The sequence below is a fragment of the Protopterus annectens genome, chromosome 1.part1 (genome assembly GCF_019279795.1).
Source record: "Protopterus annectens isolate FY-2018-M chromosome 1.part1, PAN1.0, whole genome shotgun sequence".
NCBI lineage: Eukaryota > Metazoa > Chordata > Ceratodontiformes > Protopteridae > Protopterus > Protopterus annectens.
The window spans coordinates 123,321,398-123,393,486 of NC_056726.1; positions in this window are offsets into that span (position 1 = coordinate 123,321,398).

Here is a 72,089-nt window from a genome sequence, read left to right on the forward strand (position 1 = left end):
GACATGTTCTGGGATTGTGTAGACTATTACTACCAACATATGTTCTATAACAGTGACACAATAACATGTATATGTACTATTGCCCAGCAGAACCACCTCTCCAAACCCATCTGCCCATGTTACCTGGCCACATCACATGTGTGTCCCACCCTGGGGCCTCCTCATGTCCTGGTCCAGCAATACCATCTTGTGGAACCAACCCAGGGGATGTTGCCCCCCCCCCAGGGGCATACACAGACATGTTCCTTTCCCCTGAGGTGAAGTTCAGGGTCTGTTCAATAACGGGCTCCACAGACACATGTGGGATGTGCTACATCACTTGGAGGCACCCAGTACACATTCACGGGGCCGACATGCTCCTCTTGCTCAGCCTCCAGTCCAGGCACCTTCAGGACATGGCCTGCTGTTGTGAGTAGCAGTGGGTGGGAGGCTTGTTCCCATTGTGTCCATATTGGGGCCCATGGGGCATCCACATCACAGAACACACACACTATCCAGGGTGTTTACCCACCACATGTGTCACATACCACCCCTGTAAACTGTCCTCTATATCTACCAACCCTGACCACCTCCACAACTATACCTGCCATACTTCCCCATATTCCCATTCCATACTTCACAGATGAGGGCAATGTGGTCCCAACAAGGAGGTTAACATGTGACATACCCATCCATGTTGCACACACTGCCAGCTGTAGATATCTGTGTGTATTGCTATGTATGCTGTTTCCTCATACAGAGCATGCATCACTGTGGTAGTAATATAGGGGACATGTATTTACATACATATATCTTTGTGTGTGTGTGTTTGCATATAATGTATATATCTATATATTTGTAGATATATGTGATCATATATATGTCTACACATGGGTACCTGTATATTTGTGGACATACTTGTCAAAATATATATATATATATATATATATATATATATATATATATATTTATATATATATATATGTGTGTGTGTTCATATATTATAGATGTGTAATATGTGTACATATGTACACATATGCATACCTATATGTGGGGTACATTCAGACATTAGGTCGACAAACCTACAACACCTTCCTGCACAGCTGCACTGTTCTGCCTTGCTACAACACAGACAGGTAGACAGGTGCCACATATGGACACAGCTTGACATTAGGGAGGTATATGTAGGACCAGATTGCGCTGTATTATTGAGTCTGGGGGATGCACCATAACTAACCTATGGCATTCCTGCATGCTACATCACAGATTAACCTGAGTATCCTGCAAGGGGTGGGCTGTGGATCCCATGTGTCCATCATAATGGCATTACTTCCACCACCAGCTATTGGCCATGTAATATGCATACTTCCCATTACATATCACACACACTATGATGGCGTACATCTTGTCAGTCAGTGCTGATCTGCACAGTTGATGGCTATGGCCCACTACCCACAGGGACAGACACTATTGTCCATAGCAGTTGTTCAGTTGAACATCATTACAACAACACCTGATGGCACACATAAATCATTCCACATCATCTATCCCATTATTATGGACCAAGTACTACATTCAGTTACATGCATATATACTTCACATACCTGTTGTGGGAATGATGTCTGTTCTGGATAGTTTGCAGGATGTAAGTAATGTTTTTTTTTTTTATTTGTGCTGTACTTTTGGCTTTTCCTCCACTTCCACTACCACTTCCTATCTCTCTCTCTCCCCCTAAATCCCTGCATCATGTGGGCATGGTCCCTTTACCTTTCCTATGTGATGGACATCCTTCCTGTGTGTGGGCATCAGTGTTACAGACAGCAGGTAGCAATACCTCTAACAGGAGAACCTGTACACTCAGGCCAGCTACATATTTGTAGGAGGTTCTAGAACTACAGACAGAGTGTGAGTAGATTTGCTGTATGCATTGTATAGTACTGGTGTTACAGAGTTTGTGTGTACATACTAGTTTAACTTGGAATGCAGTCTGTCTGCATAGCTCTCAACTGTGGATCTATCCTCTTGATGGCCAGAGGTGGACCTATTATATTTTGTCTGTCCACCACACAGGTCTTGTGTCAGATATTTCACTGGCAGTGTGTGTGTGTTGAGTGCTATCAGTACATGGCTACATCTATTTCTGTTTCTAACTTCAAATTCCTGACTAAGGGTATGTTGCAGACTATCCTGTAACACCAGCGATTTGCTTAGTGTATGACAACAGTTTTCCACATATGGACCTGTGTTCTAGCCTCTGTCCTCTACCTACATACCAGGCTTTGCACATATGACATGCTGTCAGGGGTTATTCTATAGTGGGTTGTATGTCATGCTGCCATTCCTGCCATTAGTCCACTGCTGTTGTGTCCCCCACACATACAGTGGGGTTGGGGCCATATGTGTGTGGCCTTCACCTACGCAATACATATATGTCCTTATGCATCCAGAAGCCAGTGTATGTAACAGGGGTATATGGCCCTGTATTAGTGAGTCTGGGAGGGATGCACCATAACTAACCTAGGTTGGGGGTATCAAGGGTAAGCTGCCTTAAGGTATCTGGATGTACATTACAATACAATCCACCTTGGGTAAATGCAGGCCTAGTGCCTCCTGCCATACAGAGTGCTCTGTTTGTCAGTGTGCTTGTGATGGTGTCAGTTATGCCTTGTTACATAACAGTTACATCCCATTGTGTCAACTGAGGTCTTTACCCCCTAGGGATTGTGTACAGAGTGTAGATAGGGGCTGCTGAACTATACATCTGCATTACTTACTGTTTATTGTTTCATATCTTGTGGCCCAGTCTGTCTTTACTATTGTACACTTGAAGGTCTTGGCCTAGAAAGCAACATTTGCAAACCTTTCCAGACTACTGTATTAGTATAACTGTTTCACAGTTGCATTACTCTGTTTATATAGATGTCAGTGTCTAAACAGCTATATGACATGGCATATACAACTGTAAAATTACAGAAATAAAGCTTTCCATGTATGCAAACTTGTGTGTGGTGTTATATCCTTTGACCTCAATGTGGGTATATGTTGCAGGCAATGATTGTTATTTGTATGGGTGACTCATACAGTGTCCAGTTGGTAAAGTGGTAACTGTAGGCTTAGTGGCTGTTCCATATTGTGTGCACCTTCTACATATGTATCTTACTATACATATCTCTGCATGTGTATGTGTAGTCACATAATATATATATATATATATATATATATATATATATATATATATATATATATATATATATATATATATATATATCTGTATCTGCATATATGTGTCTGTGTACATGTATCCTAGTGGTGTTGATTGCTTCCACATTGTACATTCCCTAAGGGAGCCAGACTGTACTGCATGATATGTTACTGATACCAGCCTGACATCATACAGGTGGAATGGAGTACTGTTAACATCTTGTGCACATGTCGTGTCAGGTCCTGGTTATGGGATCTCCAACCATTGGTTGCAGGACAGACATGTTTGGCTGTGGGGGGGAACACCTATTCGTACTATACGTATGTTGTTTGGGGCCTCTCAACCCCATTACCTGTGCATGTGGACGTATATGTTTTTGTTATGTTCCCATTGTTATCTACAGATGTATGTCTGTATATACCTATATAGATATATATATATATCTGCTTACTTATATATAACTTGCAGTATATATATATATATATATATATATATATATATATATATATATATATATATATATATATATTTATAGACATATACATGTAGACATATATATTTCTATATATGTATGCATATGTATGCATATATGTTTATATTTATATTTTATATATATATATCTATATATATGTTTATATTTGTATATATATATATATATATATATATATATATACACACACATATATAGATATGTTATATCTATTTAGATATTAATATATATACACACACATACATACATCTGCATGTTGGAATACATTCCCTGTACTGTTGAATGACTGAGCTGGATGATATGTTTGTGAAAACATTAGGGGCCGGATTCATGAAGGCTTGCACGGAGTCTAAGAGTAGAGTAAGACTCCATGCAGCCAACATGTCCGCTGAGCGATCCAGGAACAGCCGGTAGGGGCATGCAACAGAGCTCCTAAAGCGAGTCTTACACGGACAGGGCTTGGATATGCAAATTACCTCAACTGCAGGTGAAAGCTATGCAAATGAGGTAAATTTGCGATCCAGGAAACCCGAACCTGTCTGAGTAAGAGTAGTGTTATTTGCAGAAATGTACTCCGTTGACAACTGAGTACGGTTCTGCAAATAACAAAACGGAGCCATGACAGCTCCAAAAAAAGGATGCATCCAGTTGAGGAAGCATGCCAATGGCCAAAAATACAGACATTGGCAATGTTCACCGATGCAAAATAAAAATAAAATAATAATTTTTTTTTTTTTTTATCCTGATCTCCGGTGTTTAAGCATAGCGCAGCGCCCCACAAATGTGATGTGCTCTAAAAACCAGAAAACCAATAATTAAAATCCACAAATGTGGATTTTATTGTAATTCTTAATTTACAATGCAAGGGAATGGCAGGCTGAAGGCAACATGGCTTCCGAGTAGAGGTACCTTCCAGAGAAGCTCAGTCTAAGAGATGTAACCAAGCATTAGCAGGCAATCCTATACAAATGAGGGTATGAGAATTAGTGAATCCCAAGTTTACATAGCAAATGAGCACAGTCAGTGGAGTGTAGGAGTAGGATAAGGGGAGTAACAGAGTAGAAGATAGATGACATCATGAGGGGGCTATGTATGAAAGAAGTGAAGCTCATTGGAGCAGAGTGGCATGTGTCTGCTGTCAGTTACACATCACTGGAAGAAGTGTGTCAACAGGTAGCCTAGCTAAAGGCAAGAAATTGAAGGTGTATGCCGTGGATAACACTAAAGTTTCTTGTTGAAGTGCCTGCAACGTGTATGTGCGCGGGTGCACACCTGTACATCCGAGTAAGACTGTGTGCATGCATGTATGCCTGTGTATGCATGTTTAAGCCAGAGTAAGCATGTCTAAGGCTGTTTGAAGCTGTGCAAGTGTGTTTGCACCGATGTGCATGCGTTTTAGCAAGGGTAAGCAAGTTTGAGTCCGTGTAAGCATGTGTGCACGCGTGTGAGCTGGTGTGCGAGTGTTTGCGCTTGTGTGCATGGCGCTGCCCCCCTGAGGAAACAGGAAGGAAAAATAAGCACAACAAATAGTAGGAAGTTAACCAGGGAGTACTAGCAGAGCTAGCAGGTGAAAACAATCAGAATCAGGCAATTACACAGGCAGTACACTAGCCCAGCCCAGCCCAGCACTTAAAACTCTGCAAACAACATTCCACTATGTTTCTCTCAAGAGACACTGCAACACTGCAGTAAGCTAATAGAAGTGAAAACTGAAAAAGCTTTACTGAGACAAAGAAATGTTAGGGGCTGCCATTGCTGTTATAAGGTGAGGCGACATATGCAACATGCTGAGGGTGGTGACAATGTGAATGCTGCTGGACAACCCACAGTGAGGAGACAGAGAAGAGTTTACAGACCCAGGGTAACCTATCAGGGGCTACATGAGGTGGAGATAGTGGACCGCTATAGAGTGGACAGAGACCTCTTGCAGCAAATTGTTGAACTGTGCAGGCCACGCCTCACACACAGAACCAACAGAGGGGAACCCATCCCAGTGGAAACCAAGGTATGTGTTGGCCTAAGAATATTAGCAGCAGGTACCTTCCAGAGACCAACTGGTGATATGATGGGGATATCACAGGCATCAGCATCCAGGGTACTGCACCAGTTCCTGGATGCCATGTCAGCACATGTCGGTGATCATGTATATTTCCCCAATGCCCGTGAGGTATTGGCCAGCAATATGAGTCTCTTTCAGCAAATAGCGGAATACCCTGAGGTATTGGGTGCAATAGACTGCACGCACATACGCATCATAGCACCAGCCGGTGAGAGGGGTAGGGTCTACTTCAACCACAAGGGCTTCCCCTCCATCAACTGCCAGGTCTTGTGTGATGCCCAGGGCATAATACTGAATGTGTGTGCTGACTGCCCTGGAAGCTTCCATGATTCCCATATCTGGCATCTGACACAGCTGTACCAGACATTTGCCAATGGGGACATCCCTCATGGTCACTTAGTGGTGGATGCTGGCTCTGCACTGGAGCTGTGGCTGATGACACCCATCAGAAATGCACACACACCTGAACAGGAATGCCATAATCAGGCACACGCACAAACACAAAATGTAATTGAGCATGTGTTTGGCCTGCTCAAGTCACGGTTCCGGTGCCTGGATACATCTGGTGGAGCCTTGCAGTGCTCACCAACTACATGTACCCGAATTGTCATGGTATGTGCTATGCTACATAATATGATCCTGCGAAAACAGCTGCAACAGGAGCAGCATAGGCCTGGGCCAAACAGCCCCCCACCATTGCCAAGGCCATCACAGGCAGAGCGTGACTTGGAGAAGGAACAACCTAAGCCTGCCCCAGTAGGCAGAAGGAGGCGTGCCCAGTGTGCTTTGGCCTTGGCAAAGAGGCAACGCATAGCACATACACTGGCTCAGTAGGAACCCTGGAAATGATACCTCTCTCTCTGACTCGCACATATAGTAAAAGGGATGCCTAACTTGACACTACCTGTTTCCAAACATGTATAGGGAGTGCAGTATGTGCATCCGACATAGGCAGCCCTGCAGCACCACCTGAGGCATGTTTGCCATGTGTTAAGCAATATAAAGCAGTGCTAAACAGCTTTCACCACCATTTAGTATATGTAAAGCAATTGCACACACTAACACTAGTGCAACTGTAGTCAATGCTGAGCAATATTGGGCAACATTCAGCAATGTTGGTTAACGTTGAGCAATGCTGGACAAGCTTGGTCTACGTTGGGCATAGCTGAACAAAAGCCAGCATGCTCATATTTGCTCTACTGGCCCTTAAGCAGTGTGGTCTGCTCAGTATGAAAATACAAAGCAGTGACAGGCCTCGAACCCAGGATACTGTGCACTACAGTCATAGTACTGAACCACTAAACCATGACAGTATTGCACTGGTCAGTCTGTATGAAGAAATGTTGATAAGTCTATGCAAAGTATCTCATGGAAACCCTGCAGGCACAGCATAATCCCTGTCGAGTTATGACACAAAGGTGAGCCCTACAGTAAGAATAGAACCTGATTTTCAACACACATATAGTATAAATGTTAATATTGGTCATGTTCACACACATCAACAAATGTAGTGGACTTCAGACAGCAACATACTGAAAGATCACACTGGGCATGCTCACACACGAATAAATGAAACAAATGTCAGGCAACAAAACACAGAAAGGACAGACTGGGCATGCTCACACACTTAGGCCATGTCAGAGAACAGCAGTGGGCCACACATATCCGTCAGTTGCATGTGTTAACCCAGGAACCTCTCACTATTCACCAATCCGTCTTGTGCACACAGTTATATGACAACAGACACATATATAATATATTGGAACCCTGTCATAATAAAATATGATCTGCAGATACTTAGGTTGTTCGTAGAAAGTGGGAAAGCAAAGAAGATAAAAAACCTGCAATCAGTATCATTAATAAACAATGTGCATCCCAAACATTACCATAGGTGCATAGGTTGATACTAGGCTATCTGCCCTAAGGAATTTATAAGCCTAGCCAGAGTGTGTTTGGCTTTTGCAGCCCTGTTAGATTAGTAGACTGTGCCTGTGAATAGTAGGTCACACAAGATAGGCTTTTACGTTTAGTTTATTGTGCCTCTGTCTAGCAGGGACCCAGAAGAGATCCCAGGGGTAAACATACAATCACCCATCCACTCGTCAAGATGTCTCCTGTAGGGGGTTAGTGGGGGCTCTGCTTATGCGGGACTGGGATCCCATTCCAGAGTGAGGGGAGCCTCTGGGATATGAATGTGTCCCTCCAGCATATCCTATTAATATCTGTGCTGAGGTGTATGTCCCTGGAGCATGTAGCTCTAAGGGATCCAGATATCTTGAGGTGGAGCATGTCCATTAATACTGTGTTGGACATGGCTGTAAACAACAGGCACAGATTGCATCTGAGTAGGTGGCAAGGGACTGAAAAGAGCTGGAGTTACTTTAGCCGAACTGCACAGGGCATCTGTGTGAGTCCCCAGATCCACTTGGTGAGGTACTTTTGTGGCCATTACAGTTGCTGCAGGTGTCGGGTAAGGTACATCCCAAATGGAGCATTGTATCCAATCATGGGCCTGATGAGTATAGGGGCACAGTGACTTTATTTGATCTAGATGTGAAACCTTTTGGGATAAGGTGGGCTATATAGAAGGACTGTCTAACCACTTTGGCAATGTGATTGTCAAAGGCAAGATTACTAACTACTCGTGTCCGCAAATCCCTAACAACTTCTACCGTACTTAATGTATTAACACCTATGTGGTAATGTGTGGGCACTTAATGCATTTAATGGCAGTTAGCTGTAGGCCATGGCTCTGGCACCAGTTATCCATCTCTGTGAGACCCTTTTGGAGGATGCTTGTGCCAGCTGGAGAGTCAAATATGGTACCCAGTTTGCAGTTATCTGCGAACATGGTCAGCCATATTCCTCCTGTGTGAGCCTGTACGTCAGAGAAAGATATACTGAACAAGAGAGGTCCCAGGACTGAGCCTTGTGGGATGCCACGTGTAACTGGTGTAGAGTCAGACATGGCACCAGCAATACTTACCATGTGGGTGCTATCCTTGATCCTGTTAGCAATCCATCTTGTGACATATGTGTCGATATCTAAGCTGGTGAGCTTATGTATGATGCCCGAGTGGGGTATTGTTTTGAAGGTTTTTCTGATGTCCAGGTAGGCTGTGTGGACTACCTTCCCTATGTCTATGGACCTGGTAACTGTTTAAAGAATTCGACCATGTTCTAGAGGCAAGATCTGCCCACAACAAAGCCGAATTGTGTAGGATCCAGTGTGTGTAGGTTCCCGATGTCTGTGTGTATGAGTTCCATGATGGTACGCTCCATAGCTTTGCAGACCAGGCTAGATAGGCTTATAGGGCGATAGTGTCTGGGGTCTGTTGTGGCACCACCTTTGTGGAGTGGGACCACTGTTGCTGTACGCCATTCCTTGGGTACATATCCTGTAGTAAGTCTGATATTGAACAGTGACTTCATGTGAGGACTACGTTCGTCATGAAGCTTGTGTAAGATGCAGGCCGGGACACCATCCAGTCCCATTGATGCTGTGTTGTCTGCTTTGGAGAGGGCAGCACTCATCTGATCTTCTGTGATGTCAGGAAGGCTACACTCTGTTGGGATGGACATCTGCTCATTAGGGGGGATGGGGGGTGACATTTGCACTGAACCTGTTTGCCAGGATGTTGGCAATGTCTGTGGGTTCAGTGTATGTATTGTCATTTTGCAGTAACTCACAGCATATCTGGTAGTTGGCACCCAGGTTCATGACATAACTAAAGAAGGCCTTGTGATTGTCCTTAGTGTCTAGTGCAGTTTACCTTTTGAAGCAGGTCTTAGATGAATTCATGAGTGAACGTAGCTTCTTGCTAGTACTGATCAGAGATACCTTCCCTTTTTGGGATTGTGCTTTATCATGTAGTAGCCCCCTCCTTTTGTTGTATAGCTTATTTATGTCTGGGGTCCACCAGACAGTTCCCCTGCCTTTGGAGGAGTGAGTCTTGTTTTTATTTGGGATAGCACGATCCATGCATTTCAGTAGGTGTCAATAGAATGTGTTTGTAAAGGATTCAGTGGTCTGAGCCATATTCACCTCTGTCCCAGAGTCTTTGAAGGATACCACCTCAGTTTTGAGGAGTGTGACGTTTGCTTTTGGTAAGTTCTTCACCGAGAGAACCTAGGATGGGGGTGTGGACGGGATATGGATATCCAGTGAGATAAATGTATGGTCTGACCTTACCAATGAGGGGCATACCTCTGGTGTGGAACATGGAGTCCCCATGTTGGTGATGATGAGGTCCAATATGTTTTCCCTTCTTGTGGGTGTGGTGACCAGTTGTGACATAGCATTTGGGTTTAGAAATCCAAGCAACCATTAGGCGAGGGTGTTGGGGCTTGAGTAGTATTCCCAGTCAATGTTTCAGTAGTTGAAGTCACCCCATATAATGGTGTCTGTAGAGACCGTCATATTCTCCAGTGTTCCCAGGAAAGCTGAGTGGGGTTCCTGAGTTTGGGAGGGTGGTCTGTAGCAGGCTACAAACTGAAAGGCAGTTTTGCCCACTGTTAGTTGTACATGTATGGTCTCTGATGCTTCCTGCAGTGCTACTAACCTGGAGGTGTGTGTATCTGTGATGTATACGGATAATCCCCCTAAATTTGTTGGTTGTTCTGAGTCTTGTGGTGGAAAAGCATGGTATGAAGTATAACCTGGTAGTGCTGGTGTGCTTTTGGGAGCCTGAACCAGGTGTCGGTTACTGCACAGATATCGGCATTCCCCATACTGAGGAGAGTCTAGAGTGCGTGCATTCTGATGTCTAGACATCAAGTGTTGAGCAGCATTACCCATAGTGTCTTTTACCTTGTATTGTCTGTGGAGGTGGATTTGTCTTTTGAGCCTTGCCCATAAAAGGCACTGTGGGGGTGGCAACAGCCTTAGCCAGTATTCAAAAGTCCAGGGATGACAGGTGCAAGCTGCCCAAAGTGAAGCTATGTGGCATGTCGAGCATGTCATCCCAGGCTGACAGACGCTGGATCCCCTTTGAATGACACCTATATGTTAGCCAACTGTTACAATTGATTAACTTGTCTGTACACTGTGCCATCATTCTTGGTGAGGGTAAGATGCTACACAAGGTCAGGGTCATACTGGCCTGGGTTACATGATCAGAGAGCTCCTCTATGTCTCTTGTCATGTAGTCCAGGGAGGAACATCTGAGGTCATTCACACCAGCATGGACAATGATGGAGCCATATTTGTACTTGCCTTGGAGTGACCTGAGTGCATGTGTAATGTGGTGGAACCTGACACCCAACAGACAGCTCAAAGTTTCCTTCTCCTTGTTCAGCCTGGTGAGTGTGACATCAGTGTGTCTGACAATAGAGTCACCTATTACAAGTGTAGTAGGTGTGTTGTCTAGCCCTAAGGGCAGTGACTGTGTGGCACACTGACTTTGTGAACCATGTGATATGTGGGTATTGTTATGGGGTAGCAGTTGTTTGGGTGTCTGCTTAGGAGGTGTCTGCTGCTTAGGCAGATATTATTTAGAGTCTCTGAGTATGTATTTGTGTGGTCATGTATTTTGTTTGCTGTTGCTATAGGTCTATGTGAGACTGGATTTGTGGTGTGTGCGGATACCTTCACCACCTGATTGACTGTGCCTGTCATGGGTCGAGAGTGCTCAGCCTCTTGTTTGTCTATATAGTTGCATCTCTCACATATATCTGAGTTTGTTGGGAGGAGGTGAGGGTTGTCTGTGTACATAAGGCAGTTGTAACATTGCCTCAAAAGTCCCATATTCACCAGCTGGACTGGAGAGTACACACAAAACCAACCTTTTGATGTGCCAGGATATTATGATGACATACTCTCTGTTGACTGATCAAAAGGGATCAGTAGGGTGTTAAGTGAGTAATAGAGTATAACAAGGGTTTAGTGCTCAGGTTTGTTGGTGTTTTGGAAAGATTATCTGCGAAGGAGTCCAGACAGAACCATGACACTTCCTTCAGGTATGTCATACACAGCAATGTACACTCATATATGTCCTGAGTCAGGGCCAACTGTACCTGACTGACAATGCCGACATCCTGTCAGCCTGGCCCATACATACATACCCACCTCCCACTGACAAATGTCCCTATCATCATACCAGGAGATATCACATGTAGAATGGGTAAACAGCTCCTTCCAAAGCCGAAAACATGGCATCAGTTGGATTACATTGTTTCCCTATATGTGTCATAAGTGAACTACAGAACAAACAGACCCTGCACCTTAACAGTCTGTTGAGCCTCACCCTCTCCACAGGATCTGAAACTGTTGAATGTGTTACAGCAACATATGGCACACCCCACAAGTGTTGGTGCACAACAGACCATGGGAACTATAGTCCTATAAGCCTATGACATCTGATCTGCAAGGCCATTGAGTCCATCATGATTGAAGTCATAAACAGAGCTATTAGAAGCCGACAAACACACAGCCCTACCAACTGTGGTATGATCATGGGCAGATCATGGTTCCCAAACCTGCTAGACTGTTTGCAAGGCAGCCACCCAGGACCCACATCACTAAAGGGAGCTACACACGTCCCACACAGACTCTGAATAGCCCTTTATCAACATCACAGACACATGTTGTATCCACATAATCAACAACCTGTGCATAAATATGTATTGCCATATGAAGGAATGGCAATTTGTCCACAGAGAGATCACACAAGCTAAGAATTGTGGAGTCCTGTTCAAGCAGTTAACACCTGCTGACCCACATGGTTCATTCCTGGGATTGCATAAAACAAAGTGCACACACATTATCATGTCCAGTCTGATGATGTCAGCATCCTACAAATATAGCAGGAGAAAAGAAAACACCCAGTAAAACATATAGTGCGTCGTGTTAATGTGTATCTCTGTAATATCATAACATAGTTAGCTAGGGGTTTGAATTCTGCAATTGCTCTGTGTATGTGTGGGGGGTGTATGTTTGTGTGTGAGCTCCTGTGAGAGAAGTGCCCATTTTGGAGACTAGGAAAACACATTAAAAGAGGTAGATTCTTATTTGGCAAGTCTGATGATGTCAGTATCCCACAAATACAGCAGTGGAGGCAAAAACTCCCAGTAAAGCATCTAGCACGTTGTGTTAATGCATATCTCTGTAGTATTATAACATAGTTAGGAAGGGGTTTGAATCCTACAATTTCTCAGTGTGGGGGGTGGTGTATGTGTGTGTGTGTGTGTGATTCCCTTTGAGAGGAGTGCCCTTTTTGGAGACTGGGAAAACACATTAAAAGAGGTAATCTCCACCTTGGCAAGTCTAATGATGTCATTATCCCACAAATGCAGCAGTGGAAATGAAAACTTCCAGTAAAGCATATAGCGCATCGTGTTAATGCGGATCTCTCTAGTATTATAACATAGTTAGGTAGGGATTTGAATCCTACAATTGCTGAGTGTGTGTGACACCGTTGGTAAATGTGTTGTGTATTTTGCTTTTACAGCTGTATGACATATCAGTAAAACAACAGTATGTGCATTGCACACTTCAAGTATCTGTGTGGCAGATACATATATGTACATGTGACCTCAATTGTTATCTATGTGGCAAATACATATATGTACATGTGACCTCAATTAGTTCATAGGTGTGAAGCCTGCTTTCTACACGAATACATCTGTTACCATTGACAGTCTGTGCTGCTGCTTCTCAGACATTAGGTCACATATGTATGTATGTGGCAAGACCAGACACTCTAGTGATCTGTGGCCTAGGTAATCTGTGTCACACACACCCATGACAGTTTCTATAGAATAGTGTGAGTGAGGGTTCATACCTGGGGTATATGTCAGACATGTTCAAACACAACACAGTCTGTCAATAATGGCCATTCATTACAGATGTACAACACCTCTGTGGATATGCATACAGACCCCTTCATGCTTATGTGATGCTCTGAGGGACATCAGCATACCTTTGGAAATGTGAATACCAAAGGACAGATGACATAACATGTGGCTGTATGTACACATCAGTACCCCTGCTACACGTTGTGGGCTACTAACAATGTGGTACTGTCAGGATACTATGTATAGTAAATGTGGATGACTATGCTATAGTTGGCTTATAGCTTTACAGCATGGGTTGGTCAACAGGTATCTGTATGATACCCTTGTGGAGGATAAGTGTCTCATCCGGAGAATGCATTGTAGGCCACTGTATGCATTACCAGATCTGGATGGACATATCCCTAGTGTGTTTAATTGTACCTAGGACGGCTACATGCCAAACAGGAGTGGTCCCAGGAATGGGTGGCGGGCAATACCACTGGTTACTGGTATAGTATAGTACTGGAAGAACTCAAATGCTACTGTGTATCCTACATCTGTGTGTCAGTTGTCAAGACATCATCTAACAATTGGGTAAAATCAGGCTGTTGCGGTTATGTATACTACCAGAATGCAAAACAATGACCGATATAAACAGTATCACCCACAGCATAGTGTCAAACCATGTCATACACACATGTGTACCCAAGTTGTAACATACGTGTAGTAAAATGCATACTGGCCACCAATAGGAAATATGAAGTGTTAACACTGTGTAATACAGGGCATGTCACCCTTCCCATGTGTCCACTATGCACATACATGCAGACGGTGCACCTCCACCATGTTCACAAATGTACACCTGCACATCTGTACTGCACAAATCACATACATACCATCCACTCACCAACACATGCTGCCAGTACCGCACACATCAGCCAAGTGGCACATGGGCGGACAATACAGTCTTGGAATTAACACTGGTGTAAACAATTCTACATTGATAATCATAGCTTTAATGCATCATGCCTGCTCAGATATACCTACAAGGATATCAGTACACTTTGCTGTTGACAAGATGCTAACATTGCTACACTGCTATTAGGTCACCCTGTGCATCAGCACCATGTAAGCTTGTTCCTGCATCATTGTCACAGATGACAGGAGGTGGCGCAGTTTCATCATATGCACAGGGTGTGTTATTGGTTTGCCAGAGCCCGACAATGACCCATCCAATCGACATGTGTGTGTGTGTGTGTGTGTGTGTGTGTGTGTGTGTGTGTGTGTGTGTGTGTGTGTGTGAGGGACAACAGTACAGTATGGGTCAATGTTGGTATAATGTGTGTGTGTATGTGTTAGCCCTAGGTGTTTGGTTTATGTGCGTGTGTCTGCATGCACACAGTTCCACCTTGTGGCTGCCACATACGGGAGGTTGTGGGACAGCCACGGACTGTACCTGCCAGGCTGTACAGATCACTGTCTCCGGCCACGGACACAGTACCTGTGCCTGCCAGGGGTGCCACAGACAGTATCAGGTGCCAAGCCAGAGGCAGAGGGATGTCAACTGGACCCATGACTCTGCTGGGACTGGCCAGAGACACGTGCACATGGTCATCTAAGATGGTCTATTGACAGCCCAGCCCCAACATTGCTGGGGCTGGTACTCCCACTACGGGAGCGGCTGGGACTTGTGTGTTGTCCGTGACGAGTGCCAGCTGATGATGTTGCTGGCATACATCCATGTTGACATCATAGCCGTCCTGCATTGTCCTGGCATATGGACATTACATTGCGGAGGACATCTAGTGTCTCCCCCCAACATCTATCAATGACCTTGGTATAATTACAGATGGCATCGGCAAGGTCACAGATACTGTCATTGATAGCGGTGTTGTGAGCCCTCTGCGCCCTTAGTCCCTGCCTGGTGTACCGTTCCCTACCTGCCTGTGCCTGCATTACAACCCGGAACATAGCTGAGGTTGTGAGACCTGTGGGGGCACGTCTGCCAGGGGCATTATGACTAGGAGTGCTCCCACGAGAACCCCTGGACATATGCCTATGTGGTACCATTCCAGGTGTCTGGGTATGGCTGCTGTGTGGGGTTGCATGTGCCATAGATACCACACTATCCTGGCCGATGCCTACTGCATGCTGTTCCTCCGCTAAGGCCATTGCTGTTGAGGGTGTATCGGCAGTATGAATGTGCGCATAGATGGGGTGGACAGCTGTGTACTGTCGATTGGCAGACCAGCGACAGACCCTGACAAACCTGCCTGTGCCACTACACGTGTCATCATGTCCACTATTTGTGGCAGTGACCTCAGGTTCCCTGCTGCACTCACCCAACAATACCTCAGCACCTGTGCGAAGAAGACAGGAAACACACTTCACAATCTGTACAGGACATTAGCACACATGAACATATGTACACATGCGCACATGCACACATGCACACATGAACACATGCACACATGCACACATGAACACATGCACACATGGACACATGCATACATGCACACATGAACACATGAACACATGCACACATGAACACATGAACACGAATACACTACTCAGTCAACTTGACACACACACACACACACACACACACACACACACACACACACACACACACACACACACACACACACACACACACACACCAACAGCAATATGGAACATATTCATTAGTGGTTGATGGTGCAGTACAGTATCACAAGCCAAAGAGTCCTATCACATGTGTCAGCATGCAGGATGTGTGTTGCTCAACAGCATGCAGTGTGAGTATGGAGAGTCCTTGTTGATAACAGTATACATGTCGTTGATGCATGTGTGTTGTTCAATGATGGGCCTCACCTTGGAACACAATGTGTACATGAGCACAACATTGCTGTGCAAGTCTGAAATGCTTTCCAATGTCCTGTGCACCATCACTCATAGGTATACATACCATGGCCGGATGCACACAACTGTCAGGTGTATAGCAATGAATGCTATGTGTAGTACTGTAGTTACTGTAACTGGATGTAGTGTAGTACCATGAGCCATCATCAGGCAGCATCATGTGGTCACTCAAGGTCACTGATGTATGTCACACTGGCAACTATCTTGCTGTACCTGACTTGCACCACTTTGGCTACATTAACCATTTCACAGCCAGTTGTTACATGGGAATGTAAGGTGTTCAATAGGGAGCATTGCCTAACATGAATGTGTTGTGTGTTGAAGCGTGTCACACCATCCCATGATAGGCCTCTACCCCTCAGGTATAGTATGTGTGCTGTGTTGATGACATATGGGATACTGGAGTATGACCTTACAGCAGGTGTCTACATACGCCATGTGTATCATGTTAACACTTACTGCATATGACAAAGTGGTGTATGTTATGTGCATGTGTATTGACTCTGGCTATACAATGTCCACTACAGCGTACCACAGTTGGTTGGGATGCTCTGTGTATTGCATGTGTTTGAGGTGGATACTCATGTTACTGGGATGTGCATAGTCCCACAGAGAATATGCAGAGCATGCATTATGTGTAGGTGTTTTACATGTGTATATGGCCTACAAGTCTCCTATGACATGCACATGTTATATGCTATATTAAATGTAGAACACTCACCAGTATGGGTGTGCTGTCTTGCTATCACACCAGAGGGACCTACAAGGATATGAGACAGTTTGTCAGTGTCAACAACTATGGCATTGCTGCTGTGTGTTTGCAATTTCACAGTAGTACAAGAGGTGACAGTCACAGGCATACAAATTATGTTCCAAAGTATCAGTATTGCATGACACCAAGCTCCACATCTTCTGAATACACAGTACACATCTGATAAATGCATGTTCTAACAATTGATCTAACAGTAGTCTACAGATATGCCATGTTACCTGCATGCTCTGTATCTACATGCTGTGTGACTCCGGCCTCTATGATGACACATGTCTGTTGTACTGGTTGGCCAGAAGCCACTACATTGAGGAGCAGCTCTTCCACTCTGGTGAGGGGGGGGTGTGATGATGCACCACCACCTGTGGCAAGCTGTTGTCTGTGGACATCGGAGGCATGCTGCCGGACATGTTTGATTAAATCACTGCAGTGATGGCGTACCTGCTCATAAGTCCAGTTATGCATGCCTACATCATTCACCCGACGGACAACATCCTGCCACAGTGCAGTGCGTCAATGCTGGTCCTGGCTGGATCTGGAGAACAGCAGGTTGTAATGATGTATCAGGGCATCAAAGATGTCCTCCTCCTCCACAGGGGGAATAAGCAGGTTTCCATTTGTGAGACATATTCCTGGAAGACAATAAAACAGTAGTTGTGAGCAAGTTGTGTGGCACACTTAGCATGCTAAAGTACAGACATCAATGAAATGCCATATATAGCAACCTATTGGCTGAAAGTAGATACACACCTTTAATACCACATAGGACTTCTCATCCCACAACTGCCTGACAGTGCCTGGCACATACTATATACCAAACCATGTTCTGCACAGCAACAAAGTGAAACCAGTATGTAAGACTATACAACAGTACATGGCACACTGTATGTGACACAATGCACCACCTAGCCACAGGGAGTGTATATGAAGCTAATGCATGCAGACATTTGTCATCCATCAAAATTAATGTAAAGTGCAGTTAAAGTACTACCAGTACACCATGCTACTTGTTGATAGCAAACCCCTCAGTAACAAATGTGCACATTCATCACTATAGGTGGCATACTGCTGTACTACACTATACATGTTGCTAGATATGTACATATATCCTGTGACACACATACCACCAAGGCCATGTTACAGGCATACCCACACACACACATCAGACATACCTACAAGACACAAAGGTATGGCAACACAGATTAGTTTTACCTGTGTAACATACAGTACTGTGTGTCAGCACCTACAAAACCTCATGCCTGAGGTATGTAATGTGTGAGGACTACAGGTAACAAACAAAACAGTGTTTCCAAGAAATGTGGATATAAACCATACTGTGCTGTTTAGGCCTACAGCTTCAGGTAGTACTACAGTGCATACGGGATTTGTATTCACTAGTGTTAACAATGAATAAGCATACATGTACTGCATAAGCCTACAATGGCACACTCCGGTCAACACCATGGAACTATGTCACACCGTATGCCTTACTGATTTTCCTGCCTAGCAATAGCATACATATCTTTTGCTGGGATTAGAGCTACAACACTACATACCATGATATACACAGTTTCCCACTAGGCTATCACACATTTACACAACTTTGACACATTCGCCTACACATTCACCATCACACCCAGTCAATCTCACATAGCAAGTAATGCAACAAGTACATGCGTGTGTGTATTGGGTCCTAGGTAGCTTATAGGCTATTATCCGTAGGGCCTATGGAAGCATAGCCATATGGTACCCTGCCCTTCAACACCCATGTAATGTAGGTTCATGTGCCCCTGTCTTGCAGAGCCACAGAGGTGATTCCCGGGTTGTGTTTCCTATCTCACATCCACTCATTATGATTATTCATGACAACTGCTAATGAGGACCTTCATTTGCTATTGATAGGTGTTTAGTTCCAGAGTATGGTATGTGTCTGAGATGATGATGTACCACTCCAGCATGCTCTGCTTTTTGAAGTTACAGGGTTTAGATCAGTGCAGTGTGTAACTTGTATGGAGTTGAATCTATTTATATGGAGCATGTCCAACACCTGTGGGTTTGGCATAGCTTTTTATGTTAGGCAGAGGTTGCCTCTGGGTAGGTGTTATGCGACACATTGTAGCTGTGGTTTTGTAAGACAGTCTGCATAGGGCATCTGTTTGAGTCTGGTAATACTCTTTGTGAGGTATGTGTCTGGCGCCTACAGTCGCAGTGGATGTCTTCTGAGGTACATACCAACAGGGCCAATGTACTCTCTGATGGGTGTTATGACTGATGAGTACAGTGGAACACTGACCTCTTTTTCCATGGATGACACACCTTTTCTGATGGCATGTGGACTGTACTCAGTTTACATGACTAGTGTGGCACTGTGATTATCAATAGGGACACTACTGTCCACCTGTGTCCCGTAGTCTTTTATCACACTTTCGGTGTTGAGTAGACTACCACCTATGTGGTAGTTCATGGGTACAGGGTTTTTAACAAAAGTGATGGCAATACGTTTACAACATTGAGCTTGAGAGTACATATGAACATCCATTGGTGCACATATACAGTCCACCTTTCATAGTGGGAATATCAATTATGCAAAGATTGAGAGGGATGCAGTTATGTAATGATATTGCACAGTCTTGTGCAGAATGCATGGAAGGTATTCTCAGCCCATGTAGCTTTAGCAGGACCCCCTATCTGGAAGACTAAAAACCTAACAAATCATACCCACGGCGTTTAAACACCACATGTCATATGCCAGCACTGCGTCTGTCTTGTTTGCCACACACTACAACCTACATATAAATATGCACATAACAACCTGCACCAACATATAAATGTCCACCCTTCACAAACAGTTGCAGTATGTCCTTTGCTCTATGCACATGTTCAGATGCTAATTTATCAGACACATAAATATCTCTCCATATGTGTGTGCCATACACACACAGGGTCCACACTGTTGTAAGTCCATACACCTCATGGATGACCTGTTGGGCTTTGCTACATCATGGACATTTGTCACATGTGTGCATACAGTAATAGTACAGGAGTACATATAGCTGCAAATGCTAACATTATTATACTAGCCTGGTACAGCAGTTGCCAATGCTAAGCTACACATTATGTGACTGTCATGCATGTCTTACTCTGTCACATCCAAGCTTATGTAGGTGTTTGCACTACTCCCCCAAACTGCCATTATATGCAGTACTGTACAGACCATAGATAACATGTTCAGATATTCGACATATAATGCTGAGATACATATGTCACAGTTATGTCCCACTGCACACAGCTACACACTAATTTGTCCACGGCAGTAGTTATGCATGGCATCACTGCATATATACTTACTGCTGCCACATATGCATATTTCAGAGTATGTACAGTACTATTCATAAACATCTACTACTTGCTAGTAACTACACATCTGTTACATACCTGTTACTCACTTTCAGGTCCGTCTGTGTATGCTTTTCCAAATTTTTTTTTTATTAATTAAGTAAGGTTTTTTTACTTAGTTGTTATTATGGGTTATTAATTAAGTTTTTTTTTTCTTAATTAATATATTTAGGTTATAATTAAGTAAATTTATTATTTACTTAAGTAAAGATTTTTTTATTAAGTAATAAAGTTTGTCACTACTCTCCTGGGGTTCTAGAGTTGCTGACACGTGCAATGTAATGATCGCATGTTAGGAATGCAAGTATAGTCTGCTTTTGTAGGTATCTGCGCATGTGATACCCTCTTCACCAATTGGTGCCCAGCATTTGGTAAATGCATACAGCCTGCTGTGTGGTAATTGCAGTACTCACTGTCATAGCAACCCAATGCTATAAATTGCTAAGGTATGTAGGCGTAGCCCTTTCAGATTTCCAGAGTGGGGCCCATGCTTGTTTGCTGTGGACACTTTTGTGTAAGTCAGAAGGTTGGTATACTTCTTATATCTGAAGCTAGAGGTGTAGACAGTGATGTACATGTTGTACTCAGACCTGACTGTTGCCACTTGCAGTATAGAGCTATCAGTGTAGAGTTTAACTCACCCCTACAAATGCTTACACAACATTTATGTGACTATGTAGTTTCTTTCCTACTCATATAATTAACTGCCATACAAACGTAGTTATTGAGAAGTATTCTTTTGGCACATGAACTGTTTGTGAACTATTATACTGTGAATATTAATGTACTCACTTCTGAAGGGTTTGTGGTTTTATTGCTGACATTAGCACAGGGTTCACAGGACAACTGGACAATTCCAGTACTGTGTATGCCTACCTACATCCTTGGTAGACCCTAAACACACACGTGTATTTAAAGTGTGTGTGTGGGGGGGGTGCCGACATACAGACAGCATTATGTATTATTGTGTGAATGTTATCTTACTGGACTTAAAGGATTGGTGTGTACCTGTTAGTTTATCAAGGCAGGTGGTCTGTCTGCATAGTTCCCAACTGTGAACCTATCCAGATGGTAGTCAAATGTTACACTGTTATTGTTTGTCTGTGCAACCCACAGGTGTTTTCATCACTATTACAATGGCATTGTTACAGTCAGTTGCTACCAGTACATGGCTACATCCTTTGGTATTTCTGTGTTGTACTCCTACATAAAGGTATGCTTGTGGAAGTCCTACCAAAGCTATTTGCAGAGTGTGTAACAGCAGGATAGGTGCTATGCCTGTCTGTTTGTGCCTCTGCCAGGCCTATGAAACACTCAGATACATCTTTGCATGGAGTCAGGGATAGGTAGTTAAAAGTGAAGTACACCTTACACATAATAGAGACAGTAAGTGTAGACTTGTGTGAAGCAGTGCATATGGATTCGTACTCCTTTTATGAAGTACAAGCGGTGTCTACTGTTATTATTGTCAGTATTCATTGTGTAATACCCCACCTTTCTGAATGACATCAGTACTTTTCAGAGGGATTCAGCAGGACACAGCTTAAATATGTTTCACAATCAGGGACATCCCTGTAAAGTAGTCACAGTTAGGTAGTATGGCCTCTGCCCTTTCTCAGATTTGCCACTGTTTGTCCTGCTATGACACTGTGTGGGGGTTGTAAAGTGCCTCTGTAACATTATTTGCTGCTAGAATGGCTGCTTCTCATATCACACTCATGTAATGCATTCCACAACAATTGCTGGTAAAGGTCCACAGAACAAGCTTTGTGTTATGGCCTTCCTATTTTTCCTTTACATTCAGTCATTGTAATGCATGATATATTTATTTGAGCATCAGGTTATTGTATATCAGTTGTGGCTTAGTGGTAATTCATGCAGTCTGTTGTGTTAATGGTCTGGGGTTTGAAACTGACAGAGGTATTTTATTTTGCTGCTGAGCAGAACAAGGGCCTTGACATAGAGTGACTAAGGCACTTTTAAGCAATTGTAAGCAGGCTTGCGCGGGCTTGTGCGACGCTTAGAAATACTAAGCTAAGTGCTCACATGCGCACACTCGCTTAGTCCCACTTACTACTGCTTAAAAGTGCTTACTCCCACTAACCCCCACATTAATTTCTTTGAAATAAAAGAAAATGGGGAGATAAGAAAGTGGTGAAAAAGGGGGCACAAAGAGGGAAATACAGTAGAGAAACAAGCTTGGGATGTGCAGGACAGGTGTACGGAAGGTCCATAGCTGCCCATTTCTTTACCAGCAACAGCTGTACATGTGCAATAACTTTGCACTGAAATTTGAAACCTTCCACCCCTGAGAGAGGGGTGAGGACAACAAAGTATGTTGTACTGCCAATTGGAATTATCAGTTTACATGTCCAGCGGACATGTGTGCGAAATGGGCAGCTATGTATGGGGTGTGATTTTTTTGAGGGTACAGATTGCCCTTTTTTTTTCAGGTGAGAGTGGAAAGTGAGGTAGAGGAAGTAGGTATATTTGGGGAGGTTGGTTGGGGAGGTAAACAGACAAGACAAACAAGACGCATACAGGGGCAGTGTATGACACATGGGGTGGGTGAACACAACTGATGGGGACGGATGTTTGGAAATCGCAAGCCCATGAGCCCACAGATGGTAACAGTGGAACTGAGATCCCCACCCATGGGCAGTCATCACTGCACCTTCACAGCCCTGAGGGTGGCTGTGCTGGGGGCTGCGTAGGATGGGCAGGCTCACCTGTGATACGCGCCACTCTCACCTTGAGCTGGTGTAGGGGAACAGCGACTGAACACTGGATCTCCCTACGTACCACAGCCCCAAACCTTTGAAGGGTGACAGGTGGCCCTTCTCCGCCCATGCTTGCATGGGGGGATGAGCCCCTTCCCCTGCAGTGCTTCTACCCGAAGGTGGCACAGGACCAACGGAGGAGGGGAGCCCGGGCTGGGCACTGGACCTGCTGGTGCCAGGTGCACTCGCCAGCTGAGGAGGGACAGGTGAGTCCACTGGGACTGGCCTTCCCATACGTTCTGTGATTAGGTGAGTTTAATTACAACATAAACAACAACATTCCAAATTAGTTGTAACAGCATGTAGTAATATTCCCATTAACCCAACACACCAAGGTTCCAACAGTTGAACAGCAAACATAATACATGCATATATTGGACAACAGTGGACATTCCAATAGCATGCAGGGATGATTGGTGGCAACAAGCCACCATGATTGTGGTGTTTGAACAGGGCACATGCATCAAAGTGAAGGCAGATATTTATAGAACAGTAGAACACATGTCCCAAAAAATGTTTTGAAATTACATATACCCATTGAGTTGTGGAATTGCATTGTTTATGCACATACAGTAAGATGTAGAAAGAAACCTCAATTAACATTTTATAAGTACTTTTAGTCTACACTACATTCCTATTGACTGCAGGTGTATATCCCCTACATGTATTATTACACTTGGCAACATGCACTAGGTTGTGTAATGGGTTTGTCTAGTTCATTATATACCTGACCTATATCTGACATACTAACTGTCCAGGATGCAGATGTTACTGCTATATATTTATTTATTTTATTTATATTTCTTTATCTACATATCTGGATGTGTTCACATGACATTTTCAGTTAGATTTGTACAGAACCCTACATTTCATGTAGCACACTCACATTTCTATGGATCTAATTAGCAAGCTACTTGTGTGCCAGATTTACTTATGCATGCCAGCCAGTAACTGACTGTTGAGGACTGTATATATGCTTTACAACTACTAGCACTTCCATCAACCACTTTAGATGGGACTGCCCAACTGTGGGTTGCCAGCACTTATTAAAACAGTACTATTTGTATAATGCAAGGGTATAACAACATTTCAAAGTAAGTGACACAGACACACTCTACCTTTATTAATTACATTACACACTTTTCAACAGGCTCTCTCCTTTATTTGATATTACAGTGCATATGGAAGACATATTCAAGACATATTATACCTTTATTAATAGGTTAGAACACTCTTTTTCAGGCTCGCTCACTTATTTTATATGACAGTACCTGCAGAGATATTATTCCGGACATATTTTAACTTTCTTAATGGGTTACTACACTCTTTTTCTGGCTCTCTGACTTATTTTATATAACAGTACATGGAGAGGACTTATTCAGGGCATTTTATGGCTGTACTCAAACAAATCCAAAACACTAAACAACGAAAAACCGACTAGTGAAAAACCAAGCATTAGGAACACAATAATTAAATAAATAAATTAAATAATTAGTTAATTGATTCACTTTTTGTCTGAGGAAGGTAAGGCATGGTCCCCACCGAAAGCACTTACAAATAAATGGTGTTTTTATTTTGCCGGCTCTTATTGTGTTCCTAACGCTTGGTTTTTCACTAGTCATTTTATGGCTGTATTATTGGGCTACAACACTTTCTTTCAGGCTCTCTCACCTATTTTATATAACAATACATTCAGAATAATCACTAACCTGCCTGGTGGCGCAGCCTTAGCAGCCTATCTGCATAGGCTTGCTGATTTGCAGCACGGACACCTGCAGCTGTGAAGTAAATGAAGGGATATTGAGACATACCTATCCATTATACAGAATCAATTATCATTTCTTACATACTGCATTCCATGGCTTCCTACTCAGTATTGGGGCATCTTGCATCCCACGGGCCTCCTGTATCCATTGGTTCAGTAGGTCCTGCTTCCGTCTCTTCAGGTCTGCATGGTGGTGACGGACCTGCTCACCAGTCCGAGGAACACCTGTGACACTGGTGAGGTCATGAGCTAACCGGTTACAAGCCTCTGCCTTGTACTCCGTCCCTTGGAACTGGCCCTGCAGGAGTCTTGACTCATGACGGTGGACAAGGAGCCAAACCATGTATTTCGACTTCTCGATGCCCCAATGTTGCGCTCAAAAGTGTGTACCCTCTCCAGCACCAGCCATTCTAACTGCAGATGGGAGCTACAATAAGTTGTGGTGAGTATTCCCACCTATGTGGCTTAAATATGCCGCATTTCCCACACTTTTTTGTGATTGGCCATTTTTGAAAATTCTCGGCTGACTGCAGACCTGCTTAGTAATGATTAATCTACCATTTATAAGTATATGTATGTTAACAGTGGCTGTTTATCCTAAGCTATCATGGCTTAGTGGTTCAGTACTTTGATTATGGTGCACACAGTCCTGGGTTCGAACCTTGTCATTGCATTTTATTTTACTACTGTCCAGACAGGCTAGGGGGTGTGGCTGTGTTTAGGCAACTTTGCTCTACGTTGCTCCACGTTGCCCTACGGTGTGTTAGTTGGCACAATGTGCACCTCCGTGCAAATCTATTGCACTGGGTAAAGCGCTATTTAGCTATGGGCAACTACATTGTGCTGGGTACAGCACTGCTTAACTGCGGGCAACTATATTGCGCTGGGTAAAGCGCTGCTTAACTGCGGGCAATTATATGTCAGGATCCTTTATAAATATATATTTTGTTCACTGCTACATAGGCCATTTCAATGCTTTTTAGAAAAATTTTAATCAAATATGTCAGGAATTATTTCATATACTAATTTAGAATATAAATAGGAAGAGGAGTGGTGGGACTCGAACCGTGAACGGCTCTTCTTTGTGCAAATCCTCTACCATTATTCTATTGCAATTTGGACTATTTTGCATAAACATTCCTTCTTATGCTCTTCTATGTCAGGATTGCTAACTTCAGCTAAGCAATGGGCACACCCGTGCACATACACATGCAAATATGGGCAGCTATATCGGGAATTAGAAAAAAAAAATTAAATATTTTACTTTTTATAACTGTGCTGGGGGTTTACAATGTCAGGGAGTGTGGTGTTGGGTACATGGACATTTGAGTAGACTCACTCTTGTGTGTTGACATTTGGCATTTTGGACACTTGCAGGGGCATGGACCTTTAGACTGCTCGGCAGTCGGACACGTCCCCTGCTTTCCTGCACGGTCTGTGTTAGACTTGCAGTTGAGTCAGCGTGCCCTCATGAATATTCATGGCATGCTGACATCATACCATTCAACTGCAGCCTCCAAGTAAGACTTATTTCGTCTTACAAGGAGGATTCGTGAATCCAGGAGTAGGTCAATGTATGTCTGGCATAGTTTAGTGGTAAATCACTTTGGCTATGGTGTGCAGAGTCCTCCGTTCAAGCATTGAAGAGGCTGTTTATTTTGTTGCTGGGCAGAACAAGGGCCATTGGATACAGAGTGATTAAGGCACTTTTAAGCAGTTGTAAGCAGGTTTGAGCAGGTTTGTGCAGGGGTAACCACTGCTAACTTCTGGTTACAGTTTCTTATACTGATTTAGCTTCTCAGTTGCTTAACCTGTGTAGGCATTGCTTATGTCCATGCAAACAATGTTAAACCTGCTTACTGCTGCTTAAAAGTGCTTACTCCCACTTACCCCTGCACTAATTTCTTTAAAAGAAAAGAAAAAAAGGTTGATAGGAAAGTAGTGAAAAAAGGGCACACAGAGGGAAAGACAGTAGGTAAAATAGCTAGCGATGTGCAGGAAGGGCGTAGAGAAGCTCCATAGCTGCCCATTTCTTCTACAGCAACAGCTGTGCATGTACACTGAATTTAGAGGTGGATTTGGACACTCAAACCCCTGAGAGAGGGGTGAGGACAAGAATAATATGTTGTGATGCCAATTAGACCAAATTACATGTGTCTAGTGGACACGTGTGTGAAATGGACAGCTATGTATGGGGCGAGATTTTTTTTGGGGAACAGATTGCCTTTTTTTTTTCAGGTGAGAGTGGGATGTTGGGGAGGTAGGTTAACAGGCAAGACAAACAAGATGCATGCCGGGGTGGTATATGACACATGTGAGGGATACACACCTTGATGGGGAGGGGTGTTGGGAAATCGGAAGCCCATGGCCCCCTAGTGGAAACAGTGGGACTGAGATCCCCACTCATAGGCAGTCACCACTGCACCTTCACAGCCCCGAAGGTGGCTGTGCTGGGGGCTGAGTCGCAGAGCCATGCTGACACTCTAGTTGCAACACATGGCCCTCAAGCTGGCATAGCAGATCTCCGACCTCCCTGCGGAGCTCGCTATGCACCACGACCCGGACCTGGCAGTGGGTGACAGGTTCGAGACCACTCCTGCTCCCAGGGGGGATGAGCCCCATCCCCTGAGGCAGTTCCACCCGAAGTTGGTGCAGGACAAATGGATGAGGAGGTCCTGGGTTTGGCCCCAGACATGCTGGTGCCCGGAGCCATGGCCAGCTGTGGTGGGACAGGTGGGTCCACTGCGACTGGCCTTCCCAAACATGCTATAGTGTTTAGATTTTATCATCATATGTTGGTTAGTAATTGTCAACACATTCCAGGGTTAGGTATAACAGCATGCATAGATATTCCCATTAACCCAGACACCAGATATGGAACAGTTGCATAGCAAACAGAACACATGCATATATGGGACCACATTGGTAATAGCAACAGCATGCAGGTACATTGATGGCACCATATCACCAATGTTGGAATAATTCAATATGGCACATGCATGAAAACAAATTTAAATATATATCAACCAATAGGACATAATCAAAAGAGCGGAGTCATGTATTTTATTGTTGCAGATATGGTGGGAGGGGAGATGTCATTTAGCAACTAATATATTCTTGTAGTCCACATTACTTTCCTAGTCAGTGCTGTTATCTGTACCTTACAAGTATTACTACACTACCCTATAGCCTTAGATTGGACCATGATATGGCTGTCATCATCATTATACACAAACTGGTTCTACCTGCAGTATACACCTCTTACCTGGTATACCTGTGGAGGGAATGTCTGTTAACACTAACTGTTTCTACACATACTCCCAGATTCTGGGTTGATGTTGTGCACATAGCTATCCAACTGTTTCTGCACAGATTCTGCTCATGTCTTGACCACATGCAGGTGTACCAGGACATATCAAGCCTATTGCCCTCATCAACCTTTAGTGACTTACCACTCACATATACATGCTTTCCTAGACATTTATATTAAGTAGTACAGTGTGGGTGACAGTGATCAGTGATACTTTATTATTCAGAGCAACTACAACACTCACAATTCCATACAATACCAGAGTAAACAGTACCAGTACAGGGTATCAATATTTTTATTTCTCAGCACAGTGTTTGTATCCGATGTACCTGTGGGAGCAATGTTTATTAGCACTACCTGAATGTTGCCACACAAAGTTCCAGATTACACATTAGTATTATGCACATACATCTCACTCTGTTACTGTACACACTCTGGTCACAGCGTGACAACATGGGGGTGTAGTTAGGGCATACTTGGCTTATTACTCTCATAACAGTTTTGGGAGTTGCTAGAGTGACAGCTTTGTTCTCATAGATGTGTGACAATCAGTTGTATACCCTGTTTGCTGCCTAAACATCTGGAATCATCCCACAGCCTTCCCAGGGGGACAGGGTGACAGGCAGAGATATGGGCCCATATACTTGACATTCTGGTCTTATCTGTACAGTTGTGGGGTATGATTCTGTATGCAGCCTACTTCCACTTCCAGGATTCAGACCAAGGCTGTGTCTGCTACAACTTAAACACTGTCCATCAGAGTTGTGTGTGCTATATAGATATTGCTGTATATCTCCTATCTGCTTTCTGTCTTATAATTCTCCTGTGATTTTGCATTCTGAACTTGTACTACAACACTCTTATGCAGGATTTCCTAGACAGTTATATTTTGTAGGACAGTGTGGGTGACAGTGATGAGTAATACCTTATTATTCAGAACAACTGCATCAGTCACAATGCCATACAATACCAAAGTAAACAATAGTAGTACAGGGTATAATTCTTGTATTTCTGGGCACAGTGTTGATATCTGACAGACCTGTGGGAGAATGTTGTCACACACAGTATCAGAGTCCATATTACTATTATGCACATACATCTCACTCTGTTACTGTACACAGTCTGGCCACAGCTTGACAACATGGGGGTGTAAATGGGACATACGTGGTGCCTTACTCTCATAAGGTTTTAGGGGAGTTGCTAGTGTGCCAGCTTTGATCTCATAGATGTGTGTCAATCAGATGTATTTCCTGTTTGCTGCCTATACATTCTCACTCTCAGGTCTCAGACTACATCCTTACTAACAACCTCCTTTCGAGTACTCAGCATGGTTTCCGACCAAACCATAGCACCAACACTGCCTTACTATCCTTTACTAACACTATCCTTCAGCATAAAAACAATGGCTATCTCTCCTCTGCTACTTTCCTAGACCTATCTAAAGCATTTGACATGGCCCCACACAAACAACTTATCTCTGTCCTCAATAACCTATCCTTCGCTCAATCAGTCACCAACTGGCTTCAGAGTTACCTGTCTGACCGCCAACAATCCGTTGTATGGCAGAATGACATATCTCCCCAACTACCTGTCTCCATAGGGGTTCCTCAAGGATCCATCCTTGGACCCCTACTCTTCTCTGTTTACACCAATAATCTAGCCTCTGCCACCAAACATGGCACACTCATACAATACGCAGATGACTCAACCATCATCTGCTCAGCCCAGTCCCTACCCAGACTACAAAAAGTCACACAGGAAGCCTTTTCCTCTGTTGAAACTTGGTTATCTGATGCCCAATTAATACTCAACCCAAACAAAACTAAACTACTCATCTTCCAACCCACCAAACATACTCTAAACAACTCTCACTTTAACATCACAGCAAAAGACAACACCACTATATACCCAACTGAACACACCAAATTGCTAGGAGTGGAAATAGACAATAAACTAAAATGTGACATTCACATATCCATGACCGTAAAAAAGTCCACAAAAAACTAGGAGTGTTATACAGAAATAAGCAATTTCTCACCAAAGCAGCAAATATTTCAGTAGCAAATTCCCACCTTATCTCCACCCTACTTTATGCCTCTCCAATATATACCAACCTAAGGCAATGCAATCTAAACAAGCTAGAGACCTGCTACAACAAAATCGCCAAATTCACTACAGGGGCATCCTACCATAGTCACCACTGTCTCTCACTTGCTGAACTTGGCTGGCTTGAACTCCCTCACCTCCTTCAGTGGTATCAACTCTCACTCGCCCACAAACTAGTAAACCATCTACTAAATGTCCCATCCCTCCATAATCTACTCCAACCCTATCGCACTACCAGACCACTAAGATCCAGCAACAAAAATCACTTGCAGATCACTAAAGCCAATAACTCTGCTGGTGAAGCACTATTCTCTTGCACCATAGCCAAACTATGGAACTCCCTTCCACCCACAATTACCTCCGTACCATCATGCACTCACTTCAAAACTTTACTAAAAGCAGACCTAAAAGCATGCTGGCTATGCCCTTGCAACTCCCACTCTAATATCACCCACCCCCTCCAACCACTACCTTTCTTTCCACTTCACTAACAACCTTGATTATAGCAAGCTCAGATGCTCACAAGCCTAGTACTTATTATACAGCAGGAACTTCTCATTGTAACACTTGTTAATGTATGTTATGTACTTCACAGGTAAAGATTCTAGTTGTCTGCTGATGTACTATGTTCTTCATCTGTAAATATGTTGTAAGTAATTGCTATGTTAAATTGTTAATCGCTATGTAATCCAATGTAACTACTGTCTGTTTATTTTAACTGTGGAGCTTTTCTCCCCAGGCCTCCACTGAAAATGGACCTACGTCCAATTGAACACTCCCGGTCAACAAATGTAAATAAATAAAATAAATAAATACATCTGAGATCATCCCACTGATTTCCCAGGGAGACAGGTTGACAGGAAACAGATATGGGCCACTTTACTGGACATTCTGGACATATCTGTACAGTTGTAGGGTATGATTCTGTATGCAGACTACTACCACTGCCAGGATTCCAACCATGGCTGTGTGTGCTAAAATTACAACAGTTGACATCTCAGCTGTATCTGCTATTCAAGTTTTGTTGTCTGCCTTTTCCATCTTTTCTGTCTATGTGTCTCTCAATTGTACTAAATGGCCTCTGGGGATTACAACAGTCATATACAGGCATTCCAACACATTCTATTTATAGTGCACAGTGTTGCTAACAGTGCTTAATACAACAGTACTATTACGTGATTGCAAATCTACATTACCATATGATACCAGAGTATACACATGCAGTCCAGCAGTTAGACCTTTATTGTCAGGCTATTATGCTTTTATTTACATACAAACTATATGAGATTCTATCTGCCATATTCTTCGGTGTATGCAGTACTTGCCTTAAACAATACAGGTTTTATACAGGAAATTAATGTACTAATACATTTAGATCTATTTCCTATGACAGTACATGCAAGAGTATTATTGACCTGCCTCATGTCGCAACCTCTCCAGGTGACTTCCATGGGCCTCTTGGTTTGTGGCCTGCTCACTTGCAGCTGTGCAGGACATAAGAGGAATATTTAGCCATACCTATCCATGATATATATGAGTTGGCAATTATTACACACATAGTGGAGTGATACTTACACACAGCTGGGACATCCCCTGCAGTTCTAGCCTCTTGGATCCGCTGTTCCAAGAGGTCCCCCTTACACCACTTCAGGTCGGCATAGTGATGCCTGACCTGCTCACCAGTTCGGGGTATGCCAGTGGCTCTGGTGTGGTCATGGGCAAGACAGTCCTAGGCTTTGGCCTTATATTGGGAACCCTGGTACTGGCCCTTGCAGCAGTCTCTGCTCATGGTCTTTGACAAGGGGTCCTGCCATGACTCTGGACTCCTGGATGCACCAGTGCTACTCTTGAAAGTGCACTCCCTCTCCCCTTCCTGACATGGTGCCTGCAAGGAAAAGCTACAACCTGTTATGAGATGTATTCCCACCTGTTGGGTTTAAATAGGGCTAATTTCTCATATTGTACCGTGATTGGATGATTTTGAAAAGGCTAGGCTATGGGCAAACCTGGTTACCTAAGGTTGGCTTTGTTTAAAGGGGTATTACACTGGGCACATTGAGTTAGCTGGCCTACACATTGCTTACACTTCCTAAGCTTCCTTGTATTTTATTGGGGACTTCAACACTCTATTACAATTACACCTCACTTCCGGGCTTACTGCTGTACTCCAGTTCACATATTTATGTTATGGAGTGGGTTATAGAACTTATAGAAACAAGAATGATGCCACAATATGAAGACAAGATGATCAATTTCAACAATTGGCTTAAGTATTGGTGTCATTCAAAGGGGATCCAATGCCTGTCAGCCTGGGATGACATGCTCGACAAGCCACGATGCTTCGCTTGGGACTGCTTGCACCTGTCACCCCTGGGTTTTCGGATATTGGCAAAGGCTCTTGTTACCCCCATAGTGCCTTTTTTAGGCAAGGCTCAAAAGACAAACCCACCTCCATAGGTATCACAAGGGATAAGAAACTAAGAGTAATGCTACTCAACGCCAGAAGTCTAAACCTCAAGATGCATGCACTGAAAACTCTCCTTAGCATGGAGAACATCGATATCTGTGCAGTAACAGAAACCTGGTTCAAGGCTCCCGAGAGCACCCCAGCACTACCAGGTTATACCTCATACCATGCTTTTCGGCCCCAAAACTTGGACCGACCCACAAAAGGAGGGGGAGTATCAATATTCATCAAAGATACCCACACCTCCAGGTTGGTGGCACAGCATGAAGCATCAGAGACTATCCATGTGCAACTAACAGAGGGTAAAACTGCCTTCCAGTTTATAACCTTCTACAGACCACCCTCCCTAACCCAGGAACCCCACTCGGCCTTCCTGAGAACACTGGAAAATATGAAGGTCTCTCCAAACAACATTATATTGGGCAACTTCACCTACCCAAACATAGACTGGGAGCATACTCTAGCTCCAACACCCTAGCCCAAAGGTTCCTAGAATTTATAAACTCAAATGCTATGGAACAACTTGTTACCACTCCCACAAGAGGGGAAAACATACTGGACCTGATCATCACCAACATGGGGACTCTATGCTCCAGACCAGAAGTGTATCCCTCACTGGTAAGATCAGACCATAAACTAATCTCACTGGATATTCACATCCCGACACCACCCCCTGCCCAGAAAACCACAGTGAAAAACTTCTCTAAAGCAAATTTCACACTCCTCAAAACTGAGGTGGAATCCTTCAAAGCTCCCGGGCCTGTGGAAAATATGGCCCAGACCGCAGAATCCTTTATAAATGCATTCTATGAACACCTTCAGGAATGCATGGATCATGTGATCCCAAATAAAACCAAGACCCAATCCTCCAAAGGCAGACGTCCTGTCTGGTGGACCCCAGCCATAAACAAACTATACAATAGAAGGAGGAAGCTACTAAATGATAGAGAAAAATTCCAAAAAAAGGGAAGGCATCTCTGATCAGTATTAGCAAAAAACTCAAATGCTCAGAATTAGTCCAAAATGACAAAAAATACACCGAACCCACAGACATTGCCAACATCCTAGCTGACAGGTTCAGTGCAAACCCTCGCCTCCCCACCAAAAGGGCAAATATCTATCGCAGCAGAGTGCTGCCCCCCTGACATCTCAGATGCTCAGGTAAGAGCCGCCCTCTCCAAAGCATAAAACACAGCATCAATGGGACCAGACAGTGTCCTGGGCTGCGTCCTACATGAACTCCAAGAAGAGCTAAACCCAAACATAAAACTACTGTTCAATCTCAGCCTTACTACAGGATATGTACCCAAAGAGTGGCGTACAGCAACTGTGGTCCCTCTCCACAAAGGTGGTGCCTCAACGGATCCTGGAAACTATCACCCCATAAGCCTGACTAGCTTGGTCTGCAAAGGTATGGAAAGGATCATCATGGACGTCATAAATAAAGATATTGGGGACCTACAGACACTGGATCCTACCCAGTTTGGCTTTGTTAAGGGCAGATCCTGCCTCTTAAACCTGGTTGATTTCTTTGAAACAGTCACCAAGGCCATTGACGAGGGGAAGGTGGTCCACACAGCCTACCTGGACCTCGCAAAAGCCTTCGATACAATACCCCACTCAGGCATTATAGATAAGCTCACCAGCTTAAATATAAACCTCTATGTCACTAGATGGGTTGCAAACTGGCTCAAGTTCAGAACCCACATGGTTAGAATTGCTGGAGCCATGTCAGACTCCAAACCAGTTACAAGTGGCGTCCCACAAGGCTCAGTCCTGGGATCTCTCTTGTTCGGTATATATTTCTCGGAGGTACAGGCCAACATGGAAGGACTGCGGCTGACCAAGTTCGCAGATGATTGAAACTGGGCACCATAATTGACTCTCCAGCCGACACAAGCATCCTCCAAAAGGGCCTCATAGAAACAGACAACTCGTGCCAGAGCCATGGCCTCAAGCTAAACGCTAAAAAGTGTATAGTCATCCCCTTTGGCAAAAACAAAGTGCCCACAAATTACCACATAGGTGGTAATCCATTAAGTACAGAAGAAATAATTAGGGACCTGGGGACCCAAGTTGATAGCAATCTCTCATTTGACAACCACGTGGCCAAAGTGGTTAGAAAAACATTTTATATAGCCCACCTAATCATGAAGGGATTCACATCTAGATCAGGGGAGGTCATCGTGCCTCTTTACTCATCCCTCATCAGGCCCATAATTGAGTACAATGCCCCTTTTGGAATGTTCCTTACCAGACACCTGCAGCAACTGGAAAGACCCCAAAAGTACCTCACCAAGAGGATCAAAGGGCTCAAACAGATGCCATATGTTACCCGATTAAAGAAACTCCAGCTCTACTCAGTGGCATACCGCCTGTTCAGAGGCGATCTGTGCCTGACGTATAAAGCCATGTCCAATCCGGAATTAATGGACATGCTGCACCTCAGAAAATCCAAATCCCATCGAGCTACATGCTCAAGAGACTTGAACCTCAGCACCGAAATAAATAGGACATGCTGGAGGGACAGATTCATAACCCAGAGGCTCCCTTTACTCTGGAATAAAATCCCAGTCCAGATTAGGCAGAGTCCCTCATTGACTCTCTTCAAGAGGAATCTTGATGAGTGGATAGGAGATCGTAGGTTTACCCCGGGTATCACTTCTGTGTCACTGTTAGACAGAGGCACAGTATACTAACCTCAAAAAAGGGCATAGCAAAATTAATTTAAAATGGGTGGCGAAAGCCAAACACATTCTGGCTAGGCTTATAAATGCCCTAGGGCAGATAGCCTAGTATGAACCTATGAACCTATGACTGCATACTGATTCCTTTCACATGTTCAGTTTGATTTTACTATAGTGAGGACTTGTTTGGTGATACCTCATTTTTCTGTACTGGTGTGGTGGCTTGTTGCTTAACCTCTGTGATTATAGTGTATAGGGTCCTGGATTCAAGACCTGCAAGGCTGTTTATTTTGAGGCTGGGCAGAATAAGAGCAGTTGGATGCAGAGTAATTAAGGCACTTTTGAGCAGTTGTTAGTGGGTTTGTATGGGTTTACATGAGGGTAAGCAATGCTAACCTTCGGTTACTTATGCTTACAGAGAGTTAGCTTCAAAATTTCTTAACCTGTGTGTGCACTGCTTACCCCCACGTAAATGGACTTAAACATGCTTACTAGTGCTTAAATATGCTTACTACTGGTTATTGGTGCTTACATTTGCTTACCAGTGCTTACTCCCACTTACAACTGCACTAATTTAGACAGTAATATCTAATGGTTCTTGGAAAGGTGGGGGATTTGGAAGCTATATGAAGTTGTCATTCATTACACATTTTACCTTCCATTTGTATCCATGATTCCTGTGTACATATACTGTACGGGGCACATGTGCTTATCTGGGGACTTTGCAAAATTATGACACTGACATCTCACATGTGCATTTAATGCAGTATGCCAGTTCACATTTAAATGTTATTTAGTAGGTTATACAGCAAAAAAATGGTCATAAACTGATTTAACATGGAAAGTGCTGCAGTGGGACTTGAACCGGGAATGCCTGCTCAGAAGTTAAATGCGCTGCCCACTACACTATTGCTATACAGCACCATTTGCATATATCTTCCTCATTACCCTCTTCAGCCATTTAAGCTGCATTAACCATAGCTAAGCGATGGGCACACCCATGCACCTACGGTTAGCTTTAATCGCGTTCATAAAAAAAAGGGTTTGTTTATTTTATATGTATTTACTATTGCTGTTGTACGCATGGGGGAATGGTGCTGGGGATATGCGGACACCTATGAGCGGTCTCGTTCATTCCTTTGGCCTTTCTGCTGTTCTTCATTGCGGGGGCATGTATACTCTGTGAGCTTTGCTCTCAGACATGCCCCTTGCACTCCTACACAGTCCGTGTAAGATTAGGAGCTCAGGCAGCGTGCCTTCATTAATATGCATGGAGCTCTGCCATCCTGCTCCTAAATGGCTGCTTCTGTGCAGGACTAAGCTAGTCCTGCATGGAAGAATAGTAAATCCGTGTGTGTGTGTGTTTATATATTAGTGTATAACATTTGATCTAAATACCACTTTCATTGAATCGCAACTCACTGAACAGATGATTTAAGACACATTTCATTAAAAACAGACATCAGTGAATCACATTTCATAGAAAATTTCAGAAGCAACAAATTTACCTCATTTTTTTCTTTTTGTTTTTCCTTTTTTTTTTTTTTTTTTGCAAGGGGGTAGCACACCTCCACCCTTCATGCTCCTACTTAAACATATGACTGTTGTGAAAAGAGAAAACTCCTTACATAGTGAATCACTGCTGACAAACAAACATAACCTTCTAGACATGAAGGTACAGCATGAGATCGGGCATAGGTAAGGTATGAATGATACTGTACACTAATTTGCATGCAATTCCTGTGATCCTAAGATCCTAAACCACACCATCAGTGATTGCTTGTAACCTTTTACAGTTTTCTATGAATTGTGAGCCAACTAAATGTGTTTACCTTAAAAAATGTGTATTTAATGATTTTTTTCAAAAATATTATTTTTAGTGAAAAGTAGTTAGAATAAATGAGTCATGCCTATGTATAGTGAATGAAAACTGACATATATTATGCCAAACTTGCTACCTATTTAATCATCATTGTAGTATTACATTTTGCACAATAGTAATAAAAAAAAAATCTGCAGTGGTTCAGAAATTATCCAATGCATGTTTTTTGTCAAATGGCCCAGTTTTCAGTCTGCTGAATTATACACACAACAGCCCATTATGTGTTGCTTCCTGACCATGCGTGATTCTCTGGTTTAATTCCAAGCTAGGATCATTTCTCTGTAGAGTGTGCATCCATCCTGTGCCCATGCGGGTTTCCACATGGTGCTTTGATTTCCTCCCACATCCCAAAGATACACTTCAGGTAAATTCATGACTGTCTGGCAGTTAGTACAGAAGGACTAAAGCCTTGATCTGTTAATGAGTTGCTTACTGTGTACAGGGTACATATTTTGACTTCTTCTATCTTTATTTGTCTACTGTGTGACTCTGAGCATGTAACTTAACCAGACAGTGCTCATGGGTTGCCCTGATATGGTGCACTTTCTCTACTGGGCTAAGCTAGTCAACGAATAGATAAACAAAAAAAAAAAAAAAGAAAGAAAAACAAACTTATCCAACTTGCCCATAGCTGTGTATGTGGGCATGCTGCGTAAGAGTAAGGCTGTGTGTGTGTGTGTGTGTGTGTGTGTGTGTGTGTGTGTGTGTGTGTGTGTGTGTGTGTGTGTGTGTGTGTGTGTAAGTGAGTCTTTTGCAAGTATAGACTCTTGCCGGCCTACTTACAGCCCTACATTGGATAAAAGCAGTTACTGGAGGATGAAAGAATAAATGAAGGAATGAAGAGAGGAATGAATGAATGAAATATTAAATGAATGAACTGAAGAATAAATGACTGAATGGTGTATATGCATTTTGGAACAAGTGAAAATGCTCATTTGAATCATTTGCTGATTCTGAAAAAAGCTGATCATAAATGTGTTGGCTAAGTTTATAACATACTCACTTAAAATCGGTGTCATATATCTGTCATTATCTAAAACTGCAACTTATTTCTGTTTATCTCAAGTAGACTTCCCACTCCCATGGTTATCAGAAGCATCATAATGAAAAACTCAGCTGATTTCAGTACAGGTTCAGCAAGCATTAAATCTTTCAAATCCTCAATTTAGGATCAGCTCTGTTTAAGTATTTATCGTTTACATATGACCATTCATCTAAACAGAAGGAACATATTCTTAATTATTCTTTGACTTGGGGAATCTGTCCAAAGTGTATCACTTGCACATGATCTTACTGTTAAAATTATTAAAGTAGTGAAAGAAAGATGATCTATATCCATTTCCTACACTGCTTCAGTATACTACTATACCTTTCATTTCCATATTGTGCAAAGCATGTGATAAACAGAACACGTTGGAATAATCTTCCAGAAAACTGGTATCAAATGGCAAAGTCAGTAAATTACATTATTTATTAAGAAAAGAGATCGCAAGTTACTGTGCAAATCATTTTGTACACACACACACACACACACACACACACACACACACACACACACACACACACACACGTGCACGCGCACGCACGCACACACACACGCACACACGTACACACACATATCAAATTGGTTTATCTCGGCTTTTAAAATGAGGAACATAGATTTGCACAGCACAAAAAAATAATCTTTAATGTATTTCCTAAATGCATGTTATGCATATTGGTAGTCATAGGTGCAGATGTTAAAAGATCATTTAAAGCAGTTATTATATTTAAAGTTCTGTAAAAGGAAAATAATTTATCTGCTGCCCTTGACCTCTTCCAGTAGCTTGACAGGAAGTTTGACTCCCTGAAGTACTGCTGACTTGTTTCTACCTTTAATGTAAACACTAGCCATTCATAGGAGTTATATATTTGAAATTCATAATTTATTTTTATTACATTGGCTTCTGATGCAATATTAATTTATGAAAAGCATAAACATATAGTTAAATTACCATTGGGAGTCTGGTATTACCTTTGTGAAAAAAGTCATTAAACAGATTTTTTTTTTGACCAAGGTATTTCATAATGTTCATATTAATGAAAAAGTACTGTATGTACTTGAATGCTATTTCAAAAGTAAAACTATTTTGCTCTTACATTTAGAGGTGATAAAATATGCATTTAAAATGAAGTGTAAGTTTCAATAAGGGCAGCCAGTGATTGTGCACATTAAAGCTCAGATTAAAAAATAGCTGTGCCTTTCACAAAATCTTAAGCTATGACCCCTTATTCTTCACAATGAAGTACTGTTTTGGCAAATCAGTGTTGCCCTCTATTTGAAGGAATTCCAAACACTTTTGTAAGTTTATAGAAACTATAATTGAAAATCGGAAAATGTAGCATTAAATATCAATATTTAATTTATGCTGTCTTATATTTTTCAAAGAATATTTTTAAAAAGTATAGTCTGGAAATAGATCACATTTGGATGCAATATGCACAAAATGCTTATGGGTCTTAAGACAGTCTACTACTGTGACTTGTTTGTGAAAGTACAGATCAGATACATTTCTGAGTTTTGCCTTCTTCATTCACTGTGCCTGAATTGCAAAGCACATCAGTGACTTGCCAGTTATGATGGTAGTTCACCAATGTCACGATATGTTCACATATAACCGGCTTCTTAAAAGCTAAGTACATTTAGAAATAGAACAGGACATGCACTTGATCTTACTGTGAGGAAGCTTGCAAAATGTAATGTTAAGAAACATGCATTTTTAACTTTAAGAACTACGTTATTACATTCACATGCAATCCTCATGCATGGTGCAACATATGCCATCAGCAGTTGTCTGCTTCATTTCCTGACTTGTCCCCTATCCATACCCCCTCTTAGTATTCCTTTGGGTTTGCCCTCCTACTGGTATGATTTTCACACTTATAGCATTATAATATGCAACTATAACTATATATAGATATATATATATATATATATATATATATATATATATATATATATATATATATATATATATATATATATATATATATATTATATATATATATATATATATTTACACACACACACACACACACACACACACACACACACACACACACACGCACACACACGCACACACACACACACACACATGGGTCTGCTTCAGTAGACTGAAGTACCACTTACCCTAAATTCAGATAACTGAGATGAAAAGGGTGACAGCACGAGAACACCGACTTCCCGGAACACTGACTCACCAGGTAAGTAAGTGCTTGGCCACCCTGTCAAACTTTGCCCTTTACCCTGCTGTAGTGCGATCTCAGAGTTGGTATATTTAGTTAGGAGGGTGTGGGGGAGTGGGGAGGGAGCACCCCACATTGGTGGGTTTGCTTTTGTTCCGTTTCATTTGTTTTTAAATATAGCCAAATGTTTACTTACCTGGAGTGGTAAGTCAGTATTCATGGATATTGGTGTTCTCATGCTGTCAGGCTTTTCATCTCGGTTATTTGGGTTTCGGGTAAGTGGTATTTCAGTCTACTGAACAATGGCAATGTGATAGGCTATGGATATTTGCCCAACAGAGACATACATTACATTGGTAAAATAAAACACTGTACTGCATGGCGCACGATTAGTCATTAAACATCACACACAAGAGTGTAGTGCCAGTGGAACTCTTGACCCAAAAAGATCATTATAGGAGCATATAAACAGGCATGCCATATATGTAAATAGGTATACAAAACCAAAACATAACTAAGGTTGTGCAAAATATGCACATATATCAACCATTTAAAATTAGTCTCAGGAGAATGGCGATACATTGTTATGTGTGGAATGTTACAAAATGTAAAATGTGTAATGTATCACAATTCTAATGCTGAAAAATGGCTATGTATACATGTGAACTCTGCCAGCAAGACAAGTGCGCCGCACTGGCAGAATACCATCTGTGACATTCATATCTGCCACAGAAAAGGGCAGACTATTTCTGCAGTAACATTGTCACAGTGCACTGCGTGCAAAACAGGTAAGTCAAAGTACAGGAATAACTGTCCTGCCATCTGTAACACTGTCTGCAGGTATGTCATCATCTGATAAGAACGTGACAAAATGGTGATATAAGCAGTGTTCTGTTGTAACAACTGCCATACATCAGCAACAATCTATTGCTCCGAATGAAATGAATTGTGAAATGTGCATCAGAAGGTACAGCCTACAAGCATGACCACAATATTGGATTTGTGCACAAATGTGGGAGGTAGCATTTTGGTATAATGGTTAAGGTGTTTACCTTACAAACCCAAGGTTCAGATTTTGATTCTCACATGTGTTAATTTGCTAGGCCTAAAATGGCTCACAAGTGGTTAGTGTACCACACACACACACACACACACACGCACACACACAAACACACACGCACACACACACACGCACGCGCGCGTGCGCGCACACACGCATGCACGCACACACACAAATCTGTAGTTATCACCAGCCTATGAGCTGTAGGCCTTAATGCACTCTGAGAATAAAAAGACTATAAAGTTAATTCCTTGAGTCAGTAAACAACCTTACAATATATCAATATGGATTTAAGAAAACCACAATGCCTTTTTAATACATTTTGCGTATACCACTGAATTAGTGGGATACAAACTTATGGATACATTACTCAGCAAGTTGAGCTAATGCACATCACATCACTTTTCATGATTGAAAATCTGTAAATGACTAGCAGTTTAATTGGGATCTATAGAATACTTGCATTATTTCATATCCTACACACCTGCACATTTGGCTAAGCTGGTTTGTGTATGCCTGCAGTATGCACAGTTAAGCATCTGTCATATTTTTAATTTAGCATTTTAATTACAATCATATCCATATGCAATAACAATAGACCTTAGTTCATATAACAACATATGTGGTCAGTAAATGCTAACAGTAAGTAGTAGGTGTTAAGGTGTGGATTTGGGCACTTACTTAGGTGTCAGGGGACCTGGTGTCAAATCTCTGCTTTCCTGTTCTGTAAGTCATCCCAGTCTCTATGGTAAGGATCACTGTATTGGTGTCGGACCTACGTGCCTATCCTGAATATCCCTGTTTGTCTTTGGTGTTCCCTCACAATCTGCTTCCAAATGTTGATGTGTCTAAAGTTCCTCAATCATGCTCACATCCACCTCCCATGTTCAGCAAATGGCTAGTATTTGCAAAATTTTGCTGTCAGTCCATTTGGTCACCCAGGCATGCCACAGCCTTTTCTCAGCTGCCATTAAACTTGTGGAAAAACACCTTCCAAAAAATGTTCACCAAGGTCACACAGTTGAAATGTAGCAATGGTGTGATAATAAAATGTATGAATATCACTTTTTAAAATTGGAGCATACAGGCTGGTAGCAGACTATTTGTGGAGATCGACCACACGTTACATATATTCCCATTTATCGATACCTATTGGGCATTTGCACTGAGTAATACACAGTTACACCAAGGTATTCGAGATTTGAGAACTTACAAGGATGTTGGCTAATAGGATTCCAAAGGTTGGATAATAGGATTCCAAAATACTGAATGTTAATGAACCTCGTTAATTATGTATGGCACAGCTGGTACTTAAATGGTGTACGTGTATAGATAACCTCACTTTGAGATATAGCTGCCTGAATACTATCTTCACAAAGAATTGCTTTTGTGGAATATATTGCTTATTATCATCTCCTATGTTCATAGTGTTCTGTGTAAAACCTCTAACACATATTTCATGTATATTTTATGTGAAGTTCTCTGCATTACAATATGTCAGTTACATAAAGGAAGGGGTTCAGTCTGAAGGAGGTTTGCAGATAACAAGAATTTACAGGGTTGCCCACAAGCTGTACATTCAGGGCCTGATTTACAGATATTCTCTGATGCTTATGTATACAATTGTAACTGTGATAACATTCAGTGGGATTGGAGAATATCAGCATAGCTTAGCATTTACATTATTTGTTGTTGTCACATCTTGCCATGACTGCATAACTTGTTATTTTCATAAGCTGCTCTGGTTCTGCTGTATTGTTGTAACATTTTCAATAGTTATATTGTTTAACATATCATAAAGATCACATTTGTACTACTCTCTGACACTGACTGCTAAAACATCTCTGATGCATTCCATATACTTGAGGTAGAACTGATATATGTAGCTGTATGTGCATATAACTGTGGCAAACCATTTTAGTACTTTTGAAGTTATGACACATTGTTTATGTATTTGGCCCTTACTTAACAAAATATCCACTGGCATGGGTTCAAATCACACCTCTATGCCATGAAGGAAGTCATTGTTCCACTGTATTTGGCAATCATCATACCTATCTTTGAGTGTAATGCCCCCTTTGGTATGTACCTAACTGGGCACATCCAACAATTCATAGGTTCATAGCTGTGTACTAGGCTAATGGCCCTGGAGTCTTTTACAAGCCTAGCCCATAGGATTACCCTGGCATTGTGCCACCCGACCTTAGTTCCCAGAGCCTCTGAAAAGTAGAGCCACTGGAATTATTCCCAGGTTGAATTTTCTGTTTCCCATCCACTCATCAAGATTTCTCTTGAAGAGGACCAGTGAGGCATTCCACCTCACATGTATGGGAAGCCTATTCCATAGCATGGACAATCTCTGGGTTATGAACCTGTCCCTCCAGCTTGTTCTGTTGTTTGTGGTAATGAGGTTGAGGTCTCTGGAGCATGTAGTGTGGAGGGATTGGCATTTCTTTAGATGTAGCATTTCTAACAGAGCTGGGTCAGACATGGCTTTGTAAGTCAAGCAGAGATCACCTCTAAGTAGGCGATATGAGACAGAGAATAGTTGGAGTTTTTTGAGTCTGTCCATATAGGACAAGTATTTAAGGCCTATGATCCTCTTTGTAACATTTGTAACATTCATAAAGGTTCCTCACTAATCCAATTCAAGTGTAACTTGGACAATTGGATGGAGAACATGAAATTCATCCCTGGTTTGAGAGCTATGTCTCTAATGGACACAGACAACCTGTAAATGCCACATCTTCCATGTCCCTGCTTGCAAATGTTTAATTTCCCAAAACCCTGCTTATACTTACCAATGGTACCAGAACTTTCCAGAGATTTGGGATGCATGGCTAGGCTGAAAAAGGCCCCAGTAGTTGATAGCCTAGTACACACCTTTGAACCCATTCACCTATTACATGTCCAAATATGTAGAATGGATTGATAGGTGTGCACATGCATGCTGATAATGATGTTAGGCATATGGATCAGCTATTCAGCCATGTTTTATTTTCCATATGATGATCTGTACATGATGTTAATATAGATGACACCGATTGTTTTACATAGCTATGCCATGTACATGAGGAGTGAGACATTAACTTGACATATGCTTTGGATGTTCATATGTCAATATGTGAACCCCCATATAAAATCTGAATTGTGCATATCACCCTGTCTTTCAGATATCCAACCAAAACAGGCAGGACAATTTTGAGAAAGAGATTATTATAGAAGGTCTGCTCCAGTATGGCCAGAAACTGCTTGGATGGATAGGCAACACTGTGCAGAGACAAAAAGTATGAGGGGATCTCACCAGTATGATCAATGATGTTAGTTGACACAACCAGTGAAGGGAGACCTGTCAGTGAAATTGTTCTGACATAATCCTCAATGCTGCCAACAGACTCCACCATTTTTGTAGAGGAATGCCACTAGAGGTGGCCATCGCTGGCTCACCAAGATGAGATAATGATGTTCCTGGCCTACCACCATAACACCTGCCAAGATTGTCAGATACCCTCGGAAGTATTGAGGCAGGTGTTCCAGGATATAGAGGCATATTTGATGTTCACAAACACTGAAGCATTCTTATTAATGGACTTTCATTCACAATTCTTACTTTATTTTTATTTTTTTGCTACAGCAGCAGACCTATGCCATGTACGCACATGGTACGTGTTACAGCATGCTATGTTACCTGCACAATGCAGAGATAACACTGTAAACAACAAGTGTAATTTGCATTTCAATTGCATAGCCCCATCGACATTAGAACAGCAGCATCACTTATTTATTCAGAGTAGGATAATTGGGACTCCATGCATGCCTGCCAGATTCCAACACACAATGGGTGCACCCAATGCAAATTAAATGTGACACAGTACTTCACCAACAACATTCTGAAAGCACCCAGTAGTGACCATATGTGCTTAATTTTAATGCTATTATAATCAACAAATTGCTAGGGAATCATGCAGATTCTGTAAACCTAACTTACAAAAAATACAACCGACATTTATTGCAATGTTGCAGGTTGGGAACTGCAAGCCATAACAGAGGATGATCTACAAAGGCATCCCAGATGGCAGCCAGCCAGGGGAAGAGCCAGGGTACATTTAAAACAGCTTTTTGAACAGGTGTAGAGCCTGTATTATTTCATTTTCTTGAAGTGTTAAATTTTCTCTCCTGTTACAGTTTGACCTCTGGAAGACAGGATAATATACAAATATTTGAGATTATATAGAGCTTTACTTATTGAGATGACAATGTTAAAAGCATATTTCAAATGTGTGCCTCACCTCTCATTTACAATGCACAGCTACACAAAACAATACATGTCGTGTATACCACTGTAATGTACGAATAATTGGAATGAACATTAAGAACATATCTGAATAGCTGATAACATCGTCAGCATACATGTGCACAGCTATCAATCCATTCAACAAGTTTGTACAGGTCATATATGCATAGTTTGAATTTCAGGCCATCCATGGATATTATGAAAAGTAAGGGACAAACACATCAACGATGTGCCACACTCAAGTACTATAACAATAGTGTTGCCACCATTACATGTCCAGCCAAACACACCTAACAATTCTACAGCAAGTATGCTGGATGTATCTGAAATATTACCACAGTCAATTTCAAACAGCATCACAAGTGTGGCTGTCATGCTATGGTATACAACACATCTACTGAAATTTATACAGAAACAAGGCAGTAAAACAGCAGCATGTGAAAATGACCTGATATGCAGTCATGATTGCGTATCACCACAAGAAACAATGTAAATATTAAGCCATCCTAATGATGCCTATAACTCACTGAATGTAATCACAACAACCATATCATGAATAAGCATTAGAAAGTATCCATAAATTAGTCACCAAGCAAACAACTTGCAGACAAGCCTTTAAGTTGTTTGTCTCTGCAAACATACATCAGATGCTATAGGTTATTCTGCAATACCTGCAGATATGTGTTGAGTCCATCTGTATCACTAGTTCACCAGGCCTATTTTTTGTAGTCATATAACTGTGCATGGTGAAAACTTCCATGTCACTAATGGACATGTACCCATATGGATGCATCTTGTTGAAATTCACTCCTATCCTTTATGTAACACATATTGTAATGCAGAGAGTTTCAAACAACATATGCATGAAAACATGTTTCAGTTATTTCACACAAGCATAAAGCGACCATCTGTATGTGATAATAGCATTGTATTTCACCACAGTAATGCAGGCAAGTGACAGTTTACCGTTGGAAGTTCACTCTGAATCAGCGATACCCCAAAATGAGTTAGATAAGCACACAAAGCTGGTAAGTACCATTTGTGCCACACGTAATTAATGAGGTGTATTAGCATTCAATGTTTTGGAATTCCATTAATGAATATCTGCATAAATTCTCGAATTCTGACATATTAACCAATAGCTCAATACATGTACAGTCCTCAGCACAAATGTTTCAAAAGTATCAATAAATAGGAATATGTGTAACATTTGCCTGATGCCCTCCTGTAGTCTGACACCATCCTATATGTGCCATACTTAAAATGTAATATTGATACATATTTTGGTCATACCATTCCTACCCACGGATTGAGTGGGACCTCATCATTTATTTGAAAGTGTTTGATAAAAGACTTCCAGAAGCATACCAAAAATGTTGACCAAGAGGCAGCTTTGCAAAGTCCATGTACCAAACTGGACAGATAAGAAGATGATGTAGGTGCTCACTGACTGTGCTGGATATGAGTAGAAGATGTGAGCATGCCCCAGGAACTTTGAGATGATCAACATCTGGAACTGGATTGTGAGGGAGCACTGCATGTTAACTGGTATCTACTAGACTAGAGTGCATGTCTACCACCAATATGATGACCTACATTACAAAAACACAGATGATCTTGACTGGAGAATTGCAGAGGTCAAATTCCAGCCACGTGATTCTTACAGTAAGTTACATACTCCACACCTTAACATTTACATTATCATATATGCATGTAGTAGGCATATGTGTTTATGTGATGCATTGTGGTTCAGGTGTATTCCATTATTACCTGTATCAATAATAGTAATTTACATGGAAGAATAATGTGCTATAATCAATAAAGTTAACATTCAAGTGTCAACGCATTTTGATGCTATCTGCAACTATATTGGGTCAGTGTAAATATTATGCAGGTCTGCTCAGTGTAAAAATTATGCAGGTGTATTAATATTGATTTCAATCACACTGTTATTATTGCTATTCCATAATACCTGCTTTAAAAAAAAATCTGTAGAGTAGTAATGTCTCTTAGGTCAACTGGTCACACAATGTGGCAAAGTAAAAGTTATTTTTCTTTCTGTGGATTCAAATCCCTCTGTATCCAACTTTTGAGAAAATATTAGCAGTAAGTCATTTCATATTGCACATCTCATATGCAGGTGTTCAGAGTGTTATACATCTAGAATGACCATGGTGCACTGACACCTATAGTTGTTATGCTGCAGATCGATATGCATTTTTCCGATACTGCAAAGCTTCAAAAAACATCAGAAAGCATACTTCCGTATGTTCAAATGCTAAGTAATACATATGTTAGTAAACATTAAAGTTTAAATTTTATAACACTCTTTTCTAATGCATTTCTTCTTTCATCAGTTTAATGAATGTAAGTCCAATGCAGGTCATCATGGCTGAGGTGTGTGCGTGAGACTTGTAAACACAATTCAAGTACAAGAAATGTGGATCTGTAATCCTTATACTGTATTATGGCTGTAGGGTTAGCACTGCATGTGGAGTCATTAACTGTCATCCTACATAATGTACATGTATAGGTTTGAATCCTTGTTTCAATAACAGAATAATGTTTTTTTGCAAACTATGAAAGTTAAACTCAATTTGCTGACACATACATTACATTATACTGCAGATATATGCACATTCCATTGTTATTCCGTAATATAGAATTTTACAACATTATAAGAATTGTGATATTCATTAGCTCAAATGGTTAAGCAATAGGGCAATATAAATGGTTGTCAATGTGTGTTTTGAAATCTCAGTGTAGCCTGTTTTAGGGAGACTCTTGGCAGCTATTCATATACTATTGTCCATCACATATGGGAATTCTATAGTTGTTTGGTAACTTAGATTTTTTAGATTTTACACAACTACTATGGCTGTAGTCCATTGACTTCTACAGCACTTAGGCTGCAGATAACTATGCATATCTCCATTCTTCACAAAGCTTCTAGAATATCAGACAGTATACTTCTGTTAATAAGGATGTATATGCAAATGTTAAGTAATGCATACATTTGTTACTTCTACAATTTAAATTTCACTATAGTTTTTTTTTTTTTATAATCCATTACTTATTTTAATTTACTGCTTTCTGATCTACTTTACATGTGTAGGTTCAAATCTTGCATTTGAACCCTTAATTCCTTTATTGGCTATTTTTGTGTTTCAAGTGTAGACATATGTTTTCTTTCAAACTCTGACAGTTGGAAACTAGAATTGTTATAGCTGAGGGATGTCACTGTAAGAGATTTGATGACATGCAGCCACAATTCCTATTTTTTCATATTCAAATTCCCCCCAATGGTTATGTGCTATGTTCAACTGGCATACGGATTTTTGACTTGAACACTTTACATGAATTGCTTTTACTGTGCTTGCTATTTGCATAGCAGGCAGTTGCAAACTTCTACGTATGGCAGCGGTTCTTGAAGAAATATATGTTGTGAACAACCTGACTATTCTATTATTGAATGGTTGTCTGCTGACTCAACAGTCTTAATGCTGTTGGCAGACTTTTACTGACATGTATTGCTTGAGGTGCAACTGCAATGATGTAGAACTGCACTGTGATGGTTTCTTAAATATTACCTCATACACAATGTCCTGTTATTGGTGTGCCACAAGCCAGTCTTCATTTTATTGTATGTCTGAGGTATTACATACTATGTTCAAGATCATCATTAAATTATTTTAACTGTGCAAATACACATGTAATCATAATACTAATGTTGACGGTGACAGGGGTACATTTGTTGAGAGATTGTTATGTATGCATGCTGTAACATAATTTCTATTACATACCGTCACTGTACTTGCAACTGTGTTCAGTTGTTCAAATGCTCTCAGATTCCTTCCTGATTATATAAAATGGTGATGTCACCCATTAACCATGTTGCATTGATCATCTCATTTACATACATCTCATTTACATATACATTTTAAGTGTTCCATTGATTGTTAATCTTACAATATATTTTTAACACACATATTTAACCATACTATGTCAACATAAAACATTATTTGCAGGTAATAATTTATAGTGGAAATTTAAATGTTATATTTACACCTCAGCATAAAAGCATGAGTTACACATTAACTAACGAAGGGGGGTGTATTATCCTCTTAAAGGTCTAAGTTTACTGAAGCAATTGTTCTGGAATCAAGCTCCGTGTTAGTGTTGCATGCTAGATTGGCTTGGTATACTTGTCTTGGAACTTTCTGATGATTGTATACATATGCTTTTATGTTTGTGCTCTGCAAGCGTGTATTCTGTATGCATACTGAAGACTGATATTTCAGTAAATGTTTAAATAACAAAAGTATGTACGATAGTCTGGGTGCTGCATGCCATGTAAAGTAGTAATGAAAACATATGATGACCATTCTGACTTATTCATGTCCTTATGTTTGTATCATCAATATTTGATGATATTTACAGTGTTGCATAATCATGACATTACACTTGAATTATTATAACTATGTGTCTTTTGTTATACGAAATGTAAATAAACCTTCTGGGTCAAATCTAGTGACAATAATGGTGCACAACAAATGTACTGTACTGTACTGTGATGTAACTTACGCAAACTTTACACATGTCCTGTTTCATAAGATTTAGTTTTGTTGACTGCATATCGTATAATCTCTTTACAACTATGTTTGTGCACATCTGACATTACAGTAATAAATAGTTGTTTCAGATGTCTGCCTGTAAGGCCAGTTGTGTTTTGTTATGTGATGCCTGTCAATGCACGCTGTGAAGCAGTAGATACATGTAGTAACAGGGACAGGGACGATGACGATGACAATGACATCAGACCGGGACCTGCATGTGCCATTGTTCCTGCAGTTCAGCATAGAAGATGTCCACCACCATGCCTGGCTGATGACTTTCAGGACCAGTTCTTGGATGTAGTGACAGATGTGTTCCAGATGCAGATGAGGGTCCTCAGGAGTAACTTCTTTCAGAACATGGCATAGGCCATGTGTAACTCCTTCCAAGAGATCATTAGGGAGATAGTTTGTGATGTTCAACCTCATCAGGATGGTTCCTCAGGAATGCAAGTATTGTTTGCGTGAGCCATTTATGTAATGCTGCCACCATGGTATTTCCCATATTCCAATTTGTGTGGCCTATGCACAATTGTGCACATATCCCATATTGTTGCCATGATTTAAAGACCTACATCATAATGAACAATGCACATATTTGGTCATATGTGACTTTATCTGGCTGCTGTAATGTGACAGTCATTAGCAAATGACACGTGTTAACATTTTTATTTACATGATTCTCACATGGTATTATTGCATACATTGCTCCATATTGGCAGGGATGCTACTCCTTCAGTCTGTACAGGTGTGTAGTACTAGGCTTGCATTGCAGCATAATATCAGGTCTGATACACTTTGGCCCTGTATGTGAGAGATGACATGTTCTTGATTTTTGTACTTTATGTAACATTGTTGGGTATAGGACCCGCGGTGGTGGTGCTGCGGTAGCGTTGTCGCCTCACAGTAAGACGCTGTCTGGTTCAATTCTCAGCTAGAGCATCTTCTGCATGGAGACATGTGTGAATGGGCGTACCTTCGTTGAAGGTTGTGTGTCAGGCCTGGCAAGCCAGTACATAAAAATCAACTGCCAATCATTAGCAGACCGGAGTTCCGCTGTGGCGACCCCTAACCAGGAAAAGCCAAAAGACACAAACAAACATGTAACATTGTTGGGTCACGCTGTATCACTGGCATAACATCCTTGTGTTTACCATGTACTCGTGATTATTGTATTATGTTGTTTTAGAGTGCTGTGACAGGTATATATGAACATGTCTGCATCGACATTCAATGGTCCATTGCTGATATTCAGAAGTGATATTTTCTTTAGCATCATTCATGACTCATATTTTTGCCTGTATCTTGCTTATGGCACTAGCCAGGCTTTTTGTACATAACTTATATTAGGACATGTATAGAAGCTAAGGCATACATGTTCACATGTAGGCATTTGCAGTACATATGCATTGATTTACATGGATGTTCGTGGGTATGACTGTAATATGATTAACACACAACAGTCCTTATAGTATGTAACTGGTTATATGTACTTATTCCATTTTGCTATGATATATCTGTAAGCACAAGACTGTCCTTTGATCAGTCTTACACATGTACTGTGATAATTATATCAATTACTTCTAGTTGTGCCACATGTATTATGTTTGCATGGCAGTATATCTGGGCATGTGATATTCAAGCCTACTTTTTTGTCTACACATGCCATTTACTATTTATCTATTGCACATTACTGTGTTGTTTGTGTTATTTGTACCCCAAATTACTATGCACATGGTCATTTGTTTCAGTGTCCCTTGCAAGGACTGGCAGTGCATCTTGTGTTGTGGACACATGCATGTGTATGGTGTCTCTTTAGCTATGGCTGTCCTGCTTTATTCTGTGCCTACTTTCTCTTGCTGTCATTTTCTCATTGATGTTGGCCTATGCTGTCTATCTCCCTTCGTCTTATAGCTTGGGACTACATGTTTCACATATGCATGGCATATGGCTGTGTGTATGATTACCTTCCTGCAATGTATCATCATTGTAATGTAGGTGTACTGGTACAATATGCCCTGGTGCCACCATGATGGTTAGCATACACATATGTTCATAGGTTCATACTAGGCTATCTGCCCTGGGACAATTATAAGCCTAGCCTGATTCTGTATGACTTACGCCACCCCTTGATTTGAGTATACTGTGCCCTTTTTAAGGTTTAGTTTACTGTGCCTCTGTCTAATAGTGACATGGGAGTAATCCCTGGGACAAACCTATGATCCCCCATCCACCTATCGAGATTCTTCTTGAAGAGATTCAGTGAGGTGCTCTGCCTCACATGAACTGGAATTCTATTCCAGAGCGAAGGGATAACTCTGGGTTATGAACCTGTCCCTCCAGCAAGTTCTATTTATTTCTGTGTTGAGGTTCAAGTCCCTCGAGCATGTGGCTCTAAGGGATTTAGATTTACTGAGGTGGAGCATGTCCATTAATTCTGGATTTGACATAGCTTTGTCTGTCAGGCATAGATCACCTCGAAGTAGGCGGTATGCAACTGAGTAGAGCTGGAGTTTTTTTAACCGAGCAGCATATGGCATCTGTTTGAGACCCTTGATCCTCTTGGTGAGATACTTTTGGGGTCTTTCTAATTGCTGCAGGTGTCGGGTAAGGTACATCCCAAAAGGGGCATTGTATTCTATGATGGGCCTGATGAGAGATGAATAAAGGGGCACAATTACCTCTCTTGATCTAGATGTGAAACCCTTCGTGATGAGGTGGGCTATGTAGAAGGTCTTTCTAACCACTTTGGCAATGTGGTTTTCAAAGGAGAGATTGCTATCAACTTGGGTCCCCAGGTCACTAATAACTTTCTCTGTACTTAATGGGTTTCCGCCTATGTGGTAATTTGTGGGCACATTGTTTTTGCCAAAGTGTATGGCTATACATTTTTTGGCATTTAGCTTTAAACCATGGCACTGGCACCAGTTATCTGTCTCTCTGAGACCTTTTTGAAGGATGTTTGTGTCAGCTGGAGAGTTGATTATGGCACCCAGTTTGCAGTCGTCTGCAAACTTGGTGAGCCATAGTCCTCCCACGTTTGCCTGTACCTCGGAAAAGTATATACCGAACAAGAGTGGTCCGAGGACAGAACCCTGTGGGATGCCACTTGTGACCGGTTTCGAGTCTGACATGGCTCCAGCAACTCTCACTCTGTGGGTTCTGTCTTTGAGCCAGTTTACGACCCATCTTGTGACATAGGGGTTTATATTTAAGCTGGATAGCTTATCTCTGATGCCCGAGTGGGGTATTGTGTCAAATGCCTTTGCAAGGTCCAGATAGGCTGTGTGGACTACCCTCCCTTCATCTATGGCTTTGGTGACTGTTTCGAAGAAGTCAACCAGGTTCAAAAGACAGGATCTGCCCTTGACAAAGCCGAACTGGGTAGAATCTAGTGTCTGTAGGTCCCCAATGTCTTTGTTTATGAGCTCCATGATGATCCTCTCCATAGCCTTGCAGACTAAGCTAGTCAGGCTTATGGGGAGATAGTTTCCAGGGTCCATAGAGGCTCCACCTTTGTGGAGTGGGACCACTGTTGCTGTACGCCATTCTGTGGGCACATATCCTGTAGTGAGGCTGAGATGGTATAGCTGTTTTATTTGAGGGATTAGTTCCTCTTGGAGTTCATGTAGGACGCAACCTGGGATGCCATCTGGTCCCATGGAAGCAGTGTTTTTTGCTTTGGAGAGGGCAGCCTTCACCTGAGCATCAGAGATGTTTGGGAGGCAGCCCTCTGCCGGGATAGATACTTGCTCTTTTGGGGGGGGGGGTGGACAAGTTTGCACTGAACCTGTCTGCCAGGATATTGGCGATGTCTGTGGGTTCAGTGTATTTTTGTCATTTAGAATCAACTCAAAACAAGTCTGGGAGTTGCATCCCAGGTTTCTAACATAACTGAAAAAAGCCTTATGATTGTCTTTGGTGTCCTGTGCAATTTTTCTCTCGAAGCTGGCCTTGGGAGGATTTTATGAGGGATCGTAATTTTTTGCTAGTACTGATCAGAGATGCCTTCCCTATTAGGGATTTTGCTCTATCATGTAGTAGCTTCCTCCTTCTGTTGTACAGTTTATTTATGGCAGGGGTTCACCAGACTGGACGCCTGCCTTTGGATGATTGGGTCTTGGTTTTGTTTGGGATAGCATGATCCATGCATTCCTGGAGATGTCCGTAGAATGCGTTTATATAGGATTCTGAAGTTTGGGCCGTAGTTTCCACTGGCCCTGGGGCCTTGAAGGATTCCACTTCGGTTTTGAGAATTGAGAAGTTCGCTTTTGAGAAGTTTTTCACTGTGGTTTTCTGGGCTGGGGGTGGGGTCGGGATGTGGACATCCAGTGAAATTAATTTATGGTCTGATCTTACCAATGAGGGATATACTTCTGGTGTGGAGCATAGAGTCCCCATGTTGGCAATGATCAGGTCTAGTATGTTGTCCCCTCTTGTGGGAGTGGTGACTAGTTGTTCCATAGCATTTGAGTTTATAATTTCCAGGAACCTTTGGGCTAAGGTGCTGGGGCTTGAGTAGTGCTCCCAGTCAATGTTTGGGTAGTTGGAGTCGCCCAATATAATGGTGTTCGGAGAGATCTTCATGTTCTCCAATGTTTTCAGGGAAGCCGAGTGGGATTCCTGACTTTGAGAGGGTGGTCTGTAGGATGCTATAAACTGAAAAGCAGTCTTGCCCACTGTTAGTTGCACGTGGATGGTCTCCGATACTTCGTGCAATGCCACTAACCTGGAGGTGTGGATATCCTTGATAAATATGGAAACTCCCCCTCCTTTTGTGGTTCGGTCCGGGTTTTGGGGCCGAAAAGCATGATATGAGGTATAGCCTGGTAGTGCTGGGGTGCTCTCTGAAGCCTTGAATCAGGTTTCTGCACTGCACAGATATCAATGTTCTCCATACTGAGGAGAGCTTCGAGTGCGTGCATCTTGAGGTTAAGACTTCTGGCGTTTAGCAGCATTACCCTTAGTTTCTTGTTCCTTGTGCTGTCTATGGGGGTGGGTTTGACTTTTGAGCCTTGCCTAAAAAAGGCACTATGGGGGTGGCAAGAGCCTTTGCCAATATCCGAAAGCCCAGTGGTGACAGGTGCAAGCCGTCCCTAGCGAAGCAACGTGGCTTGTCGAGCATGTCATCCCAGGCTGACAGACACTGGATCCCCTTTGAATGACACCAAAATTTTAGCCAATTGTTAAAATCGATCATTTTGTCTTTGTACTGTGGCATCATTCTAGGTGAGGGTAAGATGCTGCTCAAGGTCAGGGTCATACCAGCCTGGGCTACATGATCAGAGAGCTCCTCTATGTCTCTTTTCATGTAGTCCAGGGAGGTACGTCTCAGGTGATTCACACCAGCATGTACAATGACTGAGTCATATTTGTATTTGCTTTGGAGTGACCTGAGTGCTTGCATTATGTGGCGGATCCTAGCACCCGACAGGCAGCTCACCGTGACCTTCTCTTTATTCAGCCTGGTGAGCGGGACGTCAGTGTGTCTGACAATAGGGTCACCTATTACAAGAGTATCAGGTGTGTTATTCAGCCTTAAGGGCTGTGACTGCTTGGCACACTGACTTTGTGGGTTATGTGTTGTGTGTGTTTTGTTTTGAGGTAGTGTTTGCTTGGATGTCTGCTTTGGAGGTCTCTGTTTCTTAGGTAGATTTTTATTTAGAGCCTCTGAGTATGTTTTTGTGTATTTATGTGTTTGGTTCGCTGATGTGGTGGGACTATGTGATACTGGAATTGTGTTGTGTGAGGTTACCTTCTCCTCCTGACTGGTTACACCAGTTTTGAGATGAGAGAGCTCAGCCTCCAGTTTGGCTAAAGAGTTGCATCTCTCACATATATTTGAACCTGTTTGGAGGAGGAGAGGGTTGTCCGTGTACATGAGACAGTTGTAACATTGCCTCAGAATTCCCAAATTCCCCAGCTGGACTGGAGAGGAAACCATTGACTGACCTTTGGACATGCTAGAGTAATATAGGGAAACTGAATTTAAGATGGACCAATAGAGGACAGGGTAATCGTAGAGAGTATAAGAGTAAGTAGTGCTTATGGTTTAATAGTGCTAACTTGTAGGATTACTTAATTGGACCAGTGAAGGGCCTTAGAATGAAAATATGGTGTTTAAATTGAGAGATAGAGGAGTTCTAAGGGAAAAAGTGAAGAGCAGACTTTGTGGAGCCAGGAATAGTTTAAACCCAATTAGGCGGTGCTGCCCGCTGTTGCGCTATGCACAAAAACGCGTAAAAACACGCAAAAGAGGGTTTTAAGAGATGAAGATGAAGGAGTTTTGGAAATGACCCAAAATGGCCAATAAAACTACAGTTTCAAGTCAGTAACCACTCCCACAGGGGCAGGCAGGCTGCTCAATGTTTTTCACTGCCACTGATCAACAGAGAGACTTCCCTTTAGCCCAAGCAAAAAATGGCCTCACAGAAACTTACAAACAGTTCAAGAACAGCAAGCCTGTAACTGAACTTTTTTAAATCTCAGAAAAGTGGGAAAAAAGCAATATTTTTTTTGTTTTTTTGTTTTTTCAGAGATAGCAGAGGTTCACAAGTATCAACAAGTTATAACAGTGCAGTAAATGACCCCACACAAGAGTGCTAGGCCAAAGACAGATAAAATGCAAGTTTTGAGAAAAAAACGATTTTAAAAATAAGTGCAAACAGGAAATTCAGTAAACAGCTCTAGGTTGTGCTCTAAATACAGTTACTAATGCAGAAATCAAGTTTAACAAGCCAGAAAATGCTCAAAATAGGTGGCTATGCAGAAAAACTTAGCAAATAAACAGAAGAAAAATACTTAAAATCTCAAAAGTGGCTCCTTTTTTCTCTCAGCGTTTTCTCCTCTTGTTGGGTGCTTCACCAACAGCCAACAAGCCTGAAAAGACGCATGCAAGGCATAGGCACACAAGGTAGTGGCAACTGAGAAGATTCCATCACCGTTTATGTTGTACTTGTGTGTTGTACAATACCCAGATATTTGTATGCTTCCTGCCTATGCATAGGCTTCTATTGCTTAGCTTTCATTAATCATATATGTATAGCCATTTACTTCATATTCCATGTCATCAGTGTGGTTATGTGTGATGAGCCTTCTTTCTGTTTGGTTTATAATATATCAGTGCATGTCATGCACCTACATTGTATACCGGAGCATAAGTGTTGCCTCTGGTTCAGCAATATCCTTATTTATGGGGACATGATAAAATGAAAGGAGTATGGAGTATGGATTAAAAATGATTCTAGTGTGGCAGCTAAGGATATGTGGGAAGAGACTAAACAAACGATAATACAAAAACTGAGAAAATGGAAGCTTTGTTATATGGATATAGATAGTAAGATACTAGCAGTCAAAATGTTTTTAGTCCGTTTAGTCTTATACACAGGTCAGGCATATTTTTATCAACCAGATGAGAAGTTGTGGACAGCAATTAATAATGAGCTGAAGGACTTTATCTTGGACTGGAAGATGGTAAGAGTTAAATGGGATAAGCTAATTCTTCCAGTAGAACAGGGCAGAATGGTATTACCCAATTTGAAGGGGTATTTCAGAGCTATACAGTAGTTAAGGCTCCTATACATAACACAACCAGAAAACTAAAACTCAAAGTGGAAAGGGATGATGTTGAAACAGGGGGGAAGCTCAGGAAACAGGGAGAGAATGGGGTTTTGGATGTAGACCTTTAAAGAGAATAATAGTAATCATACAAAATATATCCATAAAGTAGCAGAAAGTATTCAAAGAACTAAGCCAACACGAGAATGGAGAAAGAAAATTCTGCTAATAGGGATGACTGCAATTAAGGATACAGACAATAGGCAAGAGAGGGCTGGAATTTATTGGAGAAAACTGGCAGAGGAACCAAGGTATTGGGAGCAAATAAGTAGAGAGGCAAAGATGATAGAATGGGAAGATGTCAAAAATGTATTTGGACTACAGGTTAGAGATTGCCTTCCCTATCAAGGACAAATATCAGAGTATAGAAAAAGAGAAATAAATAGGGGGTCCTAAATGAAAGACCAGCACTGGTAGAGCTTTTAGTAGAATATAGAACAGAAGCTGCCATTAGAAAAGGAATAATTAGTAGAGCATATAAAATATTGCATGATAACTATAAGAGTCAATCAGAGGAGGTTAGAAAGGAGTGGGAAGTGAGATTGGATAAGCAATTCACAATAGGATGATATATGTATGTTTCCCAATCAGCAACAAAATCTAGAAGATTTAAAATTTTTGCTTGGAAATGTTTATATAGATATTTTTTTTACCCCAAGCAGAGTCCAGAAAAGTTTTCCTCAGGTAGATAGCAAATGTTGGAGGTGTGATGGGGAAGAATGAGGTAATTTGCAACATATTTTCTTGGACTACAGTGAGTTTGCAGACTTTAAGGTTTCCTCTGCCAGATGCACTGTTGTAGATGCAGGGTGGGTAGATTAGTGTAATGAGGGAGATGATTTCTCTGAGTCGTGATACAGAATCAAAATTGCCTAGACATGGTAAGGTCTTGCTGTCTCTAATTATGGTGGCTGCCAAAAAAGCAATTACTAGAAAATGGAAATCAAAATCTAAACCAACTTTATTAGAAGTAGCGAATATAATAATGGAGATAAAACATCTGGAATTGAGATCTTTAGAAAAGGTAGGAGCAAACTGTATATGAAAAATGGGAATTGTGATTGTAGGAACAAAACATACAGGGAAAGAATGAGATTTAAGAGAAGGCAGGACTTAAATGATCTATGTAATCTTTAACTGAAAACAATTGGGTAAATTATAAGTGCTGTGTAATGTTTTCAACTGGGAGTGTGTCAGTATGGTTTGTGATGTAAAATGCTTGCAACTAGGATCGTGTCGCTGCTGTTTCTTTTCATTTATATAAATGCATGATTGCTTATGTCATAAGTGACGATTTAATAAAAATGTTTCATGTTTAAAAAAAGGAGGCAGGAATTGAATTATTTTGTAATGTTGCTTAGGTTATATGATATATAGCAATATATATGAAGCATAATGTTTGTTAATTTTAACTTGTTAACACAGTTTGATTACTTTTATGTAAATATAAATGTACCCATGTCACAAATGATAATTCAATAAAGGTGTTTAAAAAAAGAATGTGTCTTTGAGGTATGGATCCCATTTCTCCCATGTTTGTGGTTTATATACCTATGCATGTATTACATGACCACATTAATCTTTTCCTGTGGTACTGCTGTTTGGCACTGTGCTGGGTTGTTTGCATTGCAGTTGCAGGGTTGGAGGTTTTAGTCTCTCCTCTGCTTGCCTGATCTTGGATTTGATCATCTTTGCTGTTGTTTGGCTTATGCTTGCACTGTTGACAGCCTGGTGGATGATTGTATTTACTTTTTGTTGTGTACTGCAATGTCAGTACTCCCCATTTAGTGTTCTCCGACATACAGCTTCCATCGGTCATATTTATTCAGGTCTGCCTGCCATACATTTTGCAACATCTCAGCACTAATATGTACATTGGTACATATGTATATTGCATTGTACCACAGCTAGTATGCATCCCTATACTGTTTGTCATTTTTCCTTCACTCATGTTGTTTAGTTTATATGCGTGTTGTCTGTGTACCGTATCTATCCTTCATGTGTATTTCTGTGTTTTGTCCATTATTTCTTGTGATATTTATAATACTGTTTATATTTGTTCTTTTGCCTACCTCCTCTTTCTGTGTCTTCTTCATTCATTTCATTCTACAAAAAACAAAAACATGGGGCCTATTCTGAAAAAAAAATGCCCATACCTCTCTGACTCCCCCCAACCTTAATATTTCATTATGCCTCTTCACTGTCACTCCATATCAGCTTTTCTATCACCCCATTTTCTTGGGGGTGTGAATCTTTCTTGTGTTCTCCACATATTTCCCACACCGATGGTTAGCTACTGTTAGCCATGGTGAAGTGTTCATGATTGCCCTTCACTTTACTTGATTAAGATTCTGCAAATTATGAAGGCATGATGGTTGCATTTATATATGTTCTCATACGTCTCATGATGATATCCATGTCTGTGGATATTTCTCACTTTTCAGACATAATAACTGATGCACAGTTGTCTTTATTTAGTACTTTCCATATATTACTGACATTTCTGCAGGGCTTGAATGTTTTCTATAGATGTGCATTGATAATGCAGATACATATATTACTTTATGAACGAGTTTTCCTTGAATACTTATTTGCCAGGAATGATTGTGGTTTAGCTGACATCACTGGTTATAGCTGCCATGTGCTGAGGTATTCTCGTAGACTGAGGCATATTCGCATATTACTTGGTTAGACACAAATCTTGCATGGAACTTGACAGATTGTGTCAAGTTTGGTGAAGTTTATGAAATCTACCCCACATAGTCATGAGAGACAACAGTACAAAGTGTAAAAGAAAGAAAGATGATGCTTTACAATACAATTTTAAACAACAGCGCAATACAATGTAATTCTGTAATTATATAACACTGACATGATGATTCTGTTATTATACTAAGTTGCAAGAAAACATGAGATATATGAAACAAGATGCAAAAACAATAAAAATTAGTATTCATTATAGTTTATAAACTATTGAAAAACTGCTCAGGTGCAGGTTGGCAGGCTGACAGAAGGAAAAGAGGGGTTGAAGTGAGATATGCAAAAAAACAGAAAAATGCAGGAAAGATAAGTTAAAAAATACAGTGAGGGAAGGGGAAACATTTATGTTAGAGACAGTAACTGTTATAGGTGAGAGGAAGAGGACAAGAATCAAGTTTGGTACAGTGTGTAGTGTCTAACTAATAGAATCTCCTGCCTGAAGGACGCTATCCTGAAAAACTGTACCCCACAAATAATCTACCTGAAGTCTGACCTACAATTGGCTAATGTTAATACCTTAAACTGTAATGTAATCCCATGTACTGTTTACTGCTTACCTGGGTCTAAAGCACCTTTAGTCTGTCCCCCATAGTAATTTGGCTTCCTCTCTGTTTTTAAACAAACTAGCTTGCCCCTGGCATTCTACAACATTATTTCTTAACTAAAATTAAACCCTGAATATAGTAATAGCATACTGGTCTCCCACATAAAGCCTTGAAAATTATATTCTAAACCCTTAACCTACAGCTAGCAAATACCCTGTAAGAGTATAAAACACTGTCTAAAACATAGTGTATAGCTTAGGGTATAAAATAGTTTAGAAATACAAGTTAAAAATTCAGTTTCAAAATACAGCCATTAAATTAACACAAAATACATTGTCCATGTTGGTGTGAACGACCTGAGACGTACCTCCCTGGACTACATGAAAAGAGACATGGAAGAGCTCTCTGATCTTTGTAGCCCAGGCAGGTATAACCATATCCCTGAGTAGCATTCTGCCATCACCCAGAATGATACCGCAGTACAAGGACAAAATGATTGACATCAACAATTGGCTAAGCTTCTGGTGTCATTCTAAAGGGATCCAGTATCTGTCTGCGTGGGATGATATGGTCGACAGACTACGATGCTTTGCCAGAGATGGCCTGCACCTGTCACCACTGGGATTCCGGATACTGGCTAAGGTTCTTGCTGCCCTTATAGTGCCTTTTCTAGGCAAGATTTAAATAACAAATTCACCACCATAACAAGAACAGGCAAGCAAAAACTGAGGGTGATGCTACTCAATGCTGGAAGTCTAAATCTCAAAATGCACTCACTCGAGGCACTCCTTAAAATGGAGAACATTGATATCTGTGCAGTGACTGAGACCTGGTTCAAGGCTCCAGAGAGCACCCCTGCACTACCAGGCTATAACTCATACCACAGTTTTCGGCCATGTAACATGGACCTGAACACAAAAGGTGGAGGTGTGTCCATATTCATTAAGGATATCCACAGCTCCAGGCTAGTTGCTCAGCATAATGAAGCCAAGGTTATCCAAGTGCAACTAACTCTGGGCAAAACTGCAATCCAAATTGTAGCTTGCTACAGATCCCCCAACATGCCCCAGGATTACCACTCCTCTTTCCTTGATGTACTGGAAAATATTAGGGTTCAACCAAATACCCTAATAATGGGTGATTTCAAATACCCCACCATTAACTGGGAAAACTACTCATGTACCAACTCATTCGTGCAACACTTTCTGGAATTCATAAACTCCAATGGCCTGAATCAAATTATCCACACCCCCATCAGGGGCAACAATATTCGAGATCTAGTCATTACCAATATGAGTGACAGGTGTTCCACACCTGAAGTCAATGCCTCATTGGTCCGATCCAGCCATAAGCTAATTACCCTAAATATCCACATCCTGCCCCCCAACCCCCATTAAGGAAACCACGGTAAAAAAATTCTCCAAAGTCAGCTTCATGCTTTTTAAGACAGAAGTGGTGAACTTCATGACACCCATGGTGATGGACAATACAGTTATGACTACTGAATCCTACACAATTGCACTTTATAAGCACTTACACGAATGCATGGATCGTGCTATCCCAAACAGAACCAAGATGCTATCCTCCAAAAAAAAGGAAGCCAATCTGGTGGTCCCCCGCCATAAACAAACTGTACAACAGAAGGAAAAAATGTTGCAAAAGAGAGTAAAATCCCATGAGTGGAGGAGCTCCCTGGTCAGCCTCAGTAAGAAGCTGTGATCCCTGATAAAATCCTCCAAAGCTAGTTACAAAAACAAAATTGTCACTGATTCTAAAGAAAACTACAAAGCATTCTATAGCTATGTCAATAATCTCAATGGCAACACTCAGATCTGCTCTGAGTTACAGCACAATGGCACTAAATATACAGACTCAACTGATATTGCCAACATCCTGGCAGATAGGTTCAGTGCTAACTTTACCCCGCTCTCACCCCCTAAAGAGCCCATCTCTATACCGGAAGAATGCAAAGTTCCTGTAATCATGGCTGCACAGGTAAAAATCACACTCTCCAAAGCCAAGAACACAGCATCCATGGGACCAAACAACATCCCAGGCTGCATTCTACATGAACTACAGAATGAACTGGCAGCCCACCTAAGTACCATGTTCAATCATAGCCTCACCTCAGGCTTTGTGCCCGCTGAATGTCACACAGCGACGGTTAACCCATTCCACAAGGGGGGAGCCATCACGGACCCCAGAAACTACCACCCCATTAGCCTGCCGAGCCTGGTCTGCAAGGCCATGGAACATATCATCATGGAACTTATAAACAAAGACATTGGTAATCTCCAAACTCTGGACCTCACCCAGTTCAGGTTTGTAAAAGGCAGATCATGTCTCCTAAACCTGATAGACTTCTTTGAAGCAGCCATCAAAGCCATAGACCAGGGTAAGGCGGTTCACACAGCCTATCCAGATCTTGCCAAGACTTTCAACACCATCCCCCATTCTGGAATTATAGATAAACTCACTAAACTAGGTATAAATCCCTATGTCACAAGATGGGTTGCCAATCGGCTCACTGACAGAACCCACACTGTGAATGTAGCAGGCTCCAAATCCGACTTCAGACCAGTGACAAGTGGAGTACCACAGGGTTCAGTCCTGGGACCTTTCCTGTTTGGTATCTACTTCTCTGAAGTACAGGCTAACAGAAGGACTTTGGCTAATGAAGTTCGCAGATGACTACAAACTAGGAGCCATAATCGAAACTCCTAATGATTGTGGACATCATACAAAAGGGCCTCGCTGAGACAGATGCCTGGTGTCAAAGCCATGGCCTCAAGCTCAATGCCAAAAAGTGCATTGTCATCCCCTTTGGTAAAAACTCTGTACCCATGAACTACAACATAGGCGGCAGTATACTTAACACCGAAAGTGTGATAAGAGACCTTGGGACACAGGTGGACAGTAGTCTCTCCTTTGATAATTACATTGCCACAGTAGTCAAGAAATCCTTCTACGTGGCACACCTAATCACAAAAGGTTTCTTATCCAGAAAAAAAAGAGGTCATTGTTCCCCTATACTCATCACACATTAGACCCATTATAGAGTACAATGCCTCTTTTGGTATGTACCTCACAAGACATCTACAACAACTGGAAAGGCCACAGAAATACCTCACAAAGAGGATTACTGGCCTCAAACAGATGCCCTACACAGTCTGTCTCAAACAACTACAGCTTTTCTTCCATCGCATATCACCTACTCAGAGGTGATCTCTGCCTAACATACAAAGCTATGTTAAACCCAGAGCTGCTGGACATGCTCCACTTAAAGAAATCCCAATCCCTCCAAGCTACATGCTCTAGGGACCTAAACCTTGTCACCACAATAAACAGAACATGCCAGAGGGATAAATTCTTGTCCCAGAGACTTCCCATACTCTGGAATAAACTACCTATCTATATCAAACAAAGCTCCTCATTAGCACTTAGAAAAATCTTGACAATTGGATGGGAAATAGGAAATTCACCCTGGGGATCACTTCTGTGGCACTGCTCGACAGTGGCACAGGAAAATAATTTTCTTGGGTGGCAAAAGCCAGGGTACTTTTTTGGCTGGGCTTGTAAAGGCCCTAGGGCCGATAGCCTAATACCTACCTATGAACCTATACATACCTTATGGCTCCAGGAAGCCTAAGAAAACACTTGTAGTCAGTGCTAGCCCTGCTCCGTTCACCCTCGCTCCGCTCTGGCTTGCTCAGCACGCCTCCCTGCCCCCAATTCCCACCCATCCCAAGTACCTCTAAATTTATAGTTACTTAACTACACCCTCTGCTATAACACCATATCAGCTTTCACCTAACATACTCTTTCCACCCTGTTATAACATCCTATCAGCTTCCACTTAATATATTCTCTCCAGCCACTTTATTACCTCTAAGTTTGCCATCAGATCTTCTGCTGTTGTGCCATACAAACAACAGAGCCTAAATACTATATTCCTTCTCTCATAATGCTACACTACTCTTTACTTCCCATTCTGCTGGCCACTTACATACTCGCCTTGTATGAAAACTAGTTTCTCACTGAGCATCAGTACCCAAAAGGCCATACTATCACGCCAGCTGTAAAGCATCCCACCTTCAGCCATGCTAATAATAATGGGTCCAACTCAATATCTTGTTCACACTTTCAGCATACCAACCCCTGGTACATTAGCCCTAGATCTAGACAATACTATAAACTTTTAAACAAACCCCTTAAGCTTTTCACTAAGTATAGACCTAGCCTAATACTCAAGGGTGATATTCACCCCGACCCTGGCCCATCTACTTCTGATAAATGCACCCCCTCTGCTTGTAACTTAAGTCAGAAAACTATATTTAATAGACCAAATAACTCTGTCCTGGCCTGTCACCACAATATTAGAAGCATTAATAACAAGGTACATGAACTGCATGCACTCCTGGTTGTCCATTCCCCCGAAATTCCCTTTTTATCAGAAACCTGGTTAAAACCTAACTCTACTGACAATGAAGTGTTACCACTTGGGTATAACATACACAGGCTGGACCATGGTTCCAGAAAGGGGGGTGGAGTAGCTATACTCTACAAATCTGAGTTGAATGTGATCATAGATGTTACTCAACCACCTCAAATTAAGAATTCTGAAATTCTTGCCACTAGATTGCAACTTAACCAAAGTAAGTGCATCAACATAATTTGCATGTATATTCCCCTGGATAAAAATATAGCCACACTTGAAGGCACCCTACACTGACTATCATGTTATTACCCCCAAGAAACCCTACTACTTGGAGATTTTAACATAGACTGGGGCACCTGCTCCTCAGAATCCCCAACTACTCACCTTAACCTGCATGCATTTGCACATCTCATAGCCACCCCTACCAGGCTAGGTAAACCCAACCAAAAAGAAAGCATACTCAACTGGGTGCTCATAAATAGTAACCCCCAACTGTATGCCACTGGTAGTCTCCCCAATGACTTAAGTGATCACAGTCTCACTTATATAGTTAAGCAAAAAGCCATTAATCCCCAACAACCCTTACTCAGAAAAGTCAGAAACAAAAAAAGACTTTTACCCTGCCAAACAGGAACTTAACTCCTGTAACTGGTCTATTCTAAAATACATCCCCTGAGAGGAGGCAGTTGCATATTTTAACAACAAATTTCTTGAAATCCTTGATTTGCATGCACCTGCCCGTTCAAAGAGAACAAAAGCAAAAACTGCGCCATGGCTCTCTAAAGAGTCTAGACTAAAAATTACCAGTTAAAACAAATTTTGAGCTCTATGGCACTCCACCAAAGACCCCCATGATCATGTTAAATACAAGTAAGCTAGGAATGAAACTAAACAATCCATTTTACAAGACAAAAAACAATACTACTGTAATTTACAGACAGCAAACCAGAACAATCCTCAGAAGTTCTGGGCAGGTCTGTATAATCTACTTTACTCTGGAAAAATGTCTACCCCTATCCCTGCTGCTACCATTGATAAACCCCCCGAGGATGTTTCAGACAGTTTTAACCATTTCTTTACTGAGACAATTCAAGCCCTAGCTAGCCAATTACCTCCTAGCTCCCCTGGCCCTGATAGTACCATCCCTAGGAACCTACTCGTGTTCAGTTTCCAACCAATGTCCACATCACTTATAGTACTTTGATCAAAAAATTAAAACCCACCACACTCTCCGCTGATCAACTCCCTGCCGAGTACCTTCAAAAATCAGCTGATGCTATTGCCTACCCAGTATCAATACTAATTAATCATACCATAGCAGAGTCTAAAATTCCCACTATTTGGAAAACATCTTACGTAATCCCACAACATAAAGAAGGCTCCTCCACTGAATTCTCCAATTATAGACCAATAGCAATACTTTATCCACTTGCAAAGATTATGGAAAAATGTATACACAAACAACTCATGCACCACCTAATCCAGAATCACCTCATGGCAGACACCCAACATGGCTTCCATCCACACCAAAGCACTACTTTAGCTCTACTAGCTTTTACCAATACCACAAACAATAACCGCAACAATAATCACATATCCTCAGCCCTCTTCTTGGATCTCTCTATGGCAATGGACATGGCTGACCTGATCATATGCTCAGGAGATACTGCTTTAGGTGGGTTTTAAATGAGTATAGGTTGCTGCTTTGTTTCACAGAGTGAGGAATGGACTTCCGTGCTTCTGAAACACAATTTGAGAAAAGTGAGTTAACTGCTGTGTTATAGGATTTAGAAATAACAAGCACCGACTTGTCCTCAGATCTGGGTTCCCTATATGGAGAGCAGGGCTGCATAATAGTTTGTAGAACAGGACATTTAACTACTTGTTATATATGTTTGTAGGTTATAACCACTGTGTCAAGGTTACATGCAGAGGGGGCTCTAACGAGTGGAGATGTTTTCATAATAGATAGTGGTGAGTTTTTGAGTGAGGAGATAGTAACACATTTAGCAACATTGTTATAGCATTGCTCTTTTTTGAGTAGTAATATAGTTTGAAGATAGATGAATATTGAGGAGGCATATAGAAGGAATAACACGAAGATTGTGGCTATGCATTTCTTTGCTCTTTCAATAAGATAGGGCTTGACCCTATATGGTAAGCCAAGTTTTTGATGGGTTTGCTTTATTGTTTGGATAATGTGACAATCAAATTTCATTTTGTTATCTATTGTGACCCCCAGAAAATTAGTATGTGATACCTGCTCTAATTTGATCGTATTGACTTTGATTTATTTTACTGTTGTGTTGTATTTTGGTATTTTAGTATTGCTTTTGCTATACATTAATTAGGCAGGTTTAGTTGGAAGGGACTGAAAAGTGGCCTTAGCAAAATGTGCAATAATTTAATCATGTAACAGGCATAATCAATTATAGGCCCGGTGAGGTTATTCATTGCTTCTTAGTGCTTGAACATTTAGAAAATATTGCAATAAGATACCTGCATGCTTGTGTGTCTCATTTGGCATTTATCATCTTCTAGTTCACCATCTCCATTAAGGGAAAGGTGACTACTTCTAGTTATTTATATGCAAGCCTGTCTAATTAGCTGAAGCACAATCTCATCACTCATGCACGGGTGAGTCAGTGTGTGTTCTACAGAGATATACTGTAATTTTTATCACTGTGGCCCTGCATCAGACTGGAAAATGTAAGGAAAATAAGCAAAGATAGCAACTTTTTTCATGTTCTAGCTAAGGAATCTACAGCAATTGCACTTTACCTAACCTTGGCTTCAGCAATAACCATTTTGTTTCATAAACTCACTTTAGAGGTTAGTTACCATTCTATGATCAGATTATTTTGAGATTCTGAACTATTTACTGGAATTTTGTAAAATGCTGTCTGCTTTCTTTCACGAGTGTGTGTGTGTGTGTGTGTGTGTGTGTGTGTGTGTGTGTGTGTGTGTGTGTGTGTGTGTGTGTGTATGTGTGCACGTGTGTGTGCGTGTGTATATGTATACATGGGTCCCTTTTAGATGATCTAGTTTTCACATGACTGAGTTTTTGAAATCCTGAAGCTTTTGAATGCAGATCACTGTACAGTGAGGATTGGGATCTTTACCATTTTCCCTACTGTAGTGTGATCTTTGAGTTAGTATATATAATTTGCAGGGGTTGTGGGGGGAAATGGGGGCCTGTCCCCTGAAAAAAACATAAAAGGTAGATTTTTGTGGGTTTTTTTTTTTTGGAAGTTTGAGTTTTCAGAAACTCGATCATATGGTCTCCACCATATAAATTTCAAGTTTCTGAAAACTTGATCTTCTGAAATAGACCCATATGTATGTATGTGTATATATATATATATATATATATAGAAGAAGAACTCCCAGTAAAGTACTGTGTTATAGAAAAAGACAAATGTCAAACAGAAGCAACACAGTCAACACAGCCATGGTGTACTCAAACAACAACAAAATAAAAACAGAGGTTACTGCAATAAAACATCAAATGAACTCCAGTTTTAATGAAAAACAATAAAACCAGATAAGCTCTTTCAGATCAAACTGATCCTTCCACAGATCAATTTTAAAAAAAACAAAGATACACTTGAAATAATAAGTTGTAGCCAATCCACATGAATGACAAGACCAACTCCATTCTCAATGTACCAATTATAGCAAAAATGGCAACTGCCAATCAGAGATGTCTTCTTAATCTCCAACCATTCAGGGCAGGTTTCAATTAATTCAGTAATACTATCCACATCAGCTCCTCTAGAACTAGTTTTTACAATCTGCAGTACTCTAAAGTGGAAACTATGTAACTATGTCCTGCATTCTTTTGAACATTTTGTACTAGAGGATTTTTATAATCAACTAGTCTTAAGTCGCTGGCATGCTTCGAGACCCTCTCCTTCAACAGTCTTGTTGTTTTCCCCACATAAAAACTACTGCAGAAATCACATGCAGCCAAATAAACCACATTGTGTGTAGTACAGTCAGCACAGAAGTTAAAATGCTAAGTCCTTCCACTAGCTGGATGTGTATAACTATCAATGGTGTTGATGTATTTACAGTTAGTACATCTCTGACAAGGATAAGTCCCTTTTTGATTGGAAGAGATACCCCCTCAATTGATCAGAGCTTTACAGAGTAATTGTTTTAAATTTTGATTGTTCCTTAAGGTAAACCTTGGTGTGTTCTCTGCTATTTTCCTCAGCTTCTCATCTGATGTTAATATTTTCCAAGTTATTTTTTATAATATTAGAAATGTATTACATATCATTCGCATATGCCAAAATCATTCTCTAACACTGCCTCTCTTTCCATGGCACTTAATAACTTCATCCTCCGAATCTTCTCTTAACAGGTATGGACTCCCTTCCTCTCTTCTCTTACTCATAATCAGTTCTTGTATTTGTCCAACTTCTTGGAGAGCATACCCTCTCTGTATAAATTGTTCTCCCATAATGTGTATTGCTGTCTGAAAATCCTGATCTCTGGTGTGAAGTCTGGACATTCTTAGGAACTGCCACTTTAAGATGTTAACATGAATATGCTTCAGATGCATACAAAATCTTGATAGGATGCTTTTCTTCTAGCAATCTTCCCTAAAAAAAGTCTAGTATGCATTGTTCCATCTGCCTCCTGTGTCACCCAAATATTCAAAAAATCTATGGGGGCGATATTGTACTTTAACCTTCATTAAGATTTTCTTCAGTTGCTTCTGCTGTACAAAAATAGAGGCCGGTTCAGTAATCTAGTTTGCACCCAGCATTATAGGGTGCATAGGAGGATTTGTAGGATCTTTATGGATCTTGGGTAGTCCCTTAAAAATTGGAATGTGGGGGTGTATGACATGGACATAGTCATATAATGCTTGCATAATAACAGCATTTTCCTTCAATTCACATAGAAAGTATCTTACTGAGACCTTTATATGCTCTGCTTGAACCTTTGTCTTCTTCTTCTTTCGGCTGCTCCCGTTAGGGGTCACGACAGTGGATCATCTGTTTCCATTTCTTCCTGTCCTCTGCATCTTGCTCTGTCACACCAACCACCTACATGTCCTCTCTCACCATATCCATAAACCTTATTTTAGGTCTTCCTCTTTTCCTGTTACCTGGCAGCTTCATCCTTACCATTTTTATTCCAATATACTATGTATCCCTCCACAGCACATGTCCAAACCAACATAATCTTGCCTCTCTGGCTTTGTCTCCAAACCTTCCAACCTGGGCTGACCCTCTAATATACTTATTCCTAATTCTGTCCACCCTCGTCACACCCAGTGCAAGTCTTAACATCTTTAACTCTGCCACGCCCAGCTCTAACTCCTGCCTTTTTGTCAGTGCCACTGTCTCAAACTCATATAATATAGCTGGTCTCACTACCTTCTTGTAGGCCTTCCCTTTCACTCTTACTGATACTCGTCTGTCACAAATCACTCCTGACACTCATCTCCACTCACTCCATCCTGTCTGTACTCTCTTCTTCACCTCTCTTCCATACTCTCCCTTACTCTGAACTGTTGATCCCAGGTATCCACCTTCACCACCTCTACTCCCTGCATCCTCACCATTCCTCTATCCTCCCTCTCATTCACACAAATATATTCTATCTTAGTCCTGCTAACCATCACTCCTCTTCTCTCTAGAGTATATCTCCACCTCTCCATGGTCTACTCCACATTTTCCCTACTCTCACTACAAATCACAATATCATATGCAAACATCATAGTCCATGGGGACTCCTGTCGGATCTCGTCTGTCAACCTGTCACCATTGCAAATAAGAAAGGACTCAGAGCTGATCCTTGATGTAATCCCACCTCCACCTTAAACGCACTCCACTTGACCCTTTGCAATAGGCTTATATGCTCCATCATCCTCTAACAGTCTCTGTATGCCTTGTCGATAATATTCCCTGTTCATTAATTTGACTCCTCCCCCTTTATCCCTGGGCCCTATAAC